This window comes from Mesoplodon densirostris, chromosome 10 (assembly GCF_025265405.1).
Source record: "Mesoplodon densirostris isolate mMesDen1 chromosome 10, mMesDen1 primary haplotype, whole genome shotgun sequence".
Lineage (NCBI taxonomy): Eukaryota > Metazoa > Chordata > Mammalia > Artiodactyla > Ziphiidae > Mesoplodon > Mesoplodon densirostris.
This window is the reverse complement of record NC_082670.1, coordinates 31,423,366-31,492,883: the sequence shown is the minus strand read 5'-3', so window position 1 is coordinate 31,492,883 and position 69,518 is coordinate 31,423,366. Positions and strand designations below refer to the sequence as shown.

General features: G+C 53.4%; 2 protein-coding genes across 5 annotated transcripts; one reads left to right on the top strand and one right to left on the bottom strand.

Annotated features, from left to right (window-relative positions):
• Positions 1-32,037: 32,037 nt before the first annotated feature.
• Positions 32,038-44,145, bottom strand: MRPL14 (mitochondrial ribosomal protein L14). Of its 3 annotated transcripts, XM_060109261.1 has the most exons (3): positions 44,028-44,145; positions 34,920-35,011; positions 32,038-32,523 (listed from the first exon to the last, which is right to left on the bottom strand). In XM_060109261.1, exons 2-3 carry the CDS (start codon positions 34,988-34,990, stop codon positions 32,157-32,159), a joined length of 438 nt encoding a protein of 145 aa, XP_059965244.1. In that variant the 5' UTR covers positions 34,991-35,011; positions 44,028-44,145; the 3' UTR covers positions 32,038-32,156. The 3 variants fall into 3 exon arrangements, with proteins under 3 accessions (XP_059965244.1, XP_059965241.1, XP_059965242.1); XM_060109258.1 differs by lacking the exon at positions 44,028-44,145 and having other exon boundaries at positions 32,038-32,740; positions 34,920-35,007; XM_060109259.1 differs by lacking the exon at positions 44,028-44,145 and having other exon boundaries at positions 32,038-32,762; positions 34,920-35,005.
• Positions 43,634-67,882, top strand: TMEM63B (transmembrane protein 63B). 2 transcript variants are annotated; one of them, XM_060109257.1, is made up of 24 exons: positions 43,634-43,751; positions 50,422-50,604; positions 50,884-50,963; positions 51,238-51,276; positions 52,254-52,344; positions 53,807-53,844; positions 54,821-54,963; positions 55,063-55,114; positions 55,577-55,685; positions 56,324-56,394; positions 59,395-59,475; positions 60,048-60,171; positions 60,767-60,900; positions 60,981-61,118; positions 61,259-61,412; positions 62,344-62,450; positions 62,695-62,781; positions 63,016-63,081; positions 64,320-64,482; positions 65,052-65,157; positions 66,146-66,313; positions 66,551-66,666; positions 66,833-66,913; positions 67,200-67,882. In XM_060109257.1, exons 2-24 carry the CDS (start codon positions 50,446-50,448, stop codon positions 67,389-67,391), a joined length of 2,499 nt encoding a protein of 832 aa, XP_059965240.1. In that variant the 5' UTR covers positions 43,634-43,751; positions 50,422-50,445; the 3' UTR covers positions 67,392-67,882. The 2 variants fall into 2 exon arrangements, with proteins under 2 accessions (XP_059965240.1, XP_059965239.1); XM_060109256.1 differs by lacking the exon at positions 43,634-43,751 and adding an exon at positions 44,245-44,370.
• Positions 67,883-69,518: the final 1,636 nt, after the last annotated feature.

Here is a 69,518-nt window from a genome sequence, read left to right as displayed (position 1 = left end):
GTTCAGAGTCACACAGCTCCTAAGTGCCCAAATGATTAAATGAATGGGACTGGGACACCCGGCAAGCCTCCAGTGGATGGAGGAAGCTGAGAGGAAGTGGCCTGCCATGGGGTTAGAAGCCCCAAGTTTCAACCCAGTCTTGCCCAACTAGTGAAGTTACCTCCCTCAAGGGCCTTCTGCTGGCAGATCAGTCTCCTTGACAGCACCATGGGGCATCAGATAGAGCAGTGATTCTCAAACTGGCTGGACATGAGAATCAACTGGGGAGAATTTTGTAAATGCAGATGCTTGCCCCAGCCCTGGCTGATGAAATCAAAATCAGTAGGTGTGGGACTGAAGTATGGTATTTTTAAAAATCTAGGTGATTCTACATGAAGCCGGGGTTGAGAATGGGGCCCCTGGGAGTTTCTCATCTCTAGACTTCACTGCCCTCTAAAGATCAGCTCCCCAGGGCTCCCCGCTGCCCTGAGGGCTCTCCAGAGAAACCAGCCCTCCCTCCCCAGCATTCTCTGGACATCTTAACTTGTCTGCGCAGACCCCCAGCACAAGCTGCCTCCCCACCCCCCAGATCCCAGGGAGAATTCGGGCCCTTCCCAGAGGGGGCCCAGCAGGCATGAGCCTCCTGAATCTCTGACCCCAGGCCTGGCCTCTGGGGTGGGGGCAGGGAAGGCCATGGGGAGCTTAACCCCAACAGGATGAAGGCGCCATAATTAGGATCAGGCGGTTGGCTCAGCCTGCGGAAATCCCCAGCTTAGTAGGGATGGAGGGGCTTCAGCCTGGGAGGGGGTACAGGGCAGAAGTGAGGGGGCAGGGGAGCACAGGCACACGGAGATCCCAGGGCCCCTAGCCCCTAGCCACCTCCTGAGAGGGCCCACTAGAAGCCCAACATAGTTCACCCCACACTGGGGCTGCTGACCCCCTGTGGCAGGGAGGGAAGGACTGACCAGCCCCCCAACCCCGGAGGCCCTGCTGCTCCTCCAGTCTGGTTTGTGCCAGGATCATCCCCCTTCCCCGGCCTGTGGCAGAAGGAGGGCACCGATGGGAAAGGGCTACATGAGCGTTCCCAGGGCAACGCAGACTTCTCTCCAGCCTGTAATCCTCAGGCCTTGAGTGAGGGATCACTTTCTTCTGTGGAATTTGACACCGAGGGGACAAAATGGGGCAGAGGGACCTGGGGGAGGCGGGGACGGGGCCAAGCCCCAAAAAAGTCCTCCAGGAAGTGGCAACTGCAAAGAGAGGAGGGATCACCCCTACCCCTAGCTCACCCCAGGGTGCAAGGTCTTGGGCTGGGCTCTAGCTCCTAGCAGACCCCCACCCAGAGCTCTCATACTGGGGGGCCTGTGTAGTCACCTTTGCTAACCACTCATTTGCAGGGGAGGAAACAGGTTCTGAGAGATTAGAACCAGCTAAGGTCATGCAGCGCCAGAAGCAAACGTAGATGCCCCAGCTTCCCAAGAGACTGCCCAGGTGGGCCAGCAAGGACTGAAACCTGCAGGCTGAGGAGTTCCCACGCTCACCTGGGCCGGAGTCCCTCTGCCTCCACAGCTGGGCACCCCTCCCTCCCGCCCTCCAGGGTCATAGTCTGGGCACGGCAAGCAGAGGGCAGCCGCATGCTAGTTACCACAAGCCTGTGATGACTGGGACCGAGGGCCAGCCCGGTGGCTCTCTCATTGAGATTCAACACTGATTCCTCCAAAAAGCCTTCCAGGCTGATCCATAAAGGGCCAGAAGTCCCCCTCCCTACACCCAGCCATGACCTCCCGAAGGATGTACTCCCCGCTCCAGCCTCACCCCTGGCCCATCACGTAGGTCCTGCCTGGGCCTCAGTTCTGCTCACTGTGGGCTTTCCTTGACCCAGGAAACCCTGAGGGCAGGACCGTGTAGGCACAGAAAGTACTGTGCCCAACACAGCACCAGCTGCAGGGAGGCTTTGGAGTGAGAGGCTCTTGGAAAAAGAGCAGAAGTCGGCTCAGGTCACAGAACCTGGAAAGAAACTGCAGTGGGAAGTGACCTCAAAAATCATCTGGTCCAGCCCCTCATGACCTCCCAGCTGCCTCAGCACCTGCAGAGACAGATGTCTCTTCATTCATTCACTCGGTCAGTCACGCAATGAACCTCACCCAGCCAGCTCTACATCTCAGGGGCCGAGGCAACCCAATCCCTTTTCAAGGGCACGAGCTAAATCCTTAGCAAGTAGAGCCAGGGGTCCATCAACCACTCTTCCTGGACTTGGCACAGTGCTAAGGAGAAATAGAAGACGCTGCGCAGCAAGCCCACACACACACCTATGTTGCACGGTGGCGTTTACGCACAGCACAGCCCCGGTTTCATTTCAGACTCAGCAAACATCCCAGGTGCTGGTGGCCTCCTTGACAAGCAGAAGCTGAGTCTGAGCAGGGGATGACTTTGCAGCCGGAAGAGAAGTACAGCCAGGACTCAGCCTAGGCAGCTGCACTCCCAACCCAGTTCTCACTTTACACACAAACACACACACACAGACACATACACACACACACACACACACACACACACGCTGGGCCCTCCACCAGCTGGGGTTTCATGTGAGAGACAGGCTTTGCCTGGGGGGAAAGAAAATGTGATTTAAGCTCCTAACTATAAAATAATAACAACGAAGACGGGTCAGAGGCCTGCTGGGTCCCAGACACTGTGCTGTTTGTTAAATGCAGGGGAAGCAAGTAGTGAACCGAGAACTCCCACCACCCCTCCTCTGGGGCCAGGCCGGCGCTGCCCTGGTCTGGCACAGCCGGCACGTGCACACACGCACACATGCACACCCCCAGGTGGCGTGAGTCCCTGCACGTCCCAGGAGACGGGGTGTCCCAGCCCCTTCACTCCCCTCTGATAAGCCAGTGCCTTCCAGCAAGATAGGCATGTACCCCTCAGGCTGGCCACATCAGGCACATGCCAGACTAGCTGCCAAGGCCCAGTCTCCAGCCCCTCTGGACCCTAGAGGGCGAGCTCCTCCATGGCTGACTCAGCTCAACCTCAGGAAGGGGGGCGACACCCCTGGATGTGAGGCCCAGAGCACCCCCCAAGCCCCACCTCAGCGTGTGCTGCAGGGCTGGGGCTTAATGAGGAGCCTCAGGCATGCTTTGTAGGCACCCAGCTCCTGGGCACACTCCAAGGAGGTGCAGAGAAGTGAGAAGAGGCTGGGATGGGGAGGGGGCAGATGGGGCTCCACCAGGAAGGGGGCGACAGAGGGGAAAGTAGGAGTGAGCCTGGGAGAGGTGGAGATGTCTGTGTGAGGTCGAGGTTTGGAATCAAGGAGACAGATGGAGAGGGCTTGGCCAAGGAACGCTAACAGGGTAGGTGGAATTTAGGAGGGAGGCCCCATGGGGGTGTGGGAGAAGGCGATTAGGAAAGGGACTCTGGAGCAGGAAGAGCTGGGCTGGGATCCTTGCCCTGCCACTTATAAGCTGGGTGACCTTGGGCAGGTGGCTCAGTCTCTCTGAGCCCCTCCGTATCACCTGCAAAAAGGGGGTAGTCATCGTACCCACCTTGCAGATTTGTGGGAAGTAAATGAGGTCAGGAATGTAAAACACCTGCACAGCGCCTGGCCCATGGAACCTGCTCTGTTCACAGGAGTTTTATGAGGAAAGTACAGAAAGACTCTGAGAGCAAACCCTGGGGCTCTTAGCAAGGTGGTTTACAGGGCAGAGAGGCAGTGGAGCGCCTGGGGCCACAGACTCCGGGTGACCTCTGCCCTCAGTCCCCCATCCCTTGAAAGGTGTGGCGGGACCAAGAAGAGGGGAAGGTGGCACCGCTGCCTTGCTGGCAGCGTTCCCAGAGGGTCCTGGGAGAGCTTGTCTCCACCCCACGCTCTCACTGTTCACCGGGGACCAGGGTCCAGAGAGGAAGAGGGACTTGCCCAAGGTCACTCGGAGAGCAAGGACGGAAGGCAGGTCTGCTAACCCTCAAGCAAGCCTCCCTTCCCCGTGAGGCATTCTGGCCCCTGTTCAGAAGGAGAAGCCAGGAGCAATGACCACTCACTTCCATGAAAGGGAGAGACCTAGAAGGCATGTTCCCTGGAAATGAAGATGAAAGGCTGGGCTCTTGTTCCTGCCCGGGCTTGAGCTAAAACCTTGTTGAGGCCTGGAGAACGCTCCTGCTTCCTCCAAGGCCCAGATCAAAGACACCTCCTCTGGGAAGGCCTCCCTGCCCAGCGATGGCAGTGGTCCAAGTCTGTGTCCTGCAATGCCCTCTCTCTGCAGCTTCAGCCCAGCCACCGCCCTGGGCAGTGGACATGCTCTTTCCCCGCACTGAGCAGGCGTTTTTGAGGCCAAGGGCAGGGTCTTGATCAAGCTGGAGGCCCCAGGTCCAACACAGTGATCAGCCTAGCACTGGTGAGCGTGGAATGAAGGCACCCTGACCAGTTGAGCCCAGAGGCCCTGACCAGGGAACCCAAGCGTTAGGGCCCTGGGGCAGCTGCCATCCTGCCCTGGCCCATCCCTCCCTCCCCTGTGCCCGAGTCCTGTGCTAAGAGCAAGTTCCTGGTGCAGGTTGTACCCTGTTCCGGAAGCCTGGCATTTACCAAAAGGGCAGAGACAGTGAGAAGGGCCTCACCTGTGCCATCCACTCAGAAAGGAGCCGGGCGCAGGCAGGAGGGAGAGGAGTTAGGTTTCAAAGTTCTGGAGGATGACAGAATGATGGCGGATACTCGCCATGTCAAAACAAACAAGGGATTAATACCTAGATTAGAGGATACGAGGAACGCCTGCAGAGCGACAAGAAGACAGCGGCCTGACCCCAACATGAACAAGGACCATGAGCAAGCCGGGGAAGGAGACCTAGGCCCCCGAAGCTAACAAGCATGAGAAGAGACACCGACAATCACAGACATCACCTCTGGTGGACAGGCAAAAATGAGGTAGAAGGCTGAAGCCCAGCCGTGCAGGGGTGTGGGGACACAGGGACCCTCTTCTCTGTGCCGTGGATGGGGGCCAGCTGCGCTTAATCAAATGAAATACGAGCGTGCCTGGGACCCAGCAGCTTCACTCACGATTACCTCCCAGGAATCTCAGCCCTGTCCCTACCCGGCAGGTAAGGGGGGGTGTCATGGCAACTTGTTCATGGTCAGGATGAGCAGAAAATTGTGGGTCTGCACATCTGGGGTACAATGAAGCAATTGGAAGCAACAAGGCTAGACTTTTAAAACAGTGCTGAGTGAAGGAGGTCTATCACACGATGACATTTACCAGAGTAAAACAAAAAAAGTTTACAAAACAGCAGCACCCATTTGCAGGAAACATAACAGAAAGATGGGCATCAAATACTACGAGAGAAGAGGGGAAGAGTGTGGGAAGGGAATGAAAAAGAAGAAACACACACAAAACAAGAAGGCCAGCGATGCCCTCGAGCCTGCCGTGAGCAGAGTGAGACGAACTCTGGACCCGAGGTCCGCGAGGGGAACTGTCCCCAAGGCCTGAGGACCCCACAGGTCGCCCCTATCCCCGCCCTCCCCAGGCAGCTGAGGGTCTTTGCCAGAGTCAGTCCCCTGCACACTCGAAGCCCCACCCAGCTTGTGCTGCTTTCGCGCCTGAAAACGGAAGCAGAAGGAACCTCAAACCCAGAGCCATGAGGCTCCCCTGAGCTGGATGCAAGGCGGAAATGAATGAGAATTGGGTTCTTGCCTTTACAAATGTCTCCTTAATTAAGGGGTTTCTTTCTTTTCTTTGTGGAGGGTCCTTACCTTTAGATACATTCAGAAACATTCGTGAGATACTGTGTCTGAGGTGTGCTTCAGGATGATCTGGGGGTGGGGACAGGGAGAGGGGATGGGGGATTGGCCTTGAGCCTGAGAATGGGTTCATTATGCTTTTTTTAAAACTATTTACATTGAAGTATAGCTGACTACCAATGTCATTATGCTTTGTTCTCTACGCATGCATACGTTTGAAACTTTCTATAATAGAAACTTAGGAAAGAAAAAGTTCCCAGTAAGAAAGTCTCTCATGTGAGGAGACCAGCGCCTGACCTCAGGGACCCGCAGTCTGATGGGGGAGACACAGCCCTCTGCCCTCTGTGTGGCCAAGGACTCCCTGCATCTCCTCAGCAGCCCCCACCCCAGCCAGGGACAGAGGCACAGTCCAAGGGCTGAGCCCTGGACCTGGCCCTCGTGGCTGAGGCGCAGGGTCAGGCACTGGAACCACATCGAAGCAGATCTGGTTCCAGGTCCAGCTCCACCTGCACGTGGCTCTAGACCTCTCACCTTAGCAGCACCTGCCTGGAACAGAGGGAACACCCGGCGAATCCAGCTATTTCCAGTGGGGAGAAGTTTCCACTAGCCCAGCCCCTCCCTGGTGGAGTCTGTCTTGTCTTATTGCAGCCACTCACCTCTTGCTACCTCTGCCTCTTTGTCTGGATAATGAGGACCAGAATCACCAGCAGGGGTATGGGGGTGAGGATTAAATGACGCAGTGTTTCAAAAATGTTCATACTGTCCCCAGGACCAGGGGAGGGAGCTGGCCAGGGTCACACAGCGAAGTAGTGGCTGAGCTGGCTTAGTCACAGCTGCAGGACACAGAGCCAGCTGTCATCCCCCCACCCCCACCATAAGGCTTGCAGGCTGGCAGACAGAATGTCCTCATTCAGAGTCCAGGGCGGTGTCCCTGGGACCATCCCCTCCAGCCTCCAGTCCCCTTCCTAGAGCCTCCCACTCAGGGGAGCCCCAGGAACATTGCAGGGGCAAGATGCAAGCCAGGGGTGGGAAGTGGGGAAAGAGGGAGGCAGAAGACTTTATCCTGCCCCACAGGAGCACCGAGGAGTCCAAGGTCATCTGTCTGGGAGAGTGCATCCAGACTCAGGGCCTCTATCAGGGGCTGCTGGGTGACTCCTAAGCCAGGAGTCTTAGCCGGGCCTTGACTCACCTTTCACAACAATAGTAATGAGTAATAATAGAGCCAACCTTTGTATAGTTCCTACTACATACAAGGCAGTCTTCTATCCTTCTTCTACCTTCAGTGTATTATCTCATTTAATTCTTACAACAATCCTAAGAGACCAATGTTATTATTGTCCCCACTTTATAGATGAGGAAACTGAGGTACTGAGTGGGTAAGTAACTTTCCCAAAGTCACTCAGCTTGTAAACAGAAGAGCTAGGATTTGATCCCAGGCTGTCTGCCTTGGGTCTATGCACTTAATCACCCCAATACACTCTCAGAGAGCAATTTCCTGGCTTCTCCTGAGCCGGTGCTTCTCGTTTCCCAGGGGTCTGGTAGTTGTTGATACTTGGGGCAGGGCTCAATCACAAAGGGGCACAGGCCATGCCTCTTCCCCCCATGGGTACCTGGGGCACCTGCTCCCCATTGGCCTCCTGGCAGCTCAGATGGTGGGGAGACCAGATAAGGCAGCAGCTGGTACCCCATTTGCACCCACATGTGTGGGACGGGGTCTTCACCTGGCCCATGGGCAGGACTTCCACACACCTCTCGCTCAAGAAAGCAGAGTAGGAGTAAATGAGCAGAGAATGACAGTATCAGAGAGATGGGACTTGAATTCTCTTTCTTTTTTCCTTCTTAATTTGAATCATTCCCACAAGGTTGACCAAGGTCAGTAACAAATTACTTGTGAAACACCCTCACTACCAGTCCTTCATTGAACGGGAGCATCTGGACATCCCCTTCCCCCTCCCCCCAAAGTTTGTCCCTCTGTACATATTAGTTAACCTCTCTGGGCCTCAGTTTTCTCATCTGTAAAGTGGGGATGATAATAGCATCCCCTCACAGAATTGTTACAAGGTTTAAATGAAGTAAAGTATGTAAAACACTCAGCTCGGTGCCTGGCACGTAGTAGGTACACAACACTGGCTGCCAGCGTTGCTAATGCTGTCAACACCAGCCCCAAGCAAGCTGTGGGCTCCACTGGGGAAGGAACTGCATCTTGCTGATCTTTGTCGATCTCGGCATTTTCCAAAGGGCTTGGCACACAGTAGATGCTCCATGTCTTAAGGTGAATTTTCCAAAAGCAGATCCAGAGAGGGGATTCCAATTTCCTAAGGGAATGCTCCCAGGAGACATGAGATGGACTGGGGAAGCAGGAGGGGAGAGGAAGAGGCCAATAAGGGTGCAGAGGACACCTTCAGTCTGTCCCACATGGGGGACTTTGGAGTGAAGGTTGTCCCCATGCCAGGCAAGGGAGCTGGGTCTTCCCTCCCCCACATCCCAGTCATTGGCTAAGGGTCACCTTGGGGGGGATGAGCTTCCAGGCACTTCTGTTGCTCCAGAAGCTGAAGGCAGTCTGCAGAGAGCTCGCAAAGAAGGGAAAACTCACAGAGGGCAGGGGGTGCTCGGAAATGGAAAAGGGGTCCCAGGGGATCTGCTAAACTCCATAACTGTCTTCTGGGTTGAATGGAAATGAGCCCCGACCCAGGCTTGAAGGGTCATGGTTCCCTGTAGGGTCCTGGGTGGTCAAGGCAGAGGGGAGCAGCTCTGACTTATTCCAGAGTCCCAGCTGGTCAGAGCCAGGAGGGTCCCCCGAGCAGCCAGCATCTCCCCTCACAGAGCAAGGGCAGGCCTGGGGCTGCCTGAGGTGGTCTAGGAGCCCCTACTATATGCCTGACATGGATGCTAAGTTCTTTGCCTGGTTCACTCATTTCATCCTCACATCCTCCTTAGGTGTATCCTGATTTGGACATGAGAAAACAGGCATGGAGTGAGTGAGGGACCCCAAGGAGTTAACAGTAAAGGTGATTAATGTCATTAGTCATTAGGAAAATGCCAACAAAACCCACAATGAGATACCATTTCACACCCACTAGGACAGCTATAAAAAGGAAAATGACAAGTGTTGGCAAGGAGGTGGAGAAATTGGAACCCTCATACACTGCTGGTAAGAATGTATAATGTGGCAGCTGCTGTGGAAAACAGTTTGGCTGCTCCTCAGGAAGTTAAACATAGAATTACCATATGACCCAACAATTCCACTCCTAGTAAGGACCAAAAAATATTGAGAACAGGTGTTCAGACAAAAACTTGGACACGAATATTCATAGCAGCCCTATTCACAATAGCTAAAAGGTAGGAACAACCTAAGTGTCCATCAGCTGATAAATAGATAAACAAAATGTGGTCTATCCATGCAGTGGAATATTATTCAGCCATAAAAAGGAATGACGTTCTGATTCCTGCTACAACGTGGATGAACCTTGAAAACATCATGCTGAGTCACCTGCTACGCCAGTCACAAAAGGCCATGTATTGGGGGCTTCCCTGGTGGCTAAGTGGTTAAGAATCTGCCGGCCAATGCAGGGCACATGGGTTCAAGCCCTGGTCCAGGAAGACCCCACATGCCACGGAGCAACTAAGCTCGTGCACCACAACTACTGAGCCTGCACTCTAGAGCCCGTGAGCCGCAACTACTGAGCCCACGTGCTACAACTACTGAAGCCCGCGCGCCTAGAGCCCGTGCTCCGCAACAAGAGAAGCCACAGCAATGAGAAGCCCTCGCACTGCAATGAAGACCCAATGCAGCCAAAAATAAATAGGTTAAATAAATATATTTTTTTAAAAGGCCACATATTGTGTGATTCTGTTTATATGAAATGTCCAGAATAGGCAAATTCATAGAGACAGAAAGCAGATCAGTGGTTGCCAGGGGCTGGGGGAAGAGCAATAGGGGGTGACCACCCAATGGGTGCAGAACTACATAGTGGGGAGGGTTGCACAACCCTGGAACGTACTAAATGCTACTGAATTCAGTACACTTCAGTGAATCAAGCTGTACACTTTTAGGTGGTTAAAATGGTAAATTTTATGTTATATGCATTTTACCACAGTTTTTTTTAAGTTAAAAAAGAAGTGACTGAGGGACTTCCCTGGTGGTGCAGTGGTTAAGAATCCGCCTGCCAATGCAGGGGACACGGGTTCGAGCCCTGGTCCGGGAAGATTCCACATGCCGCGGAGCAACGAAGCCCGTGCGCCACAACTACCGAGCCCGTGCACCTAGAGCCCGTGCTCCGCAACAAGAGAAGCCAGTGCAAAGAGAAGCCTGCGCACCGCAACGAAGACCCAACGCAGCCAAAAATAAATAGGTAAATAAATAAATTAAAAAAAAAAAAGAAGTGACTGAAAGACAGAGCCTGAACCAGACCAGTTCTTGTCCCTTCCCTTCACAGGCCTGGGAGCGGCCAACACGCTCAGCCATGGTGTTTCAGTATGGACAGAACAAATAACAAACAAGTCTGCTGGACACTGTGCTGACACAGATATGGGACCCAAGTGTTTTTGCTTTTTGTTTGTTTGTTTGGCCACGCCACGCGGCATGCGGGATCTTAGTTCCCCAACCACAGATCAAACCCGTGCCCCCGGTGGTGGAAGCGCAGAGTCCTAACCACTGGACCACCAGGGAATTCCCCTCAAGTGGTTTTTAAACATTTCTGGGCCTTGGCCTGCTAGAGAAATAACAGCTCCAGGCTTGAGTTCAGATAGACGTGGACATAAACGCTGGCTCCAGCACAGGCTGTGTGACCTTGGACACACCCTGTGTCCTTTCTGGGCTTCAGTTTTCTCATCTAGAAAATGGACAGAAGAAGAAGACGCTCTCCATGTTGTTCGGAGAATTCAGCAAGTTGACACACATGGGAAAGCCCAGGAGATAGTGCCTGACACACAGTGAGGGCTCAGCAAGCCTGCCCCTTTCCTCCGTCTCCTGTCCCTACCTGTGCCCATGACATTTATCCCAACCAGGTGTCACCTGGACAAACACGGTCCTGGAGGTCGTCCACACACCCAGCACTTGTCCAGCTACCCCGAGGGACCCTGCCCATGGGATATTTGCACTTTCAAAGAGAAAACTAGTTAATCCACAGAAAGTCTAAGTGATATAGAGAAGTGGAGACTTTCTGGATTCATCCAACAAATATTCGGGTTGCGGGAAGCACTCCCTTTTCCCTCCAATCACAACACTTAGGTAGCTACCTGCTTTCACACCTCTATCCTACACACACACACACACACACACACACACTCACACAAGCTTACACACATATACACACACACACACATACATACCCCCAAATCCCTAAGCCAAGAATTCCTTTTTTTAAAAAATTAATTAATTTATTTATTTATTTTTTTTTTTTTTTTTTTTTTTTTTTTTTTTTTTTTTTTTTTTGCTGTACGCGGGCCTCTCACTGCTGTGGCCTCTCCCGTTGCGGAGCACAGGCTCCGGACACACAGGCTCCGCGGCCATGGCTCGCGGGCCCAGCCGCTCCGCGGCATGTGGGATTTTCCGGGATCGGGGCACGAACCCGTGTCCCCTGCATCGGCAGGCGGACTCTCAACCACTGCGCCACCACGGAAGCCCTATTTATTTTTATTTATTTACTTTTGGCTGCGTTGGGTCTTCGCTGCTGTGCGTGGGCTTTCTCTAGTTGCGGCGAGTGGGGTCTACTCTTAGTTGCGGTGCGTGGGCTTCTCATTGCGGTGGCTTCTCTTGTTGCAGAGCATGGGCTCTAGGCGTGCGGGCTTCAGTAGTTGTGGAGCGTGGACTCAGTAGCTGTGGCTCACAGGCTCTAAAGTTCAGGCTCAGTAGTTGCGGTGCACGGGCTTAGTTGCTCCGCGGCATGTGGGATCTTCCCGGACCAGGGCTCGAACCCGTGTCCCCTGCACTGGCAGGCGGATTCTTAACCACTGTGCCACCAGGGAAGTCCCCTAAGCCAACAATTCTTAAGAGCTGATCCCTGACCAGGTTCTTATCTGCCCACAGCTCAAAATGTCAGCATAAGAATGCCTATCAATCTTTCTGGGGAAAGACTATTCTTATTTCTCTTTTTTGGTATTAAAATGTTCATTTTTTTTAGGATGTAATAATAAGAAAATAATTTTTTAAATTATTCTTACGTCTTTACTTAACAAAATAAGATGCCAGCAGCCCTTACATCAGTTCCCAAAATGACTTTTTGAAATTTTATTTTAAATCCTCAAATCCAAGGAGTATGGCTTTCTCTACCCACCCACACTCCCCCACAAGTCTCCCTCATCCAGCAGGGGGTGATTCCCACCTCACTAGCTCAGTGGGTGGGTAGAGGGCAGGGCCCTGAGTTCTGTCCCCGCCTGGGTGGCTCTCTCCAGCCCCTCCCCCGCATCCCCACAGCAGCACACTGATTTCAGGCTGGGTGCCACAGCCCCAAGGGCCAGCCTTTGGATACCAACAGGCTGGTTTCTGCTTCCTGGTGCCAGAGGCCATCCTCCAGCAGTGGAGTGGGTAACACAGAGCCATGGCACTGTCCCCTTTACCAGGCCTCTGGTTCAGCTTAAGAAAGGACAAGCCATGTTCAGGGACCAATTTGCCTGTGAGCCAAATGAGGCTTCATTAGACTGCGTGGACCCCACTCAGCCTGGGCAACTCACAGCCCAAGCTCCCCGACCCGTGAGGAGCTGGTAGGCATCACTGGGACCTCCTGCCCTGTCCAAGTCCCTCAGGTTAGACCAGACCATTCTAGGTCACTGTCCAACCACCCAAGGCCTCTAAAACTCCAGTCAGAAATGAGACCCAAACTCCCCATTTAAAATCCTGTGTTTGGGGACTTCCCTGGTGGCACAGTGGTTAAGAATCTACCTGCCAATGCAGGGGACACAGGTTTGGGCCCTGGTCCAGGAAGATCCCACATGCCGCGGAGCAACTAAACCCGTGCACCACAACTACTGAGACTGTGCTCTAGAGCCCGCGAACCACAACTACTGAAGCCCACGTGCCTAGAGCCCGTGTTCCGCAATGAGAGAAGCTACCACAAAGAGAAGCCCAAGCACCGCAACCAAGAGTAGCCCCCGCTCGCCACAATTAGAGAAGGCCGCAACAAAAACCCAATGCAGCCAAAAATAAATAAATAAAATAAATAAATTTATAAAAATAAAAAATAGGGGGCTTCCCTGGTGGCGCAGTGGTTGAGAGTCCGCCTGCCGATGCAGGGGACATGGGTTCGTGCCCCGGTCCGGGAGGATCCCACATGCCACGGAGCGGTTGGGCCTGTGAGCCATGGCCGCTGAGCCTGCGCGTCCGGAGCCTGTGCTCCACAACGGGAAAGGCCACAACAGTGAGAGGCCCGCGTACCACAAAATAAATAAATAAATAAATAAATAAATAAATAAATAAATAAAATAAAATCCTGGGCTTCCCTGGTGGCGCAGTGGTTGAGAGTCCGCCTGCCGATGCAGGGGACGCGGGTTCATGCCCCAGTCCGGGAAGATCCCACATGCCGCGGAGCGGCTGGGTCCGTGAGCCATGGCCGCTGGGCCTGTGCGTCCGGAGCCTGTGCTCCGCAACGGGAGAGGCCACAACAGTGAAAGATCTGCGTACCGCAAAAAAATAAAAAAATAAAATAAAATAAAATAAAATCCTGTGTTTGACTTGGAAGCAAAGTAAATGACAGAGACCTGGGGCCTGCCCGGGCCATTCTCATTCTGGGAGACGCCAGGCTCAACCTGAGACACATTAGAAACCATCAGGGGCCACGAGGAGCTGTGAAGGGAAAACAGGGGCCAAGAACAAGGATGAGCAGGCAGCAAACACAGACTAAGTGTCCGCTCTGGGCCGGGCACAGTGCTGGGTGCTAAGAAGGCAAACATGAGTGAGACACACACCTGCCCTGAGGGGCTCCCCGTGAGCAACCGGGGGAAGAGGCGAGGCCAGGAGTGACACTTAGCAAGTCTGTTCATTTCCCATAATCCCAGAGACAAGAGCCCCAGCCTAACAAAGCTGACAACCAAGTCAAAAAGTCGGAAAATTACAGATTGGGGTAAACCCTAGAAGAAAATAAACAGGACGTGAGACAAAGCAGAACGGGGTGTGGCGATTTCGAGGGTGGTTGCACAGGGCTTCTCTGAGGAGGTGACACTGGAGATGAAGTGGAGGAGGATGAGAAGGGAGAATGTTCTAGGTAGAGAGCAGCAGGTGCAAAGGCCAGGGGGCAGGAAAGGACTTGGTGAGTTCAAGGAAGAGCAGGGGGGCCGGTATGGTTGGAGTGTGGGGAGCCACGGGGAGAGAGGAAGGAGACAGGACAGGCAAGGCCTTACAGGCTGTGGTGAGGAATTTGGGTTGTGTAATAAGAGCTTTATCCCCATTTAGCAGATACAAAACCCAAGACTCAGAGAGGTTAACTACCTTGCCCAAAGTCACACAGCTGGTGAGTGGCCAAGTTGAGATTCCCAATCTGACGTCAAAGCCCCTACGTTTTCTCTCCTCTACCCGCTAGCAGCACTAGGCTGGCTGTTCCATGACTGGTATATGATTAATGACAACAGATTTAATGACAGGGGCTTTGGGGTGGCCGGTTTGCCGGGGATGTCTTTGTGGAGGAACTGACCACTGAACCAGGCCTTAGAGAGTGAGGAGGACTTTGGGGAGTTCACTGGTGGTCTAGTGGTTGGGATTCAGTGCTTTAACTGCTGTGGCCCCAGGTTCAATCCCTGGTTGGGGAACTGAGATCCTGCAAGCCACGCAGTACAGCCAAAGTAAAATTTAAAAAAAAAAAATTTTTTTAAAGTGAGGAGGACTGTACCAGGTGGAGAAGTAGGAGAAGGAGCATTCAAAACAAAGAGCACACGGCATGTTTGAGGGCAGTTGGGTTGTGGAGCATAGCAGCCGCAGTGTGAGAAGGTGTTGGGAGCTGGATTATAAGGGACCACAAAAGCCACCGAGGATGCCCGAATTGACTCACAGGCAATGAGAAGCCAAGGAAGGTTCTTGAACAGGCTAAGCTGTTCTGTCTTTAGGAAGATGATTCTGGTACAGGAGCCAGGAGAGGGATGGGGGAAGGGACAGCTGAAATTAATGAGGGGACAGGGGCTGGTAGACAGGAGAGAGGGAAAAAGGAGGGAAGTGTGAACTGCAGAGGGAGGTGGGGGGCAGGGCAGGGCCCCTCTCACCCCAGAGACAACAGGACTGCTGGTCCCCGCTCCCCCGCCACGTGGGCATATTGATGCTGATCACACATAACCTCCACAACCTGGCTGGTGGGTATGTGGAGAAAGGGGAGCTCAGGCAATAGATAGAGAGGTATTTTTGCAGACCCCAAGAATGGGGTAGCACAGCCTGGGTCCCCACCCTGCTTCACTCCAGGCCTGGTCTAGGTCCATAGTCCATTCCTAGCCAAGAGCCCCAGGCCCTGCTGTCAGTGACCCCCATCGGCCCAGGGCTTTCTCTTCTTTTTTTTTTTTTTTTTTTCGGCCATGCAGCTTGCAGGATCCCAATTCCCTGACCAAGGATCGAACCCGGGCCCCAGCACTGAAAATGACAAGTCCTAACCACTGGACCGCCAGGGAATTCCCAGGGCTTTCTGTTCATGCCCCTACAGCCCCCAGGCCCATCATCTTCCCTCAGAGCCCCCAGACCCTACTCTCTGGGGAGCATGAAGGATGGGGTGCCAGCTTCACAGGGTTGGGTGACCCTCAGATACAGATACCAGCTTAACACTTAACAGCCCTCACTCTGAGAGGGGCCTGTTGTTTCATTTTTACTCATTTCATCCACACAACATCCCTAGAAGGTAGATACAACTGTGCTCCAAAGAAGGGAAACTGAGGCACAAGGGACCTGCCCAAGGAATTGTCTGTGCTTATCGATTCTCCCCTGCGCTGGGTCTTCAGCCCGGCTACACTCTCTCTCCTCTCTCCTCGTTGCTTTCATGATGATCCTGACAGATGCTCCCATTCCTGCCAGGAGCAAGGGCTGTGTGTGGCGAGGTGGCATCTGGGCCTCAGGAACCATCTACCTGTAGCTCACCTGACGTGGGAAGGCCCCCCTGGGAGCAGGGCAAGCCTGTCTGAACCCTCCCCACCCTGGACCGGGAAGCCAGGCCCACAACCAACCCCAGCCAGCCCTCCCTGTCCCCTCTGCTCCAGTGCCCAGCCAGGTAGCACCCACACCCCAACCCCCCAGGATGTCCTGTGGCCAGGGTGGTGGCAGCCCTGTGCCCACTAGGTGGCGCGATGCACACAGAAATACAGGTTTGACTGCTGGGCCGTTCTTCTCACCTGCAGCGGGGCTGAATTTTTCACTATGCACGCCCTCTGTATTTCTCTCACTTTTATCCCCATTCCTCACCCCCACCCCACAGCCAACCATGTGTGTGTGTGTTCTTGTGAAAACCTGAGCCTGTATTTTCTAGTTTCATACTTAATACATTGTATATATTCTCACTTTGTTCACTCAGCACCGTAGTTTTTAAACCCATCCATATTGCAATGGCAGGTGTCCTCCACATCTATTTACCCACTCTGAGGGTGACGGGCACCCACGTCCCCTCCAACACCCCTCAACAATCCTGCATGAGCGTCCTTGTGCATGACACTCCCTGTGGCCCTGCCTAGGGAGCAGAATTGTCGGGTCACAGGGTATGTGTTGACTTCATTTAATGCAGCACCGCCAGCCAGCTTTCAACTCACCCATTTCTTGGAAGGTTCCTGGGAAAAGTCTCTCGGTCTCCCAGGACCACGCAGCCTGGCATCCTCCCTGTGGGCTGCCCCAAATCCTTTCTACTTGGACCTTAGGGCAGTTGGAAGGCTGCTGGTGGGTGGCCTGTGTCAAGAGCACCTCGTGGAATTCCCTGGCAGTCCAGTGGTTAGGACTCTGTGCTTTCACTGCTGAGGGCCAGGGTTCGATTCCTGGTCAGGGAACTAATATCCCACAAGCCTCGTGGCATGGCCACAAAAAAAAAAAAACAAAAAAAAGGAAAACTAAATTAAAAGAGTGCCTTGTGATTGTACGACCTGAGGTCCCGCTGTCCCCCTAGGCCTGCTCTGCCTGCCTCTACCCAGCCCTCACCAAGATCATGCTGGCCCATGACACGGCACCATCCCTGTCTTCAGGAGTCTTTCTGGTGCCAAGGCCCATTCTTTCCCACTTTCCTCTCCCACAGAACTACCCCAGTTTTCTGCATTTTCCTGAGTTCTCTGCATCAGCCCATCCCTTCCGTGTGATCAGTTCTACACTTCCTAGCTATGTGTCTATAGGCAACTTATTTAGACTCTCCAAATATCTTTGTCTGTAATATGGAGATAGTAATAACATTACTGATAACGGGCACACAGATATGACCCCTCCTGGCCGCTGCACACAGCCCTCTCTCTGCCTCACTGACGCCCTGATTCCCACACACTCAAGTAGCTGTAACTCCTCCTCCTCCAAGAAGTCACCTCTGATTGAACCAGTTATGGTCCCGAAGCCCTTAACCCAACTGTCACCTAGTCAGAGCTCGAATATTTGGGGGGCTGAAATTTAAAAAACAATAATGGCTATGATTCATTGAGCACCTACTATGTGCTAAGAGTTCTTTATCCTACTTCATCTTCATGAGAGCCCTGGAAGGCAGACAGACATTATCATCCCCATTTCACAGAAGTTGGAGAGTTAAAGTGACTTGCCCAAGGTCACTGGCAGGTAATTGCCAAGGTCAAGACTGGAATACAGGGATGTCTGACATAAACGTTTTTCCCTACCCCACCCCACCTCCTTCAGAATCCCTCCCTCCTGCCCTCCTTCCCCATATACCCAATGTGTGTGCTGCATTTGATAATTAGTTTTAAGTATACACATAAAACAGGGGTATATTGCCCTTATAAAAACATTAAAGCAGTATAGATAGGGCTGTGTCACCTGGGCCCAGGACCTTCTACTCTCCCCACAGAACCCCGCTATTAGCAGCATCCTGGATATCATTCAAGTCCATTTTCCATGCATTTTTCTACATGTGTAGGAAATAAGTAATACTGTTGAGTGTTTTCGTTTGAGTTTACATAAATGATGTATGTGTACATATCACTCTTGAACATGCTTTTTCCCAGTCAACAATATGTCTTGGGGAGCTGCACCTGTTTAGAGCTATACCATCCTTCCTTGGAACTGTCGTGTGCTATTCCATGGCAAGGATGGGCTTTGCTTCCAGAACCACCCACTACTGAAGTCCATTCAGGCTGCTCACAGCTCTCACAATGAAAAATGAGGCTGAGGGAATTCCTTGGCGGTCCAGTGGTTAGGAATCGCGCTTGCACTGCAGGGGGCATGGGTTCAATCCCTGGTCAGGGACTAGGATCCCACGAGCCGAGCGGTGCAGCCAAAACAAAGAAAAATGAAGCTGAAATGCCCGTCCACATACAAACGTTCTTGTGCACTGTGACGTGTCCCGTGAAGGGTGTGGAGAGTCACCGCTTCTCATCTGTCACACTGCTAACGACATGTGTCATAGGAGTTCTCAACCTGGTAGCCAGTGGAGGCCTCGGGGGGGGCCTCGAACCCCTGAAATCTCACCCAGAGTTATCTGCATATGTGGACTATTCTGGGGAGAGGGTCCATAACCCTCACTCGTCTTGAGGTTTCCTAAGGGCCTTATAAAAGCTAAAAAGTGCTGTCCCGTGCTAACTTTTGTGCCTTTACGTAACACCACGGCCACGTGCTCACATGGACAGGGCAGGCGGCATAAAGCCTATTCCCTCCCAGCAGTTTTGCCAACAAGGATTCCATCTAGTGCTGAGAGGACCTTTAGAGCCAGATCTAGGTAAAAAATTCTGGCTCCAGCCCTTGTTGTGGGCAACTAAGTAACACCTGAGCCTCAGTTTCCACTTTACAAAGTCAGGTGAGTAATACCTGCTTGGTGGGGTTACTGTGAAGAGAGAATGAAATCACCTGTGCCAGGCATCCCGCCCCCCCCCCACTCCACCCTCCCCCAGGGCCTCTGTCCATCAGACCCCCCGCCCTCCCCTCCAGCAGCATTGCAGAGGCTGAACACCCCAGCGCCACCAGTTCCTGGCCCTGGCACCTCAGACAGGTACCAGGTAATCCTCCAATCCAAGCTTCAGCTCCCGCATCTGTAGCACAGGGCAAAGCCCAGAAAGATCGACGGACCCTACCTCCTAGGGCCCTGGGAAGATGAGGTACCAGCGCGTGAAGCGATTAGAAGCCGGGCTGGCCGACAGGGAGTGGTCCTCAATGTGCTCGCTGTTGCTCTGGCCCCTAGGCAACACCCACAGCATCTGAAGGGCACAAAGACACCGCTGAATGATCACCGGGTAATCAGGGATGCAGAGGCCAGGGGACGGCACCAAATGATTGTTTGCTCTCCTCATCAAATCATCTTTCAACCTAAGTCAGATGAACCCCCAAATCTGTCCCTCTTGGGGTCTTCACCCAGAGCCCCACCCTCCACCAGGCAGTTTTGTTCCACTCTCCTGTGAGGGGTGGAGGTCGGTTTCCACTGGTCTGGGCATCACTGGAGGCCTTCAGAGTGAAACACACATCAAGCTCGTGGGTCTTCTCATGCGGCTAACGTCAACCTCTTGGTACTCACCTTGCTAATATCTTCTTACCAAAGACCCCTCAAAGCCAGGGGAGAACCCATGTGTCTACAAAGAGTTGCTCCGGTCTCTCCATCCTAAAAAGCTCCTTCGGTCGCCCTCTAGCTACAGCCCCCCTCTCCTCTTGAAGAAGTCCCCTGCCCCATCCCCTCCTCACCCCACCGTGGGCTGCCCCTGACCCAGCTCTGCACCAGTGACAGCTGTGTGGTCATTTCCCCGTCCCTCTACAGACCTCACTGCTAAGGGCCCGGTGAAATGTGACCAGATCGACCACTTCCTCCTCAAACCTCGCCTCCCTGGCCTCCTGGCCTCCACTCCCCAGTCGGCCTCCTCCCTCCCTGGCCGTTTCTTCCAGATCTCCTGCCCAGTCGCCTCCTCCTCCACCCGCCGCCCAAGCATCAGTGTGGCCCCAAGTTCTGCCCTTGGCTCACTGTTCCCCCCTCCCTCTCTCCTTGTGACCTCATGGTCTGAAGTACCACGTATATCCTGATGCCTCTGAAATCTCCCACCCTGTTCTCTCCCCTGACCTTGTGTTGAGTGTAGCCCACTGTCCCCCAACACTGGCAGCTCGACAACCAGAAGATATCTCCCTTGCTCCTCTCCTCTCCTCTGCCAGGACCCCGGGCTCCCTGAGGAGCCCTGCAGTGCCCCCGACCCCAGCTGGGAGACCTAGAAGGCTCCCTCGTCTCCTCCCACCTCCAGACATTCACGGGATGCTGCCCATCCCCCCTTGGGGCAGCTTGACAGTTGGGTGGCCCAGCAGCCGTAAGACTCAAGGTGCAGGATGCTTGGATGCCTTTATTTCAAGGATGTGGCTCAGAGGAGGGGTGGCTCCGAATGTAAGGGCAGGGCCGAGAAGGGGCACAGGGCAGTGGAGGGTAGCAAGCCCCACGGCTGGGGTCACACGGCAGTCTGACCAGGCCATGCCATGGACCCCAGGGTGGTCTGCCCCAGCTGGACCAGGGATGTCGCAGCCATCTCCCCCCGCCCACCCAGCTCAGGCCACCACAAGTCACCCCTGAGCTGGCCGAGCATCTCACCCCCAAGCGGCTCCTCCCTCCCCACCCACCCTCTTTCACTGCTTCCCACCCCACCACACAGTTCCTCTGAATACAGACCTATCCCAAATAGCTTGGTTGTGCTAACTTGAATTTCTGGACCCCGGTCCTGTCTCCCAACATGACTCCTCTATGCCATGCTCCCCCAGCCTGCTAAACGCCTATTCCCCCCCACCCCCCAAATAGATCTTGACTGCCATCCTCCATCCCTGCCCTGGCCTGGTGTTCTTATCATCTCTTGAACTTACGGTTCCTGCTGCCCAGCCGGCCCCTTGCACCCTCCCTTAGAGGGGTCCTCTGCATAGCACCGGGCCATCTTGATAATGCACATCTGGGGCGAGGAGGCCCTGGCCGTGTAAAGCAGGGCAGTGACAGGTCTAAGTCTGGGCTCCTGGCTGGGCCCGCCCGCCTCCACACTCACTGCTGCCCTCTAGGGCCCCCAAACTGCTGGCAGGTCCCTGTACACCCTACTGGGTATCACACTTCTGGCTCCAGCTGGGATGAAAGGTGCTCGGATGAAAGACTGTTGCTTGGCTAACTCTGACCAACCATCCAGCATCTAGAGATCCCCCCAGGAAGCCTCTCTGAATCTCCCAGGCTAATGGCTGCGTGGCACTTACCGTACAATGAACACATCTTGCCACCTCCCGGGAGCTTCTCCAGGGCAGGAACCATACTTTGTCCATCTGGGGACAAACAGTAAGTGTTTGCATGGGGCAGGGTCCAAGCAAACAGAGGTGCACATTCTATTAAGATCATTTGAGGGACTTCCCTGGTGGCACAGTGGTTGGGAGTCCCTCTGCCAATGCAGGGGACACGGGTTCGATCTCTGGTCCGGGAGGATCCCACGTGCCATGGAGCAACCAGGCCCGTGTGCCCCAACTGCTGAGCCTGTGCTCTGGAGCCCGCGAGCCACAACTGCTGAGCCCACGTGCCGCAACTACTGAAGCCCACACGCCTGGGGCCCGTGCTCCGCAACGGGAGAGGCCACCATGGTGAGAGGCCCGCGCACCGCAGCAAGGAGTAGCCCCTGCTCGCCGCAACTAGAGAAAGCCCGCACGCAGCAACAAGGACCGAATGCAGCCAAAAATAAGTAAATAAGTTTATTAAAAAGAAAAAAGATCATTTGAGGAGGGTTTGACAAAGTGATGATTTACAAAGGTGTGGACCAGGGCAGTGGACCACAGGCTGTGGCCAATGCCCCCGGAAGGAGAGCTGCCATGAGAAGCTATGACATATGCCTGAGGGTTGTGGCCAGCCCTGCAGGGAGAAAGCAGGGGTGACGGTGCCAAAGACCCCAAACCCTCTCTTTCCTCTGGTCCTTTGAGTTCCTGCTGGTGCCGCAACTGGCCAAACCCAGCTGGAAATCAGAGGGCGAGGGAGCCCCTGGTCCGTCATGTAGGTCAGCTTCGTGGGCACGGAGCAGGGTGGAAAGGGGAAAGAGGGACTCTGAGGAGCAAGTTAAGATGTCAAGCCCCAGGCAACAAATGTGAGATCAGAACTTCACTGCTGAGACGTCTGATCAGGGCTCCATAGGCTGACTGGCCTCCACTCCAGGAGAAAAGGACATTCTGAGTGAAAGACGTGCACAGCCAGAGCTGTGGGCTCAGCGGGGCGTGTGCTGATGGAAAGGCAGGGGTCCAGTGGACGGGGCTGGAGAGACAAAGGGAGGTGCGGTTTCTGGGAGGGATAAACCACACTTCACGCTGAAGGGACGGGCGAGCAGAGTCTGGCCTCTGCAGGGCTGCCTTGGCCTGGGTTTTCCAGCTGAGGGATGGGTTTGGAGAAGCAGAGACAGCTTTTCCTGGGGGTGGGGAAGGACCCACGCTCTCCATCTGGGAACCCACTAAGGACTGGGTGCCGAGAGCTGCACAGTGAGACAGGGCAACATACCCCAGGCACAGTGACCGCAGTGTCACCGTAGAGACTACTTGGAACAGAAAGTGCAAAGCACCTGGTACAACAGTGGCACAAAGTAAGCCCCCAATACATTGCTTTCTCAATACAATGGTGTTTCTTTTCTGCTCCTACTACCATGCGCTACAGACCCCAGGCCTCTAGATGGGATGATGGATGAAGAGATGAGATTTCTACACTGAGAGCTGCCTCCGGTGCATGGCTGGATTGTGACAGTGACTAGGCAGCAGCATGCCCAGACTGGTTTGGGGCCCTGGGATGGACGAGGAGGACCACCGTGCTGTAAGAGAATGGGTAGCACTTTGTGAAAACTAAAAATGGACAGGGAACAGCAGGACAAACCCAAAAGTGACCCCAAAGTTGTGAGATTTGTAAGGTAGGAAGGCTGCTGGTGCCACTGCCAGGACAGTCATGGAGAATGAGCAGGGGCAGAAGCCAAAGTTTTGGGGAAAGTGACTCACGAAGGCAAGCCCACAAGCTGCTGACCTCGACCCCCAGCCCAGAGCCTCTCGTGTGGACCGCATCCCACTATCTGCACTCTGTGAGCCAGATGCCCCAGTGCTCTGATGGCCTTGACTCTATTTTTCAACCCTTTGGCAAGCCACAGCCTTCTAGATTCTCCATCACCTGCTCTACCTCTAAGGCTCAAGTCAGGGCAATGGGCAGATAAATAGCAGCCAAGTGCAGAGTTGCAAGGGTTCCAGTGTGGGTTCCATTCCTATAATTCTACACTGTTACTTAGGAATCAACGGTTCACAGTGACTCCCAGGTGTCCTCTGTCCCCTTACACACAAGAGGTCCCACCGAGTCTCACACCAGGGTTTCTCACCCTTGGCACCATCTCCACTTGGGGCTGGTGGTTCTTTGTCATGGAGGCTGTCCTGTACACTGTAGCATGTCTAGCAGCGTCCCTGGTCTCTAGGCACTAGATGCCACCCCCAGTTGTGAAAACCAAGTCTCCAGACACTGCCAAGTGTCTCCCGTGGAGAACCATTGCCTTACCCTTTGAACAGCTTTCTTTTTTCCTAAACATGGTGAAGAGTAAAAAATTCGGGCTTCCCTGGTGGCGCAGTGGTTGAGAGTCCGCCTGCCGATGCAGGGGACATGGGTTTGTGCCCCGGTTCAGGAAGGTCCCACATGCTGCGGAGCGGCTGGACCTGTGAGCCATGGCCGCTGGGCCTGTGTGTCTGGAGGCTGTGCTCCGCAACAGGAGAGGCCACAACAGTGAGAGGCCCGCGTACCACACACACACAAAAAAGAGTAAAATATTCAACATTAATCCATTAGTAAACTTGTTTATTCTACAACCCTCTGGGTAGGGAGAGTGGAGGAAACAAGACAAAGAAAGGTGGAAAAGCTTTGTCAAAAAGAAGCAACCGGCAGCCTGGGCACTGATGAACGCTGAGGCCGATTTATGGTGACACATTGTCGTTTTCCATCACGTGCACCGCTTTCTTTTCTCCTCCTACTCCCTTTCTCTCTGTCCCCTGCCTAAGCTGACTGCTTCCAAGGACATCATTTAACCCAATGAACTTGAGCCAAGGATTGAGCTGTTCATCTTCCCCCTCCCATCCATCCCACAGACATCCACCTGCCTGAAGGGACTGCTGCCCTCGGCACCCCGTAGAAACTATGGCCTTATAAGGTGCTTCATAACTATCTTTTTTATTGTTGCCTGAACATTTGAAGGTATTAAAATTTTTTGTGTGCCTGAAAGCAAGTTTAGGAATAGACTAAAGTAGTTTACGTTTGGAAAAGTTAGAAACCAAATTGCAGTTAAAGGCTCCTTGTTCATGCCTGGCTAGTCCTGGTAAGAGATACCCAAGGCATGGCCAAAAGCCACACCTCATCATGGGTTTTCTCCAAGGAAGCACACACTGATTCTTTGAACACGAACGTGAATTCCAGTTTAACAGGGTTATCAGTCCAGACTTGGCATGGGAAGACAGCCTATGAACAGGAAACGCTGGGCATCTCGCCAGCGTGGGTGAAGTCCACGGGGTAAGGATCTACATGCAGATCTGCAACGCTACCCAGCACCGGTCCTTGGAGATATACCATAAATGTCAATTTCTGCTGACTCCTATACTAGACATCTGTAAAGACTCCTAAATTGAGAATCCAAATTTTAACCTTTGAGCTCTCAATATTTTTTTGATAGGTAAGAAGTGATTTATTAGAATAGGATGCTGGTGAGGCTTTCAAGCAGGCAGGCAAGCTTTGCGCTGCCCCGACTACTTCAGTGGGTTACATTTTCATAATCAGAGGAAGACAGGGGAGGGGGAGAAGACCTTCTGTATCTTTCTTGAATAGACATCATCGGCTCCTCCTCCAGGTTGGGCACCGGAGTTTTCTTGTCCCTACATGTTGAGGCCAGGACTGTCATGGCACTTTGGAAAAATTATTTCAGGTCTCAGTACCATGAGGGTCTTTCACTTGAAATGTCACCTTTCCATAAATGATTGTTTTTGTGTGTGTGCAGAGCATGTGCTGGGGGTCATTAACTTGATGACACCACTGGGCAGGTTGTAGGTCTTATTCTCCAATGTTTTATTGTTTTTAGGGCATTGTGCAAAGAGCAGGTCCTAGGGGTCAAAGAGCACATTTTGGGGGGTCATTAACTTACTGGGGCTCTCCATATTTTTTGTGCATTTACTGAGCATGGGGGAGACAGCCACGAACAGGATGGACACTGTTCCGGAGCCCATGGGGATTATCAATTATAAAGAGGTGTGAAAAGCACTGTGTCTGGCGGGGGGGCTGGGTACCAGTCATAGCAAGCACAGAGTAATAAGAACACTGGGCTCAATTCCACTGCACACTTGCTCCGTTTTCAGGGGGACCTCAGCCCTACCTACCACCCAGCTGGAGGAAGCCTTAGCAGTAGGCACGAGGTGAGATCACAAAGATGGGGGCACCTGTACAGCGAAAGGGCTCTGCAGAGGTAGAGGTTTGCTCACAGCAGTATTCAGAGACCACAAGGACCCCAGTGAGGAAGCACCTTGCTAATCAGCAGAAGGCTGTGAGGTGCTCTGAAGCCCTCGGACCCAGTGGGGGACCTAAAGGGTCAGAGGGGAGGTTTCAGACACAGCATCACAAACCTGCTTCCTCCCGATCCCATCACCGCTGCACAACCAACAGCCTGGTCACCACACCTTGGGAAATATGCTCACCAGGGAGCCCCGATCCTGCCAGCTGCTCACAAGCAATGCTGCTTCCTACCCCTACCGGCTGGGTACATATGGCCCCATCCAAATGTATTTTTCAGAAAGTTCCTCATGTTTTTATTTATTTTTTATTCTTTTTTTTTATCATGTTTTGAAACTCAGTGGTGAAAGGAAGTGCTTAGTGATGCTGTGGAAAAGAACAGGACTAGGCACCAGAAAACCCAAGGTCTGATTGAATCTGCTACTTTCCTCTGTGGAATTCGGGGGGCTCCTCAGCCCCCAAGTCTACACAGTCATAGTGAAAGGTTCAAACCACGTGGGTGAGACAAAACCCCCAGTTCTGTTTTGAAATGAACTCAAGCCACAGGTGGGTTAGCTATGACATGCCCTTGGCGAGAGAGGTACCCTATGCCTTCCCCAAAACAAAGTACACATCGACTAACAGTGTTACTTAGGAAGCGCAAAGTTCTCCTCACCTTGAAAAGCGCAACACAGACTTGAACAGAGGAAATCTATTAGTTTGACATTTACCGCACACCTACTATGTGCCAGGTGCTGGGAACACAGAGTTAAAAGACATAATATAGCCACGTTCCTATAGAATACAACCCAAGCCCTGGCCCGGAAGTGGGGAGGGTGGTGAGAACGGCCAGGTCAGAAGCTGGTGCATGGGCAGCAGTGAGTGGACTTGGTAGCCCTGGCTCCTGCTGCCTGAACTGTCCCGTCCCCATCAGCCAGTGCACAGCCACAGCTCTGGGGGCCAGCCAGGGCCCCGGCCAATGCAAACACGTTTCACACACAGGTTTGGTTTTATCATCAGAATTGTTTTTTGTGGGAGGAGGTGAGAGCCACATCCTTCTATTCTGCCATCTTGATTCCTCCTCCCAGAATTTATTTTTTAAAAAGCAGTCATTCCTTTTTATTACCTTTATTAGTAACATGTTGAAAATGTCAGACCTTTGAAAAGTTGAAAAAATAATATAATCTCCAAATACTCCTCACTTAGATGTATCAACTGGTAATTTCTTGCAGATATCATGACACTTCACTCCCTAAGTGCTTCAGCACCAGACTTTTTAAAACCATAAATATATCTTATAAACAAAGGGAACGGGTAAGACTAAAATTAATTTTTTTATTTTACAAAAGAAAAAATATATATCGGTGGACTGTCTCTCTGAAAGCAGTTACCTACTAGAAAGCAATTTAATTAATTACAAAGGGAAGCCTATGGGACAGCAGATCTGCAGCAAACACTGTTCAAATAAATGGAGAACCATGTAAGTAATTCTTAATCGTTTGTCTATTGTAGGGACCTAGCCTGGAGAAACGAAATCCACAGACAACTCTAAAATCTCTTTTGAAGCAGGAGTTTCATTCTTCTTCCCTAGCGAACCTTTAACCAGAACTAGCAGCAAACCGATGAGTTAATGTAACTGGGTAAGGACAGTGCCAGTGAGGTATATGAACAAACGAAACCTCTGCTCTGTGCCAGCCAGGAAGGGCACTGGGTTAGCCCATGGGGATGGGTCAGTACCGCCCACTCCCAGTCCGGGAAACCATGGGAGGCCAGGCATGGAATCCCTTGAAAAGACCAGCACTGGGAGAGAAGGTCTCTCTTTCTCTCCTCTTCCAGCCCTAGGAGGTGGTACAAATCACCAGGGAGCCCAGAGCAGGGAGAGGGCAGGATGGCTCTGATCCCACACCAGATCACCAGTCTCGATTGACCAAGAGCTGCATCTATCTGCCATATAAATATTTGGCCTAAAATCAACTGCCAAGCAGTTTCATAATATCCAGGGGTATCCCAATTATTCAAGGGTTCTTATGAAATTCTCAAAATAAGTTTAAATTCATTTTCATTTAAAAAAGAAAAAGCACGGACTTCCCTGGTGGTCCAGTGGTTAAAAATCCTCCTGCCAGTGCAGGGGGACACGGGTTCGATCCCTGGTCCGGGAAGATCCTACATGCCGTGGGGCAACTAAGCCCATGTGCCACAACTACTGAGCCCGCACTCCAGAGCCCACACACCGCAACTACTGAGCCCTCGTGCCACAACTACTAAAGCCTGCGTGCCTAGAGCCCATGCTCCGCAACAAGAGAAGCCACCGCAATGAGAAGCCCGCGCACCACAACGAGGAGTAACCCCTGCTCACCGCAACTAGAGAAAGCCCACGCGCAGCAACGAAGACCCAGCGCAGCCAAAAAAAAGAAAGAAAAAGCTTGTGGTATGTCTTACAAGATAGCCTGTCATGATATCAAGCAAGTGACAACAGGTTATCACCGAATCTGGCTGGAAACCACTGGCTTTAAAAAGTCATAATGAAACTGGCTTGATGCTGAAAATTGAGAAGCAAACTCATTTTCACTTTGAGCCTAGAAAGTCCACCTAATTTGGAAAATTACCTAATATTTGGCAAAACAATTCAGCAAGTGTCCAAAATACTGAGGGGAAGTGAACTGTGGTCCATCCTCCAGGTGGGAAAGAATAAAATGAAATCCTGAAATTTTTTGTTAAAAGATTGAATCACAAGACTAGGGGAAGGAAAGAAATGCAGCTGCTGGGACAGATTTGAATTTCAGGTAAGCATTTGATTCCAATATCATGCAATTTTCGTCAAAAACAAGAATTCTCAGCAACTGAGAAAGAACAAGAGAGAACAAGCGGCCAAGAAAGGCAATGGGAGGATGGAGCAGGGAAGCTAAGGAGGCTGTGCCCAGCTGAGGCCCAGCCATGCCCCGCGGGGCCTCCTCCTCACTCTGATTCTGGAGGAACCAGGTCTCTGGGGCATCCTGCCCACCAGGGGGCACCCCCTCCCTTCTGCCCCAATGGGGCACCTCACTAAAGCAGGGCTGGGCTTGAGGGTTTCAGGAGGGAACTGCCTGCTATGCGAGCGCCTCGCCACCCAGATGGGAGGTGGTTGGCTTCTGGCTACTTTTCCAGGAGTATTGATGGTGACAGGGTGAGCCCTGCGTTCTTCGGCCAGGTCCCCATCTGCAGCCAGGGGCACACCCTCCAAGGTCGCTGGGGCAAGGGTGCAGTCAGAGCCGTGCCTGGTGACCCTAGAGGCATGCCCACCAGTGGAGGCACCAAGCCCCCACGGGGTGAGCTCCCCAGCTCCCCAGGTGGTGACTCGCCCAGGGTCACATGGCTAGTTAGCACAGGCCCAACTGGAACCCAGGTCTCCCAACCACAACCCCCAATGTACAGCTTTCCACGTTTCTTCAGCAGTGGGGCGGCAGAGGGAGTCAACCTGTGGGTGGAGCCGGCCGCTGCAGCAGACGCTTGGATGAGGTCTATGAACCCAGAGAGATGAGGCTCTTTGACTTGTCTTAAGGGCATAGAAGGGAAAAAAACAAAAGCAAGTTTATACTCATAGGGAAACATAATCTGTGATTATAAATATTTCATGAGCAAAGAAAGCGGTACTGACTGAGAGACTGGGGCGGGGAGGGTGGACAGCAAATTAGATTCCAGTTTGCAAAGTGATAGGGCAGCTGGGAAAGCAGCAGAGCTGAGGCTATTCTGGGCTGTGTGCTGCCAGGGCCTGCGTCACGGTCGGGGAGCGGTCTCTGGCCCCCAGCCCCTGGAAACCACAGCCTTCCAGCGGTCAGCACAGAACACCTTGGGAAGAGTGTTTAAGCCCAAGGAAGACCTGAGCTGAGGGGGGATGGCAGGACAGTCATTTGAAAGACTCCCGCAAACCTCCACAGGAGGGAGGCAGGAGCGGGGCTGGAGCGGGGCAGCTGGTGCCCTGTAGACCCGTGAAAGGATGGACGCACATTCTGCTGACTAAGGGCAGGGGAAGAAGTGAGCCCGACCCTAGACAGCGAGTGCCCTTCAAAGCTAGAGGGCAGCTTCTGCCCTGGTCAGAGCAAAGGCCATGCCCTGAGCAGGTGGGGCCAGGCTGAGAATGGCAATCCCGCCCTTCCTTTCCCTCAGGACAGGGGTCTCTTCCTCCCCCAGCCTTCGGGAAGCAGCCCAGAAAGCAGAAGAATTAAGAACTTGCTGAGTAGCAGCTGCTGCAGCTGGGGAGACACTCCCCCCTGGCAAAGCAGGCCCCGGTGCAGACGATTCCTCCTCCGTGGCCAGCGTCAGCTGCTGAAGCAGAGCAGGTCAGCCAGAGTCCGCCGGCCCTTCCAGAGGGCCCAGTGGAGAGGGCTGATATAGCCCCTAAAACACCCAGAGGCACCTTGAATCAGCCTTTAATCAGAGCAGCCCTGGAGAGCGGTGCACGACCCGACCAGGAAGATGGAAAACGAAGAGCCTTCGCTTCCCAGCAGTCAAGGCTGAGATGGTGAGGCTCCAAGTGTACCCACTGAATTCGGGAAAACCAGATTATTATCCTCTAGACTCACAGCTAGTGAGAATCAGCTCAAGATGGCAAGGACTTATCAACCATGAAAGTAAGACCCCCGGACATTGTGGGAAGACCCCTGCGTGGAGTCATAGGATCTGGCTTTGAGAACAGCCAGAACAGCCACGTTAGCTCTGAAACTCAGTGTCCTCATGTAAAACACGGGACCAGTGGCCGCCAGACCGAAGGACTGTGAGGAATACCAAGAATGCACGTACACATAAATGCTTTCAAAATAGACACTGAGTGCTATTCCAATTTAAGAGACTATTTACATCCAGCTACCTACTTGACACCTCTTGGACATCTCAGAGGTGCCACCATTCAGACGCCATTCAGCTGCTCGGCCTCCCCCACCCTCAGGCCTCTCCCAGAGCACCCAGCTTGGTGTTCTGCAAGACCAACCATCCAGGCGCGGAAGCTGGACACCTGAGACACATTCTTGGCCCTTCCCCACCATCCTAACGCATTGCCAAGCCCAGTCAACTGCACCCGCTAAAGGCTTCTGCTCCCCTCCTTCACCACCACCCTAGGCCAGCAGGTCATCATCATGCAAAGCCTACATTCGTCCACTCTGGACTCCCTCAGCCCCACTCCACAGTCAATCCAACCATATCTCCCCCCACCACCACCCTGACCCTCCTTGCTGAATACCCTCCAACAGCGTCCCAACGCCCTCAGGATAAGGAAGGCTTCCCAGGTTTGGCTGGCCCTGCCTCTCCAGCCCCATCCCACAGCACAGTCCCTCCTGCTCGCCCTGCTCCAGCCACATCGGCTTTTCCTTTGAGTCCCTGGGACTCACCCCATTCCCTTCTGCCACAGGGTTTTTGCATATGCTCTTCCCTCTGCCTGGAACACTTTCCCCTCCTCTATCACCTGGCTAATGCCTGTCCATTTATTTTTACTAAGGTGTAAAGTACAGTGCACTGAAGTATATAGCTCAGTAATTATTTAGATGTATACACTCACGTGACTCCCACCCAGATCTAGATTTAGAACATTTCCAACACCCATAAGTTTCCCTTGTGACCTTTGTGGTCTATGCTCTTCCCCACTCCCCCAGGTAGCCACTATTCTATCACAATGCCTATTCATTCTTCAAAAGGCAGCCGATGCAACCTTTTCTCAGAGAAGCCACCTCCTGTCCCACGGAAAAAGTCTAACCTCTCCAACGAAGGCACTTGTTACACTTGGGGATCTGCATGTGTTGGAGTCATTAGGTGATCTGTGTCAATTTGTCCAGGAGAGCACGGACACGTACTTATCCTCACCTCTCTTTCCCAGCGCTGGCAGCCACAGAGCAATGATGACAGAAAACAGCTGATGCCTATCAAGTGCTTATTATCGCCAGGTACTCATAGGCACGAACTCATTTCTTACATCCACCGTATCAAGCAGGTACCATTATCATATCCCCATTTTACAGGTGAGGAAACAGAAGGTGTAAGAAGCAAAATAACCTGCCCAAAGGCATTACGTGTAAGTGGTGGAGTCAGGATTGGAACCCAGGCAGTCTGGCTACAGAGCGTGTGTTCTTAATCATCATGCCACTCTGCCTCTCAGAGGCCACTGGAATGTTTAATGAGAAGTGCCCAGGACAGTTTGAATGAATAAAGGAGTGACTTTAGAAATAAGTTGATGAGATTCCATTTAAAGAGACTAAGGGAGTGGCCCCAGAACCTCCCCAAGGAGACCAACAAACAAATGGGAGGTAAACTGTCACTGAATCCCCTGCATAGGCCCACGATTTGGTGCTCTGCAAACACCGGAGCTAGTGCACTTCCCCAGGAGTCAAGGCAGGAAGCTGTCTGCTCTGGGCACAGAGAAGCAGCCGGTGCCTAGCAGAGGGCACCCCATGGTGGAGGAAGGATCACGGTGCGGGTTCTCTCGGAGGCTGGAGGCCACGCTGTGCTGGAGGAAACGGTCTCCCGGCTCCATTCACGCTAACCCAGCAACCCAGTCACCTTCATACCCATTTAGCACCTCCGGCCCTCTGACACAGGAAGATGACACTCTGGAAGGCAAATAAACAGTTTGCCTGGCTAGAAAGTGATATTCCACTGCATATCTACAAACTGGCATTTGGCTTGTACCCCAGTTTTCCAGAGTCTGATAATCCTGGGTGAGTTCACAGGCTACTGCAGGCAAAGACCACCATCTCACGTGGGACCTTTTAACTGTTTCAGTACCGTTGACCCCATGGCCACACCCAGAAAGCTCAGGAAGAAACGTACAGGAAAACATTTATTTTCTCACAGCACACTGCGCCCCAGGCTCCCTCTCAGCAGAGGCACAGCTCTCAGAACGGCTCCATCCATGAGCCCCCAGGCAGCCGGCGCCTGGGCTCTGCTCACACAAAGTTCTGGGCAATGGCCAGAACCTTGGAAAACTCGCCTTCCCTCTGGCGTAGGCTGGTGGGGATGGGTGTCTTGATTCGGGTCCCCACAGGGTTCCCGTTGTCCTCGATGAGGACCACGTTGTTAGAGTCGAACCTGGGGGTCATCCTGGGACCGGGCATACGATGCCCCACAATAAGCGCCTTTTTCTTCTGCCCCTTGATGGCCAGCAGGATCCGGTCGCCCACTTTGCCCACCCCGTTCTTGTTATAGACGTGGATGCAGCGAGGAGGGCGATGGTACGGGGTGTTTCCCAGGGCACTGTTGTCCACCACACGCACCCGCGTCATCTTCTGAATGGCACCAAGGCTCGCAGTGGTGCTGGCAGAAGAGGAAAAGAGTCTGAGGTCTGCATCTCTGCCGGTCAGGGCGCAGAGGCCTCTGCCAGTCAGGGCGCAGAGGCCTCTGCCAGACCAGGCTTGGCAGCGTGCACGTTAGCAGGGCCCTGACAGAGGCGGTGACTGGGAAGCCTTCTCTGTGCCCAAGGCAGTGCCCTCACAGTTCTTCACGGCTTCTGCTGCCGGGTCAGGACCTCGATCTGGATGGGTTTTAAAGAGGACCTGATATTCTGTTACAACAAACTGCACAGCAGACTTAATTTAAAGCCTTTGGTTTCCAAAAAGCCTCTGAGGATTAAGGGGATACCTTATGGGCCAGGCCTCGCCCACTGCCTAGCCTGCAAAACCTGCTCCCCCGGAACACACTGACTACCAAGTGTCCCATCTACATGTTGCTGAGAAACAGAAGGTACAAGTGAGTATGTCTGCTAAGGGAGTCCTTTGACACAACATCGCAGAAACTGAAAATAAGTCAAGGTAACAATCTTTTGTTTTAATGTATTTTTCCCCACTATAAAGAGTACCTATTAAAGGCAAAAAAGCTATTATTAAGCCATCTGATGACAGTGGAAATTCTAGTTTGCTGCCACTAGGACCCTAGTGCTGGTGTTCTCCCGGGTGACCCGGCATCCTCTTCTGTCATTCCACATGCCTACCCTGGGCAAGGTTCTCTATCCCCATTGTTTCCAGCTAGTAAATTCCATCTCCAGCCCCACTTCTCTCCTATCTTTCGGCCCTATATTTCCACTCTAACTCCTCGTGTGTCCTACAGATGCTACAAACTCAGTAGGTCCTACAGTGACTTCATTGCCTCCCCCTGCAAACCTCCTCCCACTGCTGTGTTTCCTGCCTAGATGATGGCTTCTCCAGAAAATTCAGCTCCTGAGCCATAAACCTCTCTCCATCACCATACACGGGCTACCCCGTTCTACTGACACCACTCCTAAACACCTCTGTCCTTTCCCTCCACCCCCGTCGACACTTCCTCCACCCAGTAGTTCACTCTCTTACACCAAGACTATTACGCTGGTGTCCTAACCAGCTCCCTGCGCACCTCACTCTGCCAAGCAAGAGCTCTTTTTAGAATATAAAACGGAGGCCACTCCCCTGCTCAGGACTGGTCAGTGGTTCCCCACTGTATACACTGTCAACAACCTGGCCTCTACGTACCTGCCCTCTTAGGTCCTCTATCCTGCCACTCACACATTCACTCTGAGCCCCGACGGCCGGGTATCCCTGGAGCTCTCCAAGCGTGCCCAGCCTCTTGGCCCTCCCTGGGGGCCTGGACAGGACCTGCCCCCATGTGCCTTCTGGGAAGGCAGCTGCTACCCTCCTCCTCCGTTAGCAGCCCCTGCCTCAGGCCTTCCAAAGAAGTGTACAAGCCTCTATTATTATACTGGTCACATTTTCTTAGAGTTATTTGTTTCCAACTTTGCTCCCGTGGCCAACTGTGAGAACTCTTCCAGGGCAGGAAGCAATTCTTATTCATCTCTCTATGACCAACCCTGGGCACAGGGCTCAGTAAACACTTGCGGAATGAGTGCACGAACAGGGCCAAAAGGCATGTTTGCCAACAGGAATGCAACCTGTGCTCTCCGCCCTGGCTTAGCATCTAAACGGGGAGGGGAGAGGTTGTCAAACTTCCATCATGCTTGAGTTTATGGTAATAAGTATGTGATTTAAAAAAATATATATATAGATTCCATTTTTAAGAGAGAAGGGTTTTTCCCCCCTTTTATTTTATTTATATGTTTTTTTAAAATGAAGCATTATAGCTGATTTACAACGTTCTGTTAGTTTCAAGTGTATAGCAATGTGACTAAGAATGAGTATATATACTCATATATATATAAAGTATACAGATATATACTTTATATATATATAAAATGTGTATATATGCATATATATGTATATAGAGTATATCTGTGTAAATATATACATATATATGCATATAGAGTATATATTTATATATACACATATATGTATATATAGAGAATATATATGTGTATATGTGTGTGTGTATATATATAAAGTGTATATAAAATGTATATATATACATTTTCTTAAAAGAGAAGGTTTTAATGCACTGGAGGAATGATAGGGTTGAGAGACGTCAGATTCACTATAAGAGTCTGGCAAGGATGGAGGTTTCATCATTCTCCATATCCATTCCCAATCCCATCCTCAACAGCAATATCGCCTCCTTACTTATCCCCCTCACCTGGCCTGACCAAACCCCAGTTCCATCTCTGCCTTTAGATTTCCCTGACCCCAAGCCTACCTCCCTGAGTTTCCACTCCCACTCTAGTCACCAATACCCCACCCTGATGGGAGGCTTACTTAAAGACACAGCTTTCAGAACTTAATAGGAAAAGTTACCTGAAACAGCGTTGGCTCAGCGCTCTGCTCACGTGGGCGAAGGGGCCCCAGAGCCCAGTAAAGAAAGCCATGGGGTCCCAAGATGGCAAATCCTGCAGGGAAAAAGAGGGGAAAAGGATGTATTTCTAAGTCAATGTCCACACTCAGAGCCAGTAGTTTTTGGTGTTTGGTGTTTTGGTTTTTTTTTAAGACTTTTGGGGACTTGTGTGGGAGATGGCACTTTGAGCACAAGATCATTAGTCACTAAATATATATCTTAGTGGTTAAAAGATACGCAGATGATTAGATGGAACTCCAGCCACAATTTTGCTGATTCATATTCTAACTGGGGTCAGAGAACTGGAATGGCCCACCACAGTTCTCGCTGTAGCTTACACAACAGCACAGAGAATGCCTTCATAATTATATCACCTCCACAGCACAAATCCTCTGGGACACACCCAGGCAGGAGGCAATTCCCACATCCTCCACAGAGGAAAACCTGCACACTGGCCCCTTGTTGACACTCGTGTGCCTCTTGAAACCAGAACTTTTACTCCCTGGTGGAAAGTAGATTATCTGAGCAGCTGCCCAGGTTGTCTGTCACCACATCACCTTTCCCCCAAATGTAAAAGCCAGAACACCTGGACAGCTCAAGGTTAGCAAAGTAGTGCCAAAGGATGCCCTTGCCAAGTCACTGACCAAGGCCTCTATTTGGGTCGGTCTCCCAAATGACAACGTAACACAGAAAAACTACCTACTCACTGTACAGCAGAAACTAACACAATATTGTAAAGCAACTATACCCCAATTAAAAAAAAAAAAAAGAAAGAAAGAAAGAAAAAGAAAAACTACCTACCCCACACTGCAGCTGAAAGTGGGCTTTGGGAGAGCAAGCTGGAGACAAAAGAGCAAACGCCAGCCCAACACTGGTGACTGCAGCTTGCAGAACCTCAACCCTGTGCTCCCTAGCACCAACCTATACGGCCATCGCCAGGTTCCTGAAACACCTGGGCACCAGTGAGGGGAATATTTAAGAAAAACCTACAGCCAGCTGGTAATTACAGCTGCAAGACATGCCTGTTTTCCACCCACATGTTTGGCTACAGAGGGCCTCATTCGAGAGCTCTGCTGAGAAAGCCTCTACCACTGTAGTATTTACACACAGCTTTGCCTTGCATAAGTTCAAAGCACCTTAGATAAGATTTTATTTAATAATGGTGGGGGAAAACTCACTATTTACTTTCACAGAAATACCTAAACACTCCAGAAATGCTTATTAACTACAATTTAGCCTCAAACCTCAAACTTATTCGCCATTGTTTTCCTTAAGACAACCCAGGAAGCGTTAGCCAAAATGTAAATATGATCAGAAACATATGCAAAAGAAGGCGGCCTACTTATAGAACTACTAACATCTGACACACAGAATCAAAGACTATCAGATGAGGCCAGCTTTACCTTCACAGCTTGGTAGCCCTGGAGAAGGAACTATGAGCTTCGGCTTCCCCATCTGTCACACGGGGTTTCCCTACCTGTAACACCTACTCACAAGACAGTCGTGAGGTAAGCCACGCAAAGCACAGAGCATGATGCCCGCACTCAATACGCACTCAATACCTATTAGCCCCCTCCATCGTCATCGTCATCACATCACGTCCCGTTTCGAAGATTAGGAAACTGAGATACAGAGAGAGGAAGGGGCTTGCATAAAGCCCCATAACTAGCCAAGGGCAGAAGCAGAACCAGAAGTGGACTCAGCTTAGGTCCAAGGGTCTTCCCTCCACCCCCTATGGCCTCACTCTGCCGTACAAAGCCCACTTCACACAGGAGCTCAGGGTGAGAAGCAGCTTTGACGGTCACCTGGTCTTTTTCTGCTTTCTTTCTTTATGAAAATGTATCAACTAGTTATAATGTGTCTAAGTGCTTTACATTATCATCTCATTTAAGCCTCACAAAAACTACGAAATGGAAACTATTATTAGCCCCATTTTATACAGGAGGAAATGAGGCCCAGAGAGGTTAGATAATCTGCCCAAGTCGCACAGTTAGGAGTGACAAAGCTGAAATCTGAACTCCAGTAGTCGGCTTCCTGAACCCACCCTCTGAATCAGCAGAGTTAACATGGTAACTTTAACTTAAATATTAATATTTTTCCAACTGTTAGATCATCCTTGTTCCATCAAGAATACTGATGTCACATGAACATTTTACTCAGACCTAACTCAGTGCTTGCTGAATCAACTGAAATGTAGACAAACACCAGGTTAAAGTCATTCACTTTCATCCAATTTAGGTTTTGAATACAATTTGAAGTGTAGGTGGCAAGAAGAGCTGCACACTCTGAGCAATAATGGAAAATTGGCTTTAAAAAAAAGGAATAAAAAAAGTAGCTCTGAAAAGCAGTCCTTCTGGTCCAGGCTGCAGTTACGTCCAATCTCAGCCAAGCCTTCCCATATGATGCTGGCGGGCCCCTACTCTCACCCCCTGGGAGAAAAGAGGCTCCTCGGCTCCTCCACAGAACCCTCAAGGTTAGTCCAGCGCCACCCACATTCCTTCTCCTGAGAATTGCAACATCCAGCCTCTTCACACTGCATCGCTTCCTCCAGAGCATTTATGTGAGTCCAAGAAGTGCAGAAGTGCCTGGAGGCTTCCCAGAACTTTCCCAACTTGGGCATAACAAACCCCACCATTCAAGGAACCTCCCTAAAATCTACAGGGCAGCCTGTGCACAAACCACACCCAGGCCCCCTCTCTGTGCCTTGCTGAGAAGCCACCACCACAACCTAGGTCCATCTCTGCCCAACCAAACTGCCCTGGCCCCAAACACACCTCCTGCGAGCAGCTCTGTGTAAGGCTACAGCATCAGCTGTCACCCCTCCTGCACACCAAGGACATCCGGGCGTCCTGTGCCAAAGGAACTCTCACTGTTCCAATTTTCACTATCCAAACTCAGACATGGAATAAATCTGGGTTTTTTTTTTTTTTTTTGGAGATAAGGCTGATAGCCCTTAACATTCTAGTTCTTGCTACTCACTATCCACAGAAACCACAGAGATCTTGACAACTATAGGAACTATCTGAACTCACTATAGGAACTCAGGAATCACACAGACTCCGGATTACCTGTACTACCCTCAAACACAAAAGTAATACATTCACGGCTGCAGGGAGCACCTCCATTTTCACAAGTAAAGACCAAATTCAAAGACTTTTCACTAGCTCTTTGGTGGATCTGATAGTGACCTCCAGACCCAAAGGACTTAAAGACATCAAATGGACAGCAGTAAGCATTCCTATGAACTTGAAAGCTAAAAGAAGCAAATATACTTGTATATTTGTATATAAAAAAAAATCTGTGGTCCCCTCCACTGTCACCCCAGCAAAAGATCCCAGCAGGTCCTGACAGAGTGTGAGTACAATAAATACGTGTTGAATAAAATAAATGAGGTAGCCAACAGAAAGACAGATTCCCCCACCCACGGCTCGACACAGGGAAATCCAGACACTGTAGAGACCTCATCTGTATATCGGGAACCAGCACATCACATGCAAACATGCTTTAGGAGAACCATGGTGCTGGTCATGAGAGGATTAGCTCATGCTATGTCTACAGGCCCGTGGAATCATCTCCTGGGTCTGGTGCTTACACTGCCCACTGTGAAAAAACACCATTGCACCACTAAACAACTGGCTCACATCAGGTAAGAGTAATGAGGGCTGCAATTTATTTCAAAGCAACTGACTGACCTTGACGTTATTTCCTAGGATAAATCCATCCTGGAGACAGAGGCCCTGATTCACTTCAAATCAGTCTGTATAGAGTGCTTTGTCTCACAAGCAATGTTATTCTGAGTCCTGTGTTTGCACAGGAAGCTAACGCCAATGAGATTTCCTCCTCTACTCTCACTCAGAGGAGGCCAGGTATTCGGAAGACTTCAGCGCCAGAGATGGCTTTTCATGCCACTTCCTGGTCAGCCCTAGTACTGCCATCCAGGTTTAGAGTGTGAATCATAACCTCTGGGGGTGGGGGGGTGGGGAAGGCAAGAGAGAGTGAGAGAGGGACAGGGAGAGAAATTACTTAATACAATCCAAGAGCCGTGCTTACTTCAAATCTTAGTTTAACTTTCAGATCTCCCTTCAGTTCTGGAGGCCAGGGAGGACTGTAGATTTTAGGGACACACAGGTGAGTTTTTCACTTGGCATCACCTTATAGGTCCCATTGGAAGAACACTGCTCCGTGAGAGCAGGGACCGTGCCTGCCCCGTCCAGTACTGCACGCTCAGGACCTAGAACAGTGCCTGGCACACAAATGGAGCTCAGTGAGTATCTGTTAAATGTATCAAATTTATCTGCAATTGCAATTCATCCTCCAGCTCCAGAGAGGCTCCATGTTGGTGGGATGGTGGTCTTTCTTGTGCCCTTCACCCAGGCTCTCAATAACTTGGGGGAGCTTCCTAGACACTGAGAGCTCATTTTTAGCTAATTGTAATACATGGAGACTGAACTAGAAAAGCAGACAGAAAAAGCCTGATGCTTTGTGAAAAGTTAGAAAGTACCATTACTTGAACTTTAGGAATCAGCAAAATGTTGAACTTAGTATCACAGATCCACATATATTTATACATTGTTTCTACCTGAACAATTTCCATCTTTAGGTGCCTGGCACATTTCATAAATTTTAAAGGCCTTTCAAGAGAAACAGGTTCTAAAGAAAAGAGACAAAACAAAAAGTTCAGCCCAACTGCAAAAGAGTGTTTAAAGGAGATTCTGTTAGTAAGTGACAGAAGTGAAAAGAAACACTAGGAGAAATCAAGTGCAAAGCCCAGCCACAAAACGGACAAACTCTGCCTAGTGTAAGGATATAAATGTCCTTCTTAATTAAAGCAGGAAAAAGCAGAGGCCTGGCAGCTTCGAGGAAACAAAAAACAAAAGGGAACTCCCTGGACCCTCTGCCCTGTCATGCTGACAGCCCTTCCCATCTCCTGCAGGTTTCGCCCCAATCATTCTGGACCAAAAAGTACTCTTGTTTGTTGCTTAAATACTCATTACTGATTTGTCCCGGAAGGATTCTCTTTCAGGAAGTTTTGTGAATTTTTTTTTTTTTAAAACATCTTTTGTGAGTTTTTTTAACCTCACATAAGTATACATGCTACAGTTCTCAAAGTACTTTCACACAGATCACTTTCTTGGTTGATTTCATTCTTGAGCACCCAGTGGAAACAGAAAGATAAATAACAGAGCAACAGTTTGGCGAGGGTTGATTCCTAAGGATTTTGAACAGTTCTGAAGGTTCAACAGAGTAAGTGCCATTTCGCAGGTGAAGAAATTAAGTCAGAGTTGCTAAGCGACTTGTCGGCTTGTCCTAGGAAGGGAAGAAGGGTAGAAGGCTGTTTCTACTACACCCTGCACAATACTTGCCCAGCTAAGGTGCTGCTTTAACCACTAATAAACTTCACAGAAACAAAAACGCCCCACACAGTGCAAGTATTCTTTCTCCTCTCTTAAAGCTGCCACATAATCTTTTAAAACTCAGGAATTAAAAAGCTGTCTTTTCAATAGATATCTGCACCACAAACAGCACAGCCTGCGACCAATGCAAAGGTGTGAGTTTTCACAGCGTTACTATCAAGAAGCAATAGCAATCCCTCATTAGCACCATGGGCTGTTTCTACCATGGCTACCAGTGAGGACCCCAGTTCTCAATCTGGTTCACAAAAGAAAAAACGTTTGCAGGGTTCTTGTCTCTATCTGTTGGTTAACTATACGTGTTTATTTACCTGTATATTTGTTTGCTCAACCTTGTTACAGATTTAAAATCGTGGTTCTTAAAAATATCTGACAGTTCTCCATTATTCAAGTTGGCTTTTCAATGTGTAGATCTTACCTATTTCTAGCTTTGCTCCCCTGCCATCCCCACCTCACAGGTGTGCAAACACCTATAGTTCCAGAAATAAGTTTATAACATTCTTGGTATGGTCTAACTCAGAAAAACTGCACAAGGCAAAGGTAAATTCTACTTAATCACGTACATATTTCTTTCCTATTAGTACCTCTACCAAGCCAGTGGCAAGGAGCCAGGTTTATAGAGATGTCAGGTGGGCAGGCAGGGGGATGGGGGTGGGATGAAAAGCCCAAAAAAAGGGTATCTCCTCCACCCCTCCTCCCCTCCTCTCCTGCCAAGTCTGTTTCCTTGGAATCCACCACTCCAGGCCTCAGTGACTCTGTCAAGCAAGGGTCATTGGTAAGAGCAAAGAGGCAAGGAAATGAACGTGTTTTAGCTTCACTCACGTAAGGGATGGTTTTTCAAGTGGGAGAACCCCTCTCTGAATTAACCAGTAGGGCCCAGGTCTGCAGCATAAGTAGTTTGTTTCCCAGATTCTGACCAGGGAGAAGAGTCTCACTCCCTGATTCTCAGGGCAGCACTGTGGGTGTCTCTTTAAGATCACTCAGTCCTGAAAGCGTTTTTCAGCTTAAAGTAGACTAGGAAAAGTACTCCTCTTTTCTAAAGACATAGATGATTTTCTTTTTTTTAACTTTTCGACAAGGAGACTTTCTCACTCTGAGTTGTTTCACTGGTGAATAATAAGCTACCTGGCACTTTTCTTAATAAGAGAGCATATTACCTGACCCAGAGCAACATTTCTGGGATTTGAATCATAGCCCTCTCCTACAAGCTGGTTGTCATTGTTAAATACACATGTAAAATCACACCAGGGTGAACCAGAACAAACCACTGGCCTCTAAAAAGAATCAATTGTAACCTGATTTTTGAGACCCTCCCAAGTTCCCACATGGCCATAAGAACTATCCAAGTAACGAAAACAATAGGAAAATCCATCTTATGTGGGTCCAGGTGTCATAATCCCCTAAGACAGGGGTGGGGTAAGACAGGTTTCAAAGGACTCTTGCATCATGTAAGATTCTAGATGATGAAGAGAGTCTAAATAATTATGTTCAGTGCTCAACAGAGCACCTAAAAAATGGGCTCCAGGGAAGGTTTTTACCCTTCATATTCAGGGGCACTAATAAAACATTTTGGCCGTTGTTCCTTCATGGATTCCACGGTGTACTTCATTCAGTTCTCATTTCGGTCTTTCTGAAATGTTTCCTCTTCTCTCTGTCTGTTAGTATGTGGTGACCCTAATTAGGCACAGGCAGAAATAGATCTGGAATCCACCACATGTTAACACGCCTAACTGCATTATTAAAAAGATAATAATACATGAGAAGTGCCTCCTAGTGGTCCTCAGGGGTCCCAAACCCAGGTAACTCTGGACTCCCATTTCCATTTTCCACATATCCATTACAAGGGCTACTTGGCAATGGATCACACCAGATTTACAACTATAAAATCAACACAACGTGTAAAAACTTCCATAGAAAATATACATCCAAGAAGCTCTAAGGGCAAAATGGACAATTCCATAAAAGGGAAAAACAACAACACAAATAGGACAGATTCCTTTTCATCTAAAGGTCTTGCTGCTACCCAAAACAGCTCCCAGAATTCAAACCTACAAAGACTCCTCTCACCAGGCAGTCTACCATACACAGCTTAACCCCACCTCCCTTTCTGGCCTTCTTAGGAAGGCAACCTACTTCCTACCCCAACAAAATCCTTCTTCTTCCATTGTACGTATTTCCATGAGTGAAGGGTAAACTGTCTTCTAGCGTAGTAACCTCCCTGAAAAAAGAGACCCACTCTGTTCTTTATTCTATATCCCTGATGTGCTAACTGCATCCTCGTGGACAATTTTAAATGACTCTAAACGCATGCTGATGAAGGCAAGAGCGCAAACAGGAGAACACAGGAAACCAACGTTTCGAACTTTTCTGTGACACACAGAAACGCATTGCATAACACCTCCTAATACCCTCACACACACTCACACGTGTGTATACCTGAAGCAAGTGTCCAGAAACAATACTTACCCTAAGTACAATGCTCTCTGATATTTTCTATTCTACTTCATTTTTTCTTAAATGATGGCCATGATCCACTAAACTGATTTCCAACTAACCGATGAGACTCACTTTGAATGGGAATTCAGTTTGAACTGCATCAAAACCTTACAGCTGCATTAAACAAGGTACTAATGAACCCTTGAAAAAGCCAGCAGACAGCAGAGACACTGATCAGCCACAAGAACCAGACACACCCAGGTAGGCAGTGCCCTTCCTCTGTCCAGCAGCCCAAGTTCAAGTATCTCCCAACTTCCCACCTTTTCCCTAGTAACCCGAGGTGACTCTGTCATATGCTCATTTGTTAACCTCTTTATAAATTCAGTCCATCAATCTCTTTGGGTAGCAAAGTTCATTTACTGCCCACCGTGAAAAGCAATACTTCCTTTCTGTCCCCAGACCATCCCCCATCAAGCCTGAAGGGAAGAGAGCCTTCCAGGAACCCACAATTAAATGGAAAAGTTGGTATTCCGTGTGCCTCTGTGATCTATTTTGTGGGTAACATACAGGAGTTATGCACACGCGCAGACACACACACACACACACACACACACACACACACACACACACACCTCTCTCCTTCCCCTCTCTCTCTCTCTTCCTTCCAGCCTTAATCCCTGGCAGGTGCAGCCTCTGATGAAATGAGAAACCAGGGAAACCCCTTCAGCCAGGGTAGCCACTCATCGGCATGACAGTGAAAGCGGTGGACTCACTCTCCACACCACAGAAGCGCCTGGCAAACGAGTCACAAAGTCATCTCAAGACCCAAGTTGGGAAAGGAAAGGGAGAAACAGAGAAGTGGGCAAACCCGAGGAGCCGCGCCAGAGTGACCGGCCGAGGCCACCTCGGGAGACCTAGCGGCAGACCGCCCAGTCCCCGGGAAGGCAGGTGAGCGCGGGCCGGGGGCACGGGGTCGCAATGGCCACCGGAGCCCTCGCCGCCCTTGGGGGATGGGAGGGAGGAGGGTCCGGGTCAGAGGCCTCCTTCCCCGTCGGGACCCTCCCACTGCCCCTCCACCCCCAGAGGGCCCACGATCCTCGCACTCCGGCCCTTCCTCACCCATCCCGGAGTGCGCGCCACCCCTCCTGCGGGGAAGCAAGGGAGAGAGGAAGCAGAGTTTTAGGAGAGTGACGTCCCCTCCGCCCCCACCCCCCGACTCCATACCGCCTTCGCCGCCCTGGAATATCCTGCCGCGGGCCTCCACAGGCCCAAGGCCGCCTTCCCCCTACGCGGCCTCTCGCCCTGCGCCTGCGCGTCGGACCCAGCTAGGCGGACGGCGATCTGAGAGTGCGCCCGCTCCTTGCGTGTGCCGGCGTGGGGGGAGGGACCTGCGCGGCCCCGCCCCCTCATCCTCCCCCTCCCTCCTCCCGCTCCCCCTCCCCCAGACACTGCCGCGGCCGCCGCAGGAGCCCGGAGCTCCAGCCGCCCAGCGACTCCCCTCCCCCTCCCCCAGCCCCGCCCCGCCCCAACCCGGGGCTCCGAGCCGGAGCTGAGTCTGCGCCTGGGGGTGAGTACGAGACCCTTCCCCAGCCCCCTCTCTTTTCTTTGAGGATCCCACCACCACCCAAAGAAAAACCCCGGTCTCAGCTGCGCGTCCCCTCCCTTCAACCTCCTGCGGGACCCAGGGGTGCCCGGGCCCGCGGGACCAGTGGTGCCGCGCGCTGCCCCCAACCCCGCACCATCCTGAGCCTATCATGTGAGTGCTCCAACCCCTGCCGGGGGTCCAGAGGTACACCTACCTCTGTCCCCACCCCTCGAGAGATCCGACGGGTGGGACCCCCGCCCCCGGCCCCCTAGCGCCACTCTTCTCCCACCTGCCCGGTCCAGGTGCGCGTCCCCTCCGCGGTTCCAGCAGCGCCCCATCAGCCCGCCGCCGCTGTGAGGAATCTGCCGCCCCCGCCCCCGAGTTTTGAATTCCAGGGTCTCCAAGTCCAATGTCCTCGGTGTCTTTTATCTTTTCTCCTGCTCCAGGGGCCGAGTACCCCAGAAGCCGGCCCGGGGCAGGGGTTCGGGCTTCGGCAAGGGCAAGGTTTGCGAGGCCGGCCGCTGCCCCCGGTCCGTCTGGGGACTGGTCGGAGGACTGGGGAGGCGACTGGCCCCGGGAGTGTGTCCTCTCCTTGCGCCCCACACAGTACAGTTCATTCATGAGCCGCCCGGGCCTGCGTTGGAGGGCGCGGTGGGGAAAGGATTCGGACTCGGAACCGGAATGGGGCAAAGGCCCTGTTGGGGGGAGGGGGGGCTGTGTGCTTTGTCCCTCCTGGCCTGCTGGACCACCTAGGGAGGACAGTCCCAAAGCTTTGGCGCCTTCTTCCCCAGAAGAGTAGGACGCTTGGGAAGTGGAGAGGAGAGGTCAGAGGGGCCGGCTGCCCTTGGGGCTCTGTGCTGCTTCCTGCCTGGGTTCCCTGGGTGGAGGTCTGGCCGCTCAGCACTCCACTTTCCTGGAGGGGGGGCGGCGCACAGGCGGGAGGGCCAGGACTTCTGTACCCAATACTACTCTCTGGCCTCTCCCTGGGTCTGCAGCAGCCCAGGAAGAGTGAGGCCGCCCTAGCCCCTCCTGAGGAGGAGCCCCCAGACCTGCCTCCCAGGAACATGTGAGGAGGGGAGTGACAGTGTCTGTCAGGCTTCCAGTGGGGGGCTGGGGGGTGGGGTGCTGGCAGCATGACTGTCCTCCTGGGTACCAGAGGGTCCAGGCCCTGGCATGCCCCAGGTGGCACATGCTGGGGCCTGCTTTTGGCTCACCCAGTTGGGTCTTGGCCTATGGGTGGGTGGGTAGGGATGTGTCAAGGCAGAAGGCAGGTGGTGAGTAGCTAACAACCCCCTTTTGGACACCCTACAAGTTCCCTCCAATTACAACAGTTTTGAAGACCTGGGTTCAAATTCCAGCTCTGCCATTCTTTAGCTGTGCGACCTTGACAAGTTACTTAACTTGTCTGAACCTTAGTGTCAGTTAAAAAGTATGTTTACTACCATCTCCTTACGAGATTACTCGTGGGCATCAAACTAGATAGTACAGGTAAAGAGCCTGGCACCCTGCCTGGTAGTGGATCAATAAGAGTTCTCTTCCCTGAACTTCTGACCCATCCTGGCATAGCACCACCCTCCCATGCCCCCACCTCCCAGCCTGCTATAGATGGATCAGTTTGTTTGAAGAGTTTGGAAACATTCTCTGCCACTCGGTGGCAGAGTCCTGAAAGCATTGTAAGCCCTTAGGTCTAGACAAGAAGCCCATCCAGACTGAGGGGTTCTAGCATATTAAATTCTGTTTTATTTTGCTTTTTACCAGTTCTCCTTCATTAAACCAACCCCTTTTATTCCACACTTTATTGATAACAGTAGCTAATTTTTTTAGAATCCATTTGTACCTTGAACTGTATTAAGAGCTTTACCTAAATCATCTTGTTTAATCCTCAAAACAACCACATGATTGAATTATTATCCCCATTTACAGACAAAGGAAATGAGGCCCAGGGTGGTGAGGTAGTGTCGCCAGGTCAGAAGCCAGATCTGTCTCATCCTAGAGCCTGTACTCTTAACCACCAGGCTCTGTTGCTGGTCCCCTACACCTGTCTCAGAACCTGAAATCACAAACCCAGGGTGGAAGGTCTGGGAGCTAGAAGCAAGAGGGAAGGCAAACAGGTAGAAATAGGATGTGGCATTTCTCCAGAGCTGTAGCTGGCAACCCCCAGCCCCCAACCCCCAGCATCCTGATGGAAGTGGCCCCTCTGTTGGCTGAGGCCGAAAAGTGCAGTGGTTAAAAGCATGGGCTTGAGCCAAGTTGCCTAGGTCCATACCCAGATCTATCACAGACTAGCTGTGTGCCATTGAGCGGGTGATGTACGCTCTCTGTACCTTAGTGTCCTCCTAGGGTTGTGATGGCGAGTAAACAAGATAACATTTGTAAAGCACTTTGAACAGTGCCTGGCACAAAATACGAGTTAAATAGGTATTTGATAAATGCATTCTTTTCCTACCACTTTTATCCCCATTTGTGGATACATTTTTGCCCATCTCTCTTAATAGAGCATTAATATCTCTTTGTTACATATTGAAAGACTGAGGCCCAGGTTACATAGTAACAGAACTAGCCTCCATCTTCATCTCCTCCCAACAGACCACACTGCCTTCCTATGATCCCAAGCCCTAAATTAAATCTTTCCTAGTAACTCTTTAAGAAAAAAACTTTTAGTTTATAGCTCCCTCCCCACCCCACCCCCACCATGCAAACACTTCTTGATGATAAAGTAACCATCAGTTAGCTAGAAATAAAATCCCCCATCACTTTCCCTGCACACTTCCAGCTAAAGCCTCAGTGTCAGGCTAGAGAAATTCTGGGATACCACTGCTCAGGCAACCCTGTGGAGTGGATAAACTGCCCCTCCCTCCCCCAAACATTCTGCCTCAGTCTCTTCCCTTCTCTCATCTGCTCTCAGTGAAGGCTTTGAGAGCAGCTGCTCTGGGTGAAATTGAGCCCAGCAACCCCGCCTCCACAATTAAGAGCTTGGAGTACCCTGTCAGCAAGCCGAGCCACCAGCCCTGGCTCCACCCTTTCCTGCCCTGTGACCTCCCTGTGAGTGGCTTCTCCACCCCGGTCCCTGCTTCCTGCCCTGTCAAATGGGGAGTGTGCCCTGCCTTCCTGTTGGTGCAGGTGGGAAGAGCAGTGCAGTTGCAGAGGGGAGAGTGCTTTGTGACTGTAAAGAGGAAGGCAGCAGATGGACCTGGTGACTTCAGTTACTAAGCACGTACCTGGACCCTCACCTACTCTACTGGGTCCCCTTATGTAGGAGCTCCCAGAATGTTCCACCCTCCTTGGAGTGGAGAGGATAGAATGGAGGGGGGATGCTGCTCCAGGGGTTTGTACCCATTACATTCTGGCCTGGTGGAGCCTTGGAGTTTTGGAAACAGGCAAGGAGTGGGTATGGGCTGGATCAATTTCTGGAGTGCATTAGAGTTGGGACTTAACGGAGGGGGGACTTGTGTAGAGGCCCCCCAATTACCACAGCAAGATACCTATACCTACCTTTAACCTTTCCTGGTGCACCTTATGTTTACATACCCAGGCTCCCAGACACACCCACATACACACCCCCACTTAGAGACCAATGACTCTCTTCATTTCCGTGGACTGCCATGTAGTCACCCAGCTCCCCACCTCTCACCCCACACACACACAGATACACATATCTACACAAGTTTACACACCTAAACACACACATTCTCACAGAGCTGTGGTGTTCTCTAGCCAGAGAACACGTAATGAGTGTTCGTGAAGCTTCTGTGGTCTGCAGAGTCCTGTTCTAGGCGCATCAGAAAAGCATCAAGGTACCCTGAAAAGTGTTAAAGCTTTAGAAAGAAGTTGACCTAGGTTTGATCCCCAGGTCCATTATTTTATGAGCAGTGTGACTTTGGGAAACTTACTTAACTTCTCTGAGCCCCATGCCCTCATCTTAAAATGGCAGTGACATCCAACTCTGGAGTGTCAATGATTAAATGAAAAATGTATATATTCTTGAAACAGTGGGCGCTCCATACATGGCACCTGCTACAATTACTAAGTTAATGGGTTTTTTTTTAAGGCAACTTGGGCTGGAAAGGAAGAGGGAGGCATAACACACAGGGCAGTTATTCCCTTAGCCTTCCTAACCCAGAGACTCCCTGGGACCAAGTGAGACACACAGACAACCCCAGCTTCCCTTCCATCTGAGAGCTGGTGCGTCTTGCCCTGCAGTTGAAATTTTAGGAAGAGGCAGGGGAAAATATGGGATTGGTGAGCAGGAGAAACCCTCCAAACCACCCCAGGGGGCTGGGGGACGCTTGCTTTCCAGAGTTACAGTCACCGATTCTAGGTTTGTTGTTCTCTGTCTTTGCCTGGTTTCCTTTCTTCCCTGGGGACTCCCCCCACACACCCCTACAAGGCAGAGCTTCAGTGTTGTCAGCAGAAGGGGCCCCCAGGGGCCCTCCAGTAGGGTGGGGGTGGGGCAGTGGTGCCACAGCCACACTTCTCCTCCACCCCAGGAGCCTCCCCAGAACCGGGCTCAGCTCGGTCCCCAGGCACTTGCAGAACCCAGGCATCCAGGCTGGCCGCCCCTTTCCTCCTCCTCCCTACCCATCCACCAGACCCTAGAGGGCTGGACAACCAGACATGGCAGGGAACCAGGCCGGAGGACACTACCCTGGCTGCAGGGGGCTTGGGCCAGGTGAGAGGCCCCCACCCACTCTCCCTTCCTTTGCCAATGGAAAAGCTTGCTGCAGGGCATGGCATTCCCAGCCTGCCCTGCTCCGGGGCAGGAGCAGGGCACTCTGGGAGTTGTAGTCCTCACAACTCAGGTGCAAAGAAAATTGATAAGCGGTGAGGAGGCTGGAGCGGGGAAAGGTGTAGTTTCTGCCGTGGCCCAGGAAAAAGAATGAGGGTAAACAGGTATAGCTGGGGTGAGTGAGGCAGGTCACACAAACCCAGAAGTCCTGCTTTTTTTTTTTAATCTCTCAGAGATTACTTTTTAAAATAAATTTATTTGTTTATTTTTGGCTGCATTGGGTCTTCGTTGCTGTGCACAGGCTTCCTCTAGTTGCAGCGAGCGGGGGCTACTCTTCATTGCGGTGTGTGTGCTTCTCATTGCGGTGGCTTCTCTTGTTGCGGAGCACGGGCTCTAGGCATGCGGACTTCAGTAGTTGTGGTGAGGGGGCTCAGTAGTTGTGGTGAGGGGGCTCAGTAGTTGTGGCTCGCGGGCTCTAGAGCGCAGGCTCAGTAGTTGTGGTGCACGGGCTTAGTTGCTCACAGCATGTGGGATGTTCCCGGACCAGGGCTCGAACCCTTGTCCCCTGCATTGGCAGGAGGATTCTCAACCACTGCGCCACCAGGGAAGCCCCAGAAGTCCTGCTTTTTAATGGACCTCCCACTCTGACTCCATCCTCAGACCCCTACTCTGAGGACAGAGGGACAACTCTAAAGCTGAACATCTTACTTTGAAGCCAATTATATTGGGAAGGTGATTAACAGAGTTGAAAACTGAACAAATGAAACCATGCCATTTTTCTAATAGGGGTAGAAAGAAAAGATCAAGATTAGGTAACTGGCTCCTGACCCATCCTCCTCTGGCCTAGAGACCCCTCCACTTAGACCTAAGAACCCTCCCCATCTTCCCTCAGGCTCAGCTCTGCCCCCTGCCTGAGACAGAGACAGAGGCAGAGGGTTTGTGTTGGGAAAGAGAGAGAGAGAGGGAGGGAGAGGCAATGTGTGTGTATGGAGGTGGTAGGAGGTAAATGCTAGAGACTCACAGACAGCTTCCAGCTTAGAAAAACCAGTCTCCCTAGTCCAGACCTGAGCCAAGTTCTCTAGATCCAGGGTGGGGTTGCATCCCGAGAGCCAGTGAAGGTAAATCCATGTGACTCAACCCTCCCCTCCCCAGGCCCTTATCTCCAGAGGCCACAGCTTCCACCCACCCAGGCAGCCCGGGGATCTGCCCTCACTGTCCCCTGCCCACGCCCATCCTGCCGGAGCCATGAACAGAACCGTGAGGGGGACAGGGGCCGAGCCCAGCTGACTGCTCTGCCCTCTTCCCAGGAGGACCATGCGGCAGTAGCAGCCATGCTGCCCTTCCTGCTGGCCACACTGGGCACCACAGCCCTCAACAACAGCAATCCCAAGGACTACTGCTACAGTGCCCGCATCCGCAGCACCGTCCTGCAGGGCCTGCCGTTCGGGGGCGTCCCCACCGTGCTGGCTCTGGATTTCATGTGCTTCCTTGTGAGTGCCCACATGCCACCCTCCACCCTTGGCACTCACACCCTGTACATAGCTGGCCAACATCTGCAGCTCTAACCACTCTCCCACCTGCCCCTGACTCTCCAGGCATGACTGCAGGAGGGAATGCCCATCACCCAGCCCAAGCCTAGCCTCTGACCATTCACCCCAGCCAGAGTCATCCCTTTCTAAGACAAAAATTCTGCCCCTCTGCCCTGCCGTCCTGGCTAGTCCAGGGGGTGAACGACCTCTCCTCCTGCCAACCACCCTCTCCTTCCTCAGGCACTGCTGTTCTTGTTCTCTATCCTCCGGAAGGTGGCCTGGGACTATGGGCGGCTGGCCTTGGTGACAGATGCGGACAGGTAAGGCTCCGGGACCCGCCCCTACCCCTACACACAGGCTTGCGTGTGCACGCACATGCGCACACAACACACGTGCACCCACACATCTCGTCCGCACTCCTCGGGGATAGGAGAAGAGCCAGCCCGTTCTCATCCTCTTTGGTGGGGGGATGAAGAGGGACTGGTCCCCGAGCGGGCGTGGGGGCATGAGGGCCCACAGCTGGGCCTTTGTCCCTTGCCAGTCCCTGGAGACCCACCCCTGCCCCCGCTAACTCTGTCTGTTCTCTGTCCCCAGGCACCAGCGGCAGGAGAGGGACCGAGTGGAACAGGAATAGTATGTGGGGCAGCAGCCCCCTCATCCCCACTAAACCAGCTTTTCCCTTTTCTTCTCTTTCATGCTTCTCTTCTCTTCCTGCCACGTTGCCGGTTTCTCTTTTCAGCTTTCTCCTCTGCAGGCTCATGTTCGGATTAACACAGGTGGTGTGCTTTGCAGAGCAGGGGGCTCCCCAGCTTGTCTCTGCCACACTCCCCCATCTCTCCCTCCGGCCCCCAGCCTGGGAGAAAACCCTCCCCATGTGCCCCATACACGCAGGCCTCAGCAGTCCCGGTTCGCTGGGGTGGAGGAGCCATCCTCCCGAGAGCCCACAGTATAGTCATCCTGTTGGTTGCAGAGACAAGATTGGGTGTCTCCAGTGGCTTCTCACCCCCTAACAGCTAGTTCTTCCTATTCCAGGGTTCCCTGCTCACTTCTGGAGGCCTGGGAGGGGGGCTGCCAGAGAAGTTCAGAGTCTGGCCTTCTGTGTCCATCACCGTCTCTGTCTATAGGCCTGGCATTGGAGTTTCAGCAGCGGCTGGGGTCAGGGAACAGGGAGGGTGGCGGACACCCCCCAGCCCCCCTCACCCCCAGCCCCTCTAGGGCTCTCCTGGCCCAGCCTGGCCTTCACCACACGCCCTCCACTGCCCTGTGCCCGGTGTGGGCTCTTCTCCCCCATCCCCCACTGGTCAGCTCCGGAACTGCAGGGCCAGCTCACATTCTTCCTTCGACCTCCACGGGGTGCTGATGAACACGACCCCCTCCCTTCACCCCCATGCCCTGCATCAGTGCTCCCCAGGTCCCCCGGGTCCCCTGAAGGGAAGGGGCGGGTTTAAGGGAGGCAGGGAGAGAGCAGTCACTCATCCCTGCTTCTGCCTCTGCGCTTTCTGTGCCTTGTCTGGACCCTGGAACTCTGGAGTGGAAGCCCACCCACTTCACCTGGCTCCCCAGGGACTCGGACTCACCAGCTCTCTGATCTCTCGTCTCCCCACCCCCAGTGTGGCCTCAGCTATGCACGGGGACAGTCATGACCGGTATGAGCGTCTCACGTCTGTCTCCAGCTCCGTCGACTTTGACCAAAGAGACAATGTGAGTGCCCTCCCCCCAACTTCTTATCACCCCCTCCTCCAGGGCAGGTGGGCTCAGCAGCCTGTAGCTTCCAGTGTTATGGAGTCAAGGGCCTATGGAGTGTGGCCTTTTCCTCAGCAAGCGTAATGCTTGTCTGAGAGCCACGGGGTAGCCCCTGGACCCAGAACTCCTGGCTCTGTCTTCTATGGCAGCCTCCAAACCAGCATAGGTTGAACATCTGTGATTTCTAAATGTCATTTGCTGCGATAGAGTTCTGTGCCCGCCTCCAGTGATCAATGCTAAGGACGGCTTTTTTCTTAGATGCGGTTCTAGAAGTAATAATGAGCCTTCCAGGCCCACCTAGCAAAACACACAATCCATTGTGCTGCTCAGAGGTTGCAGGTTGGCAGCCCCTGGCTGCCTGGGGCCAGCTGACCTGCTTGCAGATTGGAGCTGAGGGGCAGGGGCCCCTGTAGACAAGGCATGTCCTTGGTGATGCAAGGGGACCCCAGACCCCTTTCAGGTCAGACACCACACTCTGACATTACCTGCCTGGCCCTCTGTCATTCTGCCGGGGTCAGAACTCTAATCCTGGTCAGAACTCTAATCCTCAGGCCCTAGGGTGGCACTGATCAGTCCAGCTTAGGCTGTGGGCCCTGGGGGCGGCAGCTCCTGTAGCCGCTATAGCAAAAGAGGCCTGTCAGCTTCCTGAGTTGGACTCATACTGGTAAGTGGCAAAGCAAAGCTATCACCCCTGCCAGCCAGAGGTGTCCAGATGATCCCCAGACTCAGGTGATGTTGGCAACAGGTAGCACAGTCCTGCATCTTAGCTGGAGGGCACCTCTCTCCCTCATCCCGTGTTATGTCTGTACCTCCTCCCGGTAGGAAGTTGGGGGAGGGTCTCTCTGTCCAGCCCTGCCCCACGTATCCCCACTTTGCCCTGAGTGGGGTCTCTGTCTGAAGACAAGCCTTGGGGCTTGAGAGCAGGAGATTGCAGCTCACAGTGACCCTGGGTTGGTCCCTCTGGGGCATCCTGGAAGGTAGGTGCAGGACCTTGGGCAGCGTGGCCCACCGCTCTGCTCTTGGCAGCCACGTTGCAAACTCTCCGTGTTAGCTGCAGGCCTGAGCTCCCTTCCTAGAGCCCTGAACTCCACCCATCCCCACCCTGGCCCACACAACTTCAGGACTTTCTCCAGTTCTGCTGCCCCCTTGGGTGTTTGTGGGGATCTGCACTCTGGGCACGAGGGTCCGCCGATGACCCCCTTTGGCCTTGGTCCTTTTTCTTCTCTGAGGGCTGGCACCTTTCCTGTCCCCTTCTCTGGGGATGAGCTAGTTTCTGTGGGGACTGTGGGAGCTGTGACAGGTGAGCCACAGCCTGCAGGTGGGTACGAGGTCGGGGTTGGGTGGAGGGCAGGCTTGAGGGGGAAGGGAGGCTCGGGCTGGTGGGGTGAGGACTCTAGCCGATAGCCCTCTGTCCCCGCAGGGTTTCTGTTCCTGGCTGACAGCCATCTTCAGGATAAAGTAAGTGAACGGTCTTCAGGCGCTAAAGAAAGAAAGAAACAGAGAGAAACTTCAGACCTGTCATCTCCCTACAAAGTCCAGAGACCAGCAGCTTTGAGGGCCTTAGCACTCCTAGCCAGCCCAGCACCTTCCTCCCTGCTCCAGGCAGCCAGGCCCCTGCTGTTCCTCCAAGCTGGCCTCACTTTACCCCCCGACAGTCTCCTGTGCACCCCCCTGCCTGGGGTCCCGCTCTGCCCTCAGCTCTCCCCGTCCCTGCCACCCCATGAGAGCAGGGGCTCACGCCACCACCTCAGAGCCGCGGGCAGCTAGCGGGTGGGGGCGTCAGGTAGGCTGGGAGCAGCCAGCCAGCAGCAGGCAGGAGCCAAGATCTGGCAGGCAGAAGTGAGGAGATGGAGCCAGAGTGCGGCAGGCAGGCAGTGAGCCCTGAAGGAGGCAGGAAGCCCGGACAGGTCAGCACCACCACCGCCCTCGACCCTGGGCCCCTGGGGCCCCTCCCCAAGTCTAAAGGGCTTCGCCAGCACCCCTAAAGCACCACTGCTTCCCAGACCTCCCTCCTCCCTCCCGCCTCTGCCTCTACCTGCCCCCATCCTCGTCCTCCCTTTCCAGATTATCCTCTTACTTTTCTCCCCATTCCTCACTGTTCTTCCTCTCTGCAGTCTTCCTTCTTCTTTTCCTTCTTTCTTTCTCCCCTTCTTTTTCTTTCTTTGCCCCTCATCCCTCTCCTCCTCCCCTATTTTCCCTTTCCCTCCCCTTCTCTCTGCATCCTTCCTTTTCCTCCCCCCACTTCCTTCTCTCTCTTTCCTCCCTCCCCTCCCAGAACATGGGGGACCCAGAGCTCCCCCTTTCAACCCCGTGCTGCTGCCAAACTGGCAGGGGCTAGGGCGGACGTGGGCTGGGGTGGGCAAGGGCAGGCGAGCCAAGCGGCCCCTCTGTTGCCCTGGTCCTCACCGCATCCCTCTGTCCCCGGTGCCTGCAGGGATGACGAGATCCGGGATAAATGTGGCGGCGACGCTGTGCACTACCTGTCCTTCCAGCGACACATCATTGGGCTGCTGGTGGTCGTGGGCGTCCTCTCCGTAGGCATCGTGCTGCCCGTCAACTTCTCAGGGGACCTGCTGGGTCAGTGAGGGCCAGGATGGGCGGGGCGGGGAGAGGAGGGGGCAGGAGAGGATGTGCCCTGACCCCACCGTCGTCCTCTCCCTCCTCCCACCCCCCCAGAGAACAATGCCTACAGCTTCGGGAGAACCACCATTGCCAACTTGAAATCAGGGTAAGGGTGGGAAGCTGGTCAGTGAGGCCTGGGTCTGCGGCCAGGGTCTGGGTGGGAACAGGGAGGAGAGGAAAAAGGGACTGTTCAGGAGAGAGATGCTGAGGCTGCAGAGATGGCTGTGGGTCCCTGAGGGCTTGGGATGGAAACAGAAGGAGCAGGTCCCAGGGGTGGCCAGACAAAGAAGAGCCGTGTGCGACCCCGGGCCAAGGAGGGCTGGCTGGTGATGGTTGGAGGGCGGTAGAGCCAGCAGGTAGGGCATGAAGAGATGACTTCTTGGGGACATTTCAGTTGGAATGGAACAATCTTGGGGTCTAGAGGATGTGGGGTGTGGGGCCCACCTTGGGAGGGGATCAGAAGTGCTCTAGAGGGGCCTTGTACCAGGGTTTAATTAACAGTGGGAGGTTGGGGGTGTCTGAGAATGTTCCCAACCCCGGTGGCTCCACGCATCCCTCTGCCCGCCAGGAACAACCTGCTCTGGCTGCACACCTCCTTCGCCTTCCTGTACCTGCTGCTCACCGTCTACAGCATGCGCAGACACACCTCCAAGATGCGCTACAAGGAGGACGACCTGGTGAGTGGAGCCGAGCCCAGGTCCGCGCCCAAGCCCAGCCCCTCCCCTTCCCTCCAGGCCTCTCCTGCCCGAGTCCTAAGGGGTATCGGCTCCGGGTGAGGCCAGCTGGCTTTGAATCATGGCTCAGCAGCTCAGGATTCCTCCGCCCCACCATCCTGCCAGTTAAGTTACCTCTCCCAGCCTCAGTTTCCTCATCCGTGAAATGAGAGAACAGTCCCTCTCCCGACGTAGGTTGGGGGTGAGGTGAGGCCGTGCATGGAAGGCACCGGGGCAGGAAATATCTGCAGTGGATATTACGGGAGTGATTGTCCCTCTCCTTCAATATTCACTCCCCAAACCAGTACTGAATGCCCACTGCATGCCACCCACTGTGCTGGGGCCTCACAGCCTGAGGATCTGAGAGTAGAACCCCCTCTTCCCACTGTGTAACCCCTCAGGGAGCAAGGGGCCTGGGGCTCTCACTCTGTTCACTGCCTGATTTCTATTAGAAACACTCCCCCTGCTTTCCCTGGGCCTGGCTTCTCCCAAGGCCTCCTTCTACTCCTCTCTGCTCCTCTCTGCTCACCTATTCCCCACCCCTCCCTGCATTCTCCCGGATCGGAGCCTCAGGAAGGCCAACCTGCCCCGTCTCACCCCAGGTGAAGCGAACTCTCTTCATCAACGGAATCTCCAAATATGCAGAGTCAGAGAAGATCAAGAAGCATTTTGAGTGAGTAGCTCCTCCACCCCCATCCCTAGGACCTGTGGACCCTTCTTTGCTTTCCATCTCCAAGAGCATCCTCACACGCCTCTCTCTTGGGGGGGTCAAGGGCTGCAGTGAGGGGTGGAGGTTAGGCTAAGGAAGAATTCTCTGACTCCAGGGCGGTCTAGCACTTGGGCTGGACTTCAGAGCCCTCAAAGAGCAGGAGAAATACTTGAAAAATGAGTCCCCTGGGCCTCTCCTCCTGGCTTGAACAGGGTCATGGATTGTCTACCCCAGGTCCACGGGCCCTTGGGGTGTGTGGCTGTCTCAGAATTGTGCGTGGCATTCCAGAGCTTGTGTGCAGACTAGCAGGGAGAAGCTCCTCGGCTTTCAGTGGATCCTCAGGGAGCCCAGGAGAGCCTGGACTGCATGTTCTCCGAGACACTTTTTAGCTGGAAGTCTGTCTTAGTGATGGGGTGGATATACACCTCCAGGTGGCCAGAACAGTCTGTGTACAGGATTAGGGATCCTATCACACATCCATCTGTTCATTCAGCAAACGTTCTCAGGTGCTGTTGAGGTCACTGTGATGGCCTGGGGACTATAAAAATGAATACGAGACCATCAGGCTCTCGGGGGTTTGCAATGCAGAGGCCAGCTTTAGGGGCCAGTCCAGGGGCTGCTCAGGGATTGGTCTGGGGTCAGTATTAGGAGTTGTCCAGTGGTTCTGATTAGAGACATTGGTGGTCTGGATCAGGGCTCCGTCTCTGGTCAGGATCAGGATTTAGTGAGGTCTGGATGAGAAGTCATTAGTCGTCCTAGATCAGGACTGGATTGGGGTTGGATTCCAGGCTCCTGTATTATAGGAGAAGGACTGGTTTGTGACAGGCATTTGTGGGTGAATACTCTTTCATTCCACATGCATTTATTGGTCACCTTCTGTGTGCCAGGCATAAATCAATTAGAAACAAGTCCTACCCTCATACAGTTTATAGAACAGCAGCCAAAATTAGATCATCAGTCATTGGTCAGTGTGAGAAAATGATTTGGGGTCCCATCTGGGGTTCAAGCGGTGCTCAGCATTAGGGGGCAGGCTGGGTCAGGATAAAGGACAGTGTGTGCTGAGACTTAGGTGACATCTTAATGTTACCATTCAAGTGGAATCAGCCGTCAGCTTGTACAGACAAGTCCTTTACTAACAGGGATCCTTTGAGCACCTGCTATGTGTCTGCACTGGGGCAGGAGTTTGGGGATATGGCAGGAAACAAAGAAAAAGCCCCTGCCCTCATCTGCTTACATTCTAGTGGGGCGAGGCAGTTAGCAAAGAAATGAACTAGTCAAGTAGGGGTAGGTGCTAAGAAGAAAACCAAAGCAGGGAGAGGGACAGGGTGAGCAGGGTCAGGGAGGGTTGCAGTTTCCGATGGGGTGGGCAGCAGGGGTTCTGGCAGGGTGAGGTTAGAGCAGAGCCCTGAGTGCAGTGAGGGAGTGAACCCTGTGAGTCAAGCATCCATTGATCCAGTACACTGTTTATTGTGCACTTACTATGTGCTTCATCCCAGGGAGACAAAGAAGAGCCAGACTTGATCGGTGGGGAGCTCACTGTCCAAGTTGTCTGTTTCAGGGGTCAGTGGGTGATTTTGTTTAGGAAACAGTCTGATTAAAAATAGCAGTCAGCCTATGAGCAGGGGTTGGGGAGACTGCAGTCCTAACTGGAGTTTTTAGGATCGGTACGGTGAGCATTATGGAACAGCCATTTCATTGACCCGTTCATTCCACAGCACAGTGGGTATTTACTGAGCACCTACTATGTGCAGGCTGTTGGCCCAGGCCTGGGTATATGGTGCTGAGCAGGAGGCAGCCCTTGTCCTCATGGAGCCCCTGGCTAGCTGTCAGCATCAGGCAGGGTCTGGGGTCCAGGTCTGCAGTCTGTCTGGGTTGGAGGACTGACCCAGCACAATCAGGGGTTATCCTGTGTACAAAATCAGGGAACCTGTGTGGTGGGGATTAGGGGATTAGAGATTAGTCGGGTGAAAATGAGAGCTCAGCCTGCCACAGGGCTAAAGGCCCTTCCAAAGAGGAACCCTAAAATGGTTTGAGCAATAGCAGTGTCTGGGGAAAAGTCTGAAGCCTCCTGGGAAGTGCTTTTCAAGGACCCCATCCCAGATTTAAGTTTCCAAATTCTCGTGGGTTTGGTCCATCTTGTTACTTTAGAAGCATGTCTCCTGAATCTTTAACACTTGGTATTTCCTCTTTAAAAATTAAAAAAAAAGAAAGAAAGAAAGAAAGAAAAAGACAGGGACTCAGTTTAGATTAGGGATTAGGATCAAGGAGCCCTGTGTGATCAGGATGAAAAAGGAAGTGCTCCTCCACTTAGCCTGCAAGCATCACTCGAGCCCTGCCAGGTACCAGGCACTGAGAGTCTATCTGGTCAGTCTTAAGTCAAGGCGGGGTCAATCTCGGGTCAGGATTTGAGGGTCAGTATTGGGTCTGGGTTATGGATCCGTTTGGGTCAGGTTTAAGGATCAGTCTCCGGCCAGGGTTAGAGGTCAATCTCAGGTCAGGTTTCAGGATCAACCTCTGGTCGGTCTTGGGCCAGAGATCATTCTGTAGCCCAGGGTTGTGAGTTGGTTGGGGTCAGCTGATGGTCAAGGTTAAGTATTGGACTGTAATCAGGTCTTCTAGGAGCAGGGTTAAGAGAACAACCATACTAGAAACAGTTTCTCTCAACTTAAAGTTCACAGCCCCAGACAAGAATCAGACCACAGCCGTGGTGTCCCCAGCGCCCCGTAGGTACACGCTCATGTCTGGGTCCATCCATGCCCCCGCCTATGTGTGTACACTCCCCCAACTCAGATAAGCATGAGGAAGAATTTCAAAGTTTTATTCTCGGAAGCTGTCATTTTTGCAGACTCAGAAAGAGGGAGCTTGCATTGGGGCTGTGTGTCTTGAAGGTGATGGGGTCACAGGGGAAAGTTGGGGGCAGGTGGGCAGGCTCCCTGCAGAGGATGATGGTGGACTGTGTTTCAGGGAGGCCTACCCCAACTGCACGGTTCTGGAAGCCCGCCCATGTTACAACGTGGCTCGCCTGATGTTCCTTGATGCAGAGAGGTAATGGGGCTGGGGGCAGGGGCAGGGGCAACACCCGAGGGCCCCCTGCCCATTGTGGAGGGCACCTTGGCTGCCACTCAAGAGCCTGGCTTCCCTTCCAGGTGTTTCCCGGGACATTTGATTTTCCATGCCTCATGGCATGCGGGATCTTAGTTCCCCAACCAGGGATCGAACCCGTGCCTCCTGCAGTGGAAGCGCAGAGTCTTAACCACTGGACGGCCAGGGAATTCCCAAGGGGCATTTGATTTTAATTCACCCCCTGGAATGCCTGTCAGTTCAGCTCTGGAAAGAGCAAGGCCTGGAGGTTAGAGGAAAGGGGCCCACTGTTACCCTTCCTCAGCTACAGTGTGCGAAACTTAGGCCAGACTATAGGAAGAACTTCTGCCCCTCAAGGGATGGTGGGGAGACACTGGGCTGGGGACATGTCTGAACTATGCATCCTAAACAAACCAAAGAGTAAGGTGGCCCCTGTCCTTGGGGAGTGGACTGCATGACCCCCTAGCTGGGCTACCTACCCATCCTCCAGCCAGACCCAGTTGGGCAGTAGGTGACCGGGCACCTGGGTCCCACAGGAAGAAGGCCGAGCGGGGAAAGCTTTACTTCACAAACCTCCAAAGCAAGGACAACGTCCCCACCATGATCAACCCCAAGCCCTGTGGCCACCTCTGCTGCTGTGTGGTGCAAGGCTGCGAGCAGGTACAGAGCGTCCTGGCCTCGGCTCAGGCCTCAGCGCCCCCAGACTCCTGATGGGTGAGGGTGGGAGTTGGAAGGTCCCGGGGAGACAGGTCACAGTGAAGATGGATGTACCCCACAGTGGGGCCCGTCCCACATCCCCAGGAACACACACACGCACACACACGCACACGCACGCACGCCTTGCACGTAAATACCCCAAGGTGAAGAGACTCCCAGAGGAAGCAAAGCTGGGGTGCGGACCGCAAGCAGGTCCCCATCTGTTCCTGGAAGCCCTAGTCCCATTGTTGGGTTTGCCCCCATCCCTACAGTGACCAAGTTTTCAAACCCTAAATCAGAAGAGGTCAGCCAAGAGGACAGCTTGCTGTATTTACTAGCTCTGTGGCTTTAGGCAAGTTTCTGGACTGCTCCATGCCTCAGTTTCCTCATCTGTAGGACAGAGCTACTTGTACCCACCTCCCAGTGTAGTTGTGAGGATAAGCGAGTGGACGGAGAGCTTAAAGCAGTGCCTGGGCTGCAGTCAGCTCTGGGCAGTGCCCGCTGGGTGCTGCAGGGACCGGCGGCTCTGACCAGGGCCCTGCCTCACCCGCCCTGGCAGGTGGAGGCCATTGAGTACTACACGAAGCTGGAGCAGAAGCTGAAGGAGGACTACAAGCGGGAGAAGGAGAAAGTGAACGAGAAGCCTCTCGGCATGGCTTTTGTCACCTTCCACAATGAGACCATCACCGCCATGTGAGCTCCACCCACCCGCCCCGGCCCCTAGGGTCTAGCTGGGGCTCCAGGTCCCAGGTAACCGTGCCCCCCTCCCCCAGCATCCTGAAGGACTTCAACGTGTGTAAGTGCCAGGGCTGCACCTGCCGCGGGGAGCCCCGCTCCTCCTCCTGCAGCGAGTCCCTGCACATCTCCAACTGGACCGTGTCTTACGCCCCTGACCCCCAGAACATCTACTGGTGAGCAAAGGGGGATTGCGGGGTGGCTTCGTGGGGCCGGCGTGGGCTCCAGTGGGGAGAGGGAGGAGAGGGAGGCCCTAGGTGTCGCTGGGGACGGATCAGGCGTCCAGCCCTGGAGTGACGCCTCCGGACCTTCCCAGGGAGCACCTCTCCATCCGTGGCTTCATCTGGTGGCTGCGCTGCCTGGTCATCAATGTTGTCCTCTTCATCCTCCTCTTCTTCCTCACCACCCCGGCCATCATCATCACCACCATGGACAAGTTCAATGTCACCAAGCCCGTGGAGTACCTCAATGTAAGGCCCACACCCCAACCCTCCACACTGTGTCCCCAAACGCAGATACCAGGCCCCAAATCCCTCCTGGCAGTGGCAGGCGGGGAGTGGACCACATGCCCTCCAGTCCAGCTCCTGTTCCGCTTTTCTAGCCCAGCCCCGCTAAGTAGGTCCCACATGACCATGGGCTGCAAACCCCTCTGTGCACTTCCCTCGGGCTCCCTGCCACCTTCCCCCTAGGAGAGGCCTCCCTTGGGTTTACACACGCCTAGAGGGGCTCTGAGGGAAGAGAGAGCCTGGGCCATTCCAAACTGATCATGTGACCTTGAACAAGGTCCTTCTCCAAATCCCTCTGTCTCTCCAACCAAAGAGTGAAGGGTCAGACCAGACCCTTGGCTTCCAAACTTGGATTCTGATGGCCTTCATCAAAAGGAATCTTACATGAAACCCAATGTAAGAAAGCGAGGTCGCTCAGATGGCAATGAGTGTGGGGGCATTTCTGCTGCTCTCCCCTCACCTCTTTTGCAAACCTCCTTGGAACCTCAAAGTTCATGAGAAGGCACTTTGAAAATCATTGAGTGATGATAGCGTAATAGATAAGACCCAGGCTGCCTGGGTTCAAATCCCCCCCACCCACTGCTTACTAGCTAATTTACTGACTCTCATTTTGCTTCAGTTTACTCATCTGTAAAATGGGGTAATATCATTAATGTAAGAATTAATACATGAAAAGTACAGGATCAGTAGGTGTTCCCAGATGCTAACTACTAATATTATTCATGCTGGGATTGTACATAGGGCCCTGGCCCCCAGATGTTCTGGACTTCTGACATGAGGCCCTGAGAGCTGGGGGGCCCAGGGCTCACTGGGGAAGGGGGCAGGTAAGCAAAGCAAGCTGGGCCCACTAGACTGCCCCCACCTGACGCATTCTGCCCCCCTCTGCCCTTTGCAGAACCCCATCATCACCCAGTTCTTCCCCACCCTGCTGTTGTGGTGCTTCTCGGCCCTGCTCCCCACCATCGTCTACTACTCTGCCTTCTTTGAAGCCCACTGGACACGGTGAGACACCCCCTACGCACACACCACGCCTCACTGGGGTCCTCCTGGGCGCACAGCCTCTGCCCTCAGGCTCCCTGCCCTGGGCAGTCCCAGAGCTGGCAAGGGAGGGATGGTGACCAGCATCCTCACCTTGGGAAGCCCCCCTTCCTTCCCAGGGAACCCTCCTGGGACACCATATGAGCGGGGGGAGCAGGCATGGGGGCTGGCTCATCTGACCTCTGCCCCCCCATGTCCCCCGCCCCAGCTCTGGGGAGAACAGGACCACCATGCACAAGTGCTACACCTTCCTCATCTTCATGGTGCTGCTCCTGCCCTCGCTGGGACTGAGCAGGTGGGTTTCGGAGGAGGGGATGGGAGCTGGGGTCCGGGATTGCTCGAGGGGGAGGGGGAGCTCAGGCTCCCACCTCCTCTACAGAGCCAGGGGCCCCATGTCTGGGGGGATCCCCAGAGCTTGTGGATGGGCCTCCCCCTCCCCTGGTGTTCTGGGCCATTCCAGCTCCCCCACACCTCCCCTCTCCTCTCTTCCCCTCTCCTCTCCTCCCCTTTCCTCTCCTCTCCTCTTCAGCCTGGACCTCTTCTTCCGGTGGCTCTTTGACAAGAAATTCTTGGCTGAGGCAGCTATTCGGTTTGAGTGAGTGACCGGGGTCCCCAGGGAAGGAGACCAGTTGGTGGGGGTGGGTATTCCCCCATCGGATGGTGCAACAGAGCTCCCACCCCTGCAGCGGGGAGGAGGAGGGGGCTTCTATCACAGTCAGGATCATCCCAAAAGTTGCCCCACAGGCTGTCTTGGGTGTATACATGGGATGTCCCGGGGTCTGTGTTGGGAACCTCTCTGGATTCTGAGGTCACCCCCGAGGTGTATTTGGGGCTTTGGGGCCCACACTTGGGGGGTTTCTATGGTGGGCTTTGGGGCTTGTATCCTGGGACTAACCATGGGAGTCTGGAGCTTCACTCGGGAGGTTTGGAGAGGTCTATAGTGGGATCTTGGTTGTACTGTGGGAGTGACATGGGGGTTCCTAGAGGTATCCCTGAAGGTCTCTGGAGCCACACCTTTGAGTATCTATGGAAGGCTCTTGGGCTCACACCTAAGAGTGCCTATGGGGGACTCTGGGGCTCACACTTTGGGGTGTTTCTGGGGCACAAGTTCTGGGAACACCTCTGAAGTCTCGGGCTGTCATCCAGAGTTGTGACCCTGCAGTTCTCTGGGAATCGCAACTTCCCCGGGAATCCCTTTGAGGGGGTCCTGGGGGACACGAACCTTGGCTCTTTATGTGGGCACCAGCTCTAGGGGTCTTGCTCTAGGCCATCTGTGGTAATCTTGGGCTCACACTTGGGGTGTCATGGGTACTGACAAAGGTCCCTGGGCTTTCCCCTCTGAAGATCTCTGGGGTAGGGTCTCTGGAGCTTGAGTTCTGGAGGTGTCCGAGGCTCATACTCCGGAGGTGACTCTGGGTTAAGTTAAGGTCTAAGGCAGGGAGCCTTCTGGGTATTGCTGGGGCTCCCACCCTTGGGGGTCTTTGGGGTCACGGGAGGGTTGGGGGGAACCTCCGGCATCACACCCTGGACACTGGTGGCCTTAGGGGTCTCAAGCACTCTCGCCGGGGGTCTTTATGGGGCACAAGTTCTAGGGGTGCCTCTGGGCTCACTCACGCTGAGGGGGTCTGGGGCTTACTTTGGAGCCATCTGTGGACACTCTGGCGTCTGCCTCGGGGGTTCACACTCAGGGGGCACTGGGACACAGGTGCTTTGAGGGCTGACCTGAAGGGTCCACGTGGAAGAAGGCACGTTGGGGGTGCTGGCACGCTGGCAGTGGGCAGGGGGCCACCGGGTCCCCCAAGGGTGCAGAGCTGGAGCACCCGGTGCCTGCAGGTGCGTGTTCCTGCCGGACAACGGCGCGTTCTTCGTGAACTACGTCATTGCCTCAGCCTTTATCGGCAACGCCATGGACCTGCTGCGCATCCCGGGCCTGCTCATGTATATGATCCGGCTCTGCCTGGCGCGCTCGGCCGCCGAGAGGCGCAACGTGAAGCGGGTAGGGCCACCCGGGGCAGCCGCGGTCCGCACAGCGCCCCCTAGTGGGCCCAACCAGAAACAGTGGCCGCCGTGCTAGAGTGTGGGGGCACCCGGGGTGCTGAGACTTGGGCAGCGAGTTCCGTGGCCCTGGGTTACCCGCTTCCCGTCTGGGGCCTCAGTTTTCCCATGTGTACAGTGACAGGTTGACACAGCTAACCCTGAAGGCCCCCGCCAGTTCTGACAGTCTAGTGTTCTGTGATGGGGGTTGGGGGAGGTGTGGGTCTAGACCTAGGGTCCCTCTGCCCTAACCCCACACGAGGGCTCTGGGCATCCCATTCCCAAGCCCACAAGCCTGCCAGCCCCTCGTGCCTCGAAGGCCCCTCCTGATGCCCCATCAGTGTGCCCACCCTGGCCTCCGTCTCAGCCACAGCCCCTCTCTCCATCGGCTTCACCCTGCCCTGCCCTGGACATTGGGTTCCTTTTCCCCCTGGCTTCTTTCCTGCCCCCCTCCCACTTCCCACCTGCCCTGAGCCCCTCCAGTCCGCCCCGCCCCTCTCCAAGCTACCCTCCTGCCCATCTCCCCCCCAGCATCAGGCCTACGAGTTCCAGTTTGGCGCAGCCTACGCTTGGATGATGTGCGTCTTCACGGTGGTCATGACCTACAGTATCACCTGCCCCATCATCGTGCCCTTCGGTAGGCACCGCCGCGCCGGGACCTGGGCCCTGCTCGGGGGGACCCAGGACCTCTCCCGCTCCACTCTAGCAAGGCAGGCCACCCGAGTGGACAGGGCCCCGGCTGGGAGACCGGCCCCTCGGGCCTCCCGCCCGGTCCCTGGCTCAGTCTGGGGCTCGGCCAGTGGGGAGGAGGGGAAAAGCCATCTCAGCTCAGGCTGGACTCAGCTGGTGTGCTGGGCCCCTGGGCCAAGTCTCCCCAGCACAGCCACGTTTACTCACACCAGTGCCTTCACTCAGGTGGATATACTTGGACACACATCGCATGCCCACTGAGGTGTACACACACATACACACACACAGTCCTACACAGAATCTATGGGCACACTTGTACACAGCCCCGTAAACTCAGGAAAGACCTTTGGGTTTCAGCGTGGTCCTTACTACTCATGGAAATACCCTGCTGTAGCTGTACCGTGTGACCTGGGCAAGTCCCTCTTCCTTCTGAAGAAATTTAGCAAAGTTTCTCTTCACCCCAATTATCACCCCCACTGGTGGCCTCTCCTTTCCCCCCACTAACATCCTAACCCCTCACCACCCTCCCTGGTTATTGAAGGCTTCAGACTCCCAAACTAACCACCTTGTCCTCATTTGAAATTTCCCATCCCCTCAACCTCCAGGAAAATGGAACTTACCACCTAATTTATACTCACCTGTTTAAGGGCAGAGATAGGAAGAACGATATGGGTTTTAAGAGGATGCTTGCTGACCCAAACAAATGGATTTCTAATAGTAGAATTCCTAGGGAGGGGCTGCAGAGTGAAGGGGTTGAGGCAGTGGAGGCTGAGGTTCCGTGGTCCTGCGAGGGGCTTGGGGCTCTATTCTCTACTGGGCCTGGGGCAGAAGAAGGGGGACCAGCCCTTCAGTGACCTCAAAAGGCCCAGGACAACCCGTGACAGACACACAAAGGTCCGGCAGCTCGAGGTCAGGGCCCATGTGGCTTCCCCCAGGGCTCATGTACATGCTGCTGAAGCACCTGGTAGACAGGTACAATCTCTACTACGCCTACCTGCCGGCCAAGCTGGACAAGAAGATCCACTCCGGGGCTGTGAACCAGGTGGTGGCTGCGCCCATCCTGTGCCTCTTCTGGCTGCTCTTCTTCTCCACCATGCGCACGGGTGAGGGCCGCCCCCCACCCTCGGGGACTGGGGTGGGCGGTGGGCAGAGGAGACTCCCGCCAGAGTCGAGGCAGAGCAGGCCACGGGAGGCCATGAGGGCCGGGGGTCGCAGGCCCGGGGCCTGGGAGAGGCCCCAGCATGTGCGAGTGTGGGAGTGCGTTCAGAGGGATCAAAAGCCCGTGGGACGGGGACCCGGAGGAGAGGTAACGGCCCTTTCTCTGCCCGCCCCGATACCAGGGTTTCTAGCCCCCACGTCCATGTTCACATTCGTGGTCCTGGTCATCACCATCGTCATCTGTCTCTGCCACGTCTGCTTCGGACACTTCAAATACCTCAGTGCCCACAACTACAAGGTGTGGGGCAAGGGGGGCAGGGAGGTGGCCGAGGGCAGAATCTCAGCAGGGTGGGGTTGGGGGATTGGGAGCTGAGGGCAGGGATGCCGAGAGAGAGTAGGGTCGTGATGATGGCTGAGGGCCAGGGCATTCCCCCCATTGCTTGACTCGTTCTGGGCCCCTCAAGATTGAGCACACGGAGACAGATACCGTGGACCCCAGAAGCAATGGACGGCCCCCCAGTGCTGCCGCTGTCCCCAAATCTGCGGTGAGTGCCCTGCTCCATGGCCAAGTGTGGGGAAGAGCCTCTGGTGGAGATCCAGCCCCAAAGCTGGGTGTGCCATTAGTCATCCAGAAAGGGAAGCCTGTTCCAGACCCCGGGGCGGTGTTGAGCAGGGGCAGGGAGGGATCTGGCTTCAGCAGCTGGGGGCTGCCCCACCCCGCCCTAGGAAGAGGGTCACCGCCCCTCCCCTCACAGGCCATGAGGTCCTCCCTCACCCCTTCCCCACGAGGGGCAGCTGTCCACCCTCACCCCCACCCTTCTCCCCCTTCAGAAATACATCGCTCAGGTGCTGCAGGACTCAGAAGTTGACGGGGATGGGGATGGGGGTCCTGGGAGCTCAGGGGACGAGCCCCCGTCATCCTCATCCCAAGATGAGGACCTGCTGATGCCGCCTGACGGCCTCACGGACACAGACTTCCAGTCTTGTGAGGACAGCCTCATAGAGAATGAGATTCACCAGTAAGGGGAGGGAGGGCCCTGGAGGCCACGCCCTACCCCCACCCACCCCGCCCCCCACGGACACTAAAACGCTAATAATTTATTAGATCTAAAGCCCCTTCCTTCCCCATCCCCTGCTTTCATTAAGGTATTTAAACCTGGGGATTTCACCGCTCTCCCCCACCATGGAGGGAGGGAGGGAACCCCCCAACCTCAGTGAGGAGAGCCCCGAGCCGGCCCCGGGGCAAAGAGGGGTGTGGACAGGGTTCCCCCCAGATCAGTGCCCCCCTGGGCTAGTAGTATGATCAGGAAAGGGTTAATAAGAGCCAGGGGGGTACTGGCTGGAGACCTGCTGGGGGCAGGTGGATCAAGGGCTGCTCCCCCAGTTCTTACCTCCCTCCCCGCCCCCAAGTCCCCCTGGGATCTAGCACTCCAGGGAAGTAGAGCCTCCAGCCCCTAAGGGGTTGCATGAGAGGGGAGGGGGTGTGGAGCGGGAGGAAGAGTCAGGCCCCAAGCCAGGGGGGGTGACCTGGGGGTGGGGGGTGGGCGTGGCCGACACTGGAAAATGGGGTTTTGCACTGTTGTTTTTTTTTTTTTTTCCTTTAAAATAAAAATGGAAAGAAAAACTCCAAGGCAGGTGTCTGATTTGCACTGCTGCCCTGGACACATGGCTGGCATCCAACCACCCTTCTGTTGGTCTGGAGGACCTGTGAGGTCAGCATCCCCATGTGACCTGGGCAAGAGACTTGTGTGGAGCCTCAGTTTCTCCATCAGGGAGAGGAGAGAGTAGCAGGAGGGGCCTGCTATATTCACAATGCCAGCCTCTCCACCACCCTCCCCCTGCATCCCTGTCACCTCTGCCTCTACCCCCTGCCCTGAGGAAATTGTGAGACCACTCAGAATTAGGAACAGGGACATGGGTGCACACTCTGAATTGCTGAGACCCACACAAATGGGACAGAGATTCAGGGGAGAAAGGCCGTGCAGAGCCACAAGTTCCACACTGGTCCAGGAAGGCTTCCTGGAGGAGGAAGATCCCAGGACAGCTGCTTCCAGAGAGGGACTTTTAGTGGGCTGCTCTGGAGGGGGAGAGGCAAGAAAATAGGGCCACAGTAGTCGACCAAATACTGTCATTATTATTTGTTGTCATTGTTGATGCAATTTATTGAGTGGTTATTATGTGCCTGGAATTACACTAAGTGACTTCTATGCTTTTTAAAGCATTTACTCCTCAGAGCTGGCTGTGAGGTCAGGCGTGGGTTTGCTGTCAGAGTTACATGAGATAATACATGTCTAGTGCTCACTTGGCCCAGTGCCCAGCACATGGTAAACACCCCATCAACGTCAACTGTAATTAATGCTATGCTCATTAATAGTACCTACAAAGCAGGTGTGGTTTTCCTCTTTTTATGAGTGAGGACACGGGCTCAGGGAGGGTATGGGGTTTGCCCAGGGATACCGGCCTGGGAGGGATCTTGGAGAGGTTCTCCTGAGGGAGACTGGAGAGGGAGGGAGACTGGAGAGGGAGGGTCTCCAGGCCCTCCAGTTCAAGTCTGATCCATCCTCTAACATCCAACTCAAATCCACCTTCTAAGAAATTTCCTGTGACCATTCTAGCCTGCCCTCCAGAGGCCCACAGGGTATACAGCGTGTATAACAGGAGCCAGACGACCTTAGCTCCAGTCCTGGTTCTGCCGCTCACTTGCTGTGCATCCCCAGGGGAGCCACCTCTCCTCTCTGGCCCTGTTTCTGTATCAGTAAACTCAGGGAGCATGACCAGGTGACCCCTAAGGCCCTGGAGCATCCTCCTGCCCACCTGCCACCCACCACCCACTGCAGAAAACAAGAAAGAGAGTCAAAGAACTCCCAGAAGGGAGGGGAGACTCAGAGGAGGTAGAGGAGGAGGAAGAAGCAGGTACCCCAAAGGCCTGCAGACGGTCAGCAAGAAACAGCCAACAGTGGGGACAGCAAACAGAAAAGCCTGATAAAAATCGCCTGGATGTCCTGTGTGTCAGATCCGCAGTCTTGGGAAATGTGGACCCCAGGGGGCAGGCATCCCAAAGTCCCAGGGCTGGAGTTGCTGCCGGGCCAAGGGCAGGGGAACAGAGAGCCAGCCGGTGGATGGGCAGAAATTGGCTGAGTTTCCAGCAGG

Bases quoted from the DNA above. Each gene is read 5' to 3' on its own strand.
- MRPL14 (XM_060109261.1), bottom strand. From the start codon at position 34,990: ATGGCTTTCTTTACTGGGCTCTGGGGCCCCTTCGCCCACGTGAGCAGA. The intron at 32,524-34,919 runs GTAACTTTTCCT...CTCTTCTGCCAG, and splicing joins CTGAGCCAACGCTGTTTCAG to CACCACTGCGAGCCTTGGTG.
- TMEM63B (XM_060109257.1), top strand. From the start codon at position 50,446: ATGCTGCCCTTCCTGCTGGCCACACTGGGCACCACAGCCCTCAACAAC. The intron at 61,413-62,343 runs GTAAGGCCCACA...TGCCCTTTGCAG, and splicing joins AGCCCGTGGAGTACCTCAAT to AACCCCATCATCACCCAGTT. The intron at 65,158-66,145 runs GTAGGCACCGCC...GGCTTCCCCCAG, and splicing joins CCCCATCATCGTGCCCTTCG to GGCTCATGTACATGCTGCTG.